The sequence below is a fragment of the Carassius carassius genome, chromosome 12, assembly GCF_963082965.1.
Source record: "Carassius carassius chromosome 12, fCarCar2.1, whole genome shotgun sequence".
NCBI classification, from domain to species: domain Eukaryota; kingdom Metazoa; phylum Chordata; class Actinopteri; order Cypriniformes; family Cyprinidae; genus Carassius; species Carassius carassius.
In genome coordinates this window covers 12162831-12234919 of record NC_081766.1, presented here as the reverse complement: position 1 = coordinate 12234919, position 72089 = coordinate 12162831, and the positions used below count along the sequence as shown (strand labels likewise).

Sequence of the window (72089 nt, the reverse complement as noted above, 5' to 3'; positions counted from 1 at the left end):
GTCATAATGTTTAAATGTCAATTTATATATTATATAAAATACAAATCCAATATAAAAAAAAACATGCATGCATTTAGTAGAGTAAATTGTTGCTATAACTACAGTAATCAATTCAGCATGCTCTATTAAAAATAACATGCTTATGTATATGCACAGTCCATCCAAGCTTGGAATAAACAGATCTGAAGCCAGCTTTAAATCTTTGAGACATTTCACATTGTTGTTTTTATTATTTATTTATTTTAATGAAGAGGAGGAAACAAGCTGGCCAAAGATTCAAGACAGATTTTGCATGAGAGTCAGAGTTTAACTAGTGAAGTCACATTTAGCGACTATATAACAAAAAGTTTAACATGTATGTGTGTGTGTGTGTGTGTGTGTATGGGTGCTTAAACAGAAAACTGAAAAAGCATTAAATTAATATTTTAAATATATTATAATATAATACACATTTATAAATCCTGTTTTTTATTTTAGTTTGTCTGTGTGTGTGTGTGTGTGTGTGTGTGTGTGTGTGTGTGTGTGTGTGTGTGTGTGTGTGTGTGTGTGTGTGTTTGTGTGTTTGTTTTGTACAGGACTTTAGGATGCATCATAAGTGTGCATTATAAATAAACTCAAACAATATTTATAATGTAGCTGCCAAGCTTGGTCTATTAACATTAACATAATAATAATGATAATAATAAAAATAAAAAAAATGGTTGGAAGGAGTTTTTAACAGCCTGCTTCATAACATCTATGTATAATTCAGAGGTAATGAAAGACATTCAAACAGCTTTCAAAATGAACAAAAAGTCTCTCTCCCTCTCTTTCTTTCAGAACCTTTCCGTAATTCCTGTCTGGAGATAATTTCAAATAAGCAGACTTGGGTGAGTTTACCATCATAAGAAAATCCCATGCTTACAAATCAGAGATTCATAGACATGTCAATTTAAAGAGATATCATAATGCAATTGTCTAGGGACAGAGCAACATGTCCTCTTTCATTTTAAGTAATCCAGTGAATTTCACACGCAGTTGCCAATATGGCATGCACCCTCATAATAGTAACCCATAACCCAGTAATAAAGGATCCAGCTAAGGACTACTAGAAAAAACAGCTCTTTGTAAAAACATCCATTTGCATTTAATTGAGACAACCGGCTTCTGGCTTTTAATGTGGCCTCTAATGCAATTAGTTTCTGGCAGTCACAGTGATGCAAAATCGCAACATCTCCACAGACATGAGAGGAGCAGCAGAGGCCGATTGCAATCACGGCCCCATGTCGTGAGCCACCACACAAAACAACAGCCCGATCATTCATGTGGAAAATTAACTCTATTATGTAGCCATTGCACTGACCCTGACAATTTTCTGTATTTCTCATTATGTCAGTGACTTGATATGATACACTCATTCCACAGGATGAGCACCATTTAACAGGGTAAACCCTGTGATGTGTGAATCGTACTTGGCTAAAGATGGTAACAATTTGCTGGAAAGAGGACAAATCTTGTCAACAGAATCTAATGGCTAAAGTGCGCACACAACACAGAAGACCCAGGGTCGTGTAAACAGAAGACACTATGGCTCCATTCAAAGTCTGTTTTCTCAAGAGTATGCGTGAGCCTGGGCAAATTATCCCCGTGAGCGGAGTGTGAAACAAGATACGTGCGATACCACAGCAGTTTGGAACGGCGTGTGTCACCAGTACTTACTGGCAGCCTATTACATTAGCTGCTGGTTTTCTTCCTCACTTTCTCCTGGTCATCTCATCAATGGACCAGCTGGAGGGATTCCTGGCAGAGTGATTTGGAATTATATCACAAAATCACATTGCCAGGGATTTCCAACCAGCTGTGAACTGTTTACTCCATGAAAGTCTCTGTGAGTCACCCCTGCTTACTCTCTGATGGATGAAGCCATCAAATCCGAATCGAATAGAACGGACCAAACCCTTTTTCCCACAATGTCCCGAGGACTGAATAATCTACCCTCAGAATAAACCATAACTGAGGACTGATACGCACTGAAATAGAAAGCTCATAGCTGTAGGTTCCACATATGTTTTGTTTTGCCACTTTTTGTTCATTACATAAACACTGGATCTCATCTTGTGGTTTTGGGGAACTGGGAACATGATACTAAGCTACTGTGCCATACAGACATATGAGGCCCAACGTAATGTGATTATAAAAAGCTGTGGCTTCAACAGCTGAGACCATCTTTGAAATCGGTTCTGGAAATTGTGCCATTCTGCTTTGTTAAATAACTAGATGTGTGCGGAAAAATGTGCTAATAGGTTCGTTAAACAGAGAATGTAGAGTTTACATATATATATGAATTTATCTTAAATAAAAATAAACTGATTCACGAACACATTGAGAATTTTGAATGTCTTAGATTTCTTAGAGTTAACAATTTAACTCTTTAATACACATGAACCTTACTGGACTCTTACAACTTTGATGTAACTCAATGTATTATGTTTTTTCCCCCCGCATTTATATTATATGAATTATAAAAATAAAAAGAGAGAGAGAGAGAGAACATTTTACAGATTTTTCTTTATCTTTAGACACTTTTGAATATGGGTACTTTAAGAAAATTGACACTTTTCACACTCACATTAATCACACCTTTTTTTTTTTTTTACATTTTCTTCACCCCCCCCCCCCCCCCCCAACTTTTCAAATTTCTGTTAATAATAATGTATTCTATAACATGTATTTAAATGACTAATAGAAGAATGCTGTTATTTTGGGTTGTTCTTCCTTTCCCAGAAGATCACAGTGCCATTTTCATAGTCTCACAGATTATATTTTGTGTTTACATTTACATAGATTTATTTAGCAGACATTTTTATCCAAATGTTTAGCATTCTTATGTGGCAAAAACGGTGTTCACTTTTTTAATATTTTTAGAAATGAAAAAAAGATGACTCCTTTGTCTTTTTAATGCTAATTTCATTAGCTTTATATGTGTAATACTTTATTTTGCATATTGGCTTTTAACATCGCATGATTGCAGATCTAGATCTAGGACAAATGTAAAACAAAATTTTATATATATTCTGATTTTTGTTGTCGAATTTGATGATAATTTGGGCAATGTTTTGGAGGACATATGGATTTTATGTCTGAAGATGTTTTGTGAGGTGCAGGACTTAGCTCACTCTGTGAACAGATCTCGCATATCCTATGTTCACAGTGGCTAAGTTCCGCTCCTCTGAGGCCCACACTCAAAATAGGTGAGAACCCAAACATGATGGCTGGCCATGCTATAGCAAACTGGAAAAAGAACACAAACCTGATCCAGAGGAACTACGGGGAATGACGCGCCAGGAAAAGAAGTCACAGTGTAATCCTGAGACCCACCCTCCTGGTCAGACAGGGTGGTCTGGTCAAGCTGGCGTTAAGTCAGAGCACTATTTAACATGCATGGAGCAAAGACAGTGCTGAACTTCCGCCCCCCTTACGTTTCTGTCAGTCAATGTACAATATAAGCTGTAAAAAAAAAAGGAAAAAGTACTGTTTATTTTCTGCCAGAATATTATCCATTGATTTTACGAACATCTCCATTAACCATAAAACAAAATGCAATGAAGTGCATAATTCAATATCTGGGTAAAACACAAGTAAAAATAATCATTATGGAAACATTGAATTCCTTAATTTGAATAAAATTCACTGTGCCCTATTTTAACTGATTTATTTTTTTTACAGTCCATAAACATTATCAAATGCAATTAACAAAACAGAATATTTTTTTAACAGGACGGCTGATACTTTTGAACCCCACTGTCCAATATGTTCTTTTGTGCTTTTATTTTGTGTGTGTGTGTCTGTGTGTTTTAATTGAATGATTTATGAATTTATGAAATGAAAATATTTACCTATTCGTGACTAAACAGCTGCAGATGGGGGGGATATTCAAGATACATTTGACGTTTACATACTGACTATTTTCACGACCAAGCACATACATTTTTTTTAAGTTATTTATTGCACCAATACTTGACTCTAATGCAATACTTTCACTGATTTACATCCTTAATAAATCTGCTATCCAGCTCTGATCGTAATATGGACTTATGATCAATCAGAAGGGAAACATGGAGCTTTGTAGAGAACCTTGAAATTGGCAAAGACCAGGCTGAGGTACAGCACTGGGTTCAACCTCCTGTGCCTACTGAGCTGATAACAGTTGATGTATTTAGCACTGGCTCAGTTCAGCAGGAACCGGAGTTAAGCCCCTTAAGACCAAGAGCGCTCTCGAAGACTCTGCGGCTTACAGAAAATGCAGTCTTCTGTGCAGATCATACTCCACTGAACAATTTTTGTTATCCGGCAAGATCTAAAGACTATGGAGGAAAGCTGCTCCTGTAATTTGAGCTTTAACCAAATAATAGGAGCAGAGGTTTTCCAGATACATTTCCAACTGGATCATCTGTGCCAGGCGAAATGTAATAATTCAGCTAAATGACTCCTGATATGTCAGTCTCACTCTGTTACAAGAACTCGATCATGTTTCACTTCCACGAGGGAATAAGTGTCATGTACTGAAATACAAAAATAAAATAACAGAAATAATAAAATAACCTTTTAAACTGCCGTTTGCTTCCATTTATTTTTTGTATGAATTAATGCAAAAGTGTCAAATAAGAAAATCCCCACACTGTTTCCTTTTAAATGAGCCTTGGCATCGCAGAAAGACTTTATTTCCGAAGTTTCATAACAGATCAATTGATGAGATGTGAAGAGGGATATAGGGTTTACAGAGTACACAGATTCATTGCAGCTGTGGACCCTCCACAGTTACATAATAAGCATTTCAACGGCTCGCGTGTGACGAGATCATCTTCTCTTCAACCTCTCACGCTCGGAAAGGGAGCAGCGACAGATGTCTCTATGTTAGAGAAAGATATATAGTTTGTGAGCTTAAGCCAAACTTTGTGTCAGGAAGAGGTAAAAGGCTGTCACAACTATCCGTAGCTGAACCCTGAAATGTAAATCTATTTGTTGCTTTTTCCCTGCTCTAAGCATCTCACCAGCCTGAAGTCAATTAACCGGTTGTCGAGGGGTTGCGGTAGACTGTGAGCCGTGTTAACGGATGAAATTGGATTCAGATACACAACACTAGTGCAGGATTGAAAGGCAGATCTTTCTGAGGGAAGGAAGAAAGCATGTATTCACACTGCGAAGCTGTACTTGTTATGCCATATTGAGCACACAATTTAATTTAATACAATTTAAAATAACATTTGTACTTAAATATATTTTAAAATGTAACTTATTCCTGTTATGGCAAAGTTGAATGTTCAGCAACCATAAATCCAGTCTTCTGTGATCCTTTAACAATCAATGCTGATCAAGAAATGGTTCTTATTATTATCAAAGTTGAAAGTAATTATCTTGCTTAATATTTTAGTAGATAGTTTTTTTTCAGGATTGTTTCATAAATAGAAAGTAAAAACATGAAAAAAACTTTTGATCAATTGAATGCATCCTCATTGAATAAAAGTTTGGCCCTAGTATTATATATCTAGGGCTTAACATTTGGTCAGTCCATTATCTTTACCAATGTCAAGCACATAAAACATTCCACACAAAATAAAAATTTGTGAAGGACACACTAAAATTTGTTATTTATTAACAACATGTTGACAATGAATCAGAACAACTGGTTCCACTAACAGAACAAGTTCAAGTTCTGAGATTAACAGCTCATTGTAGGATACAATTATCAGTGAATAATAAGCAAATTGGATTTTAAGATAATGTGTTTCTCTAGGTTTTGCTAGTGAATTAAAAACTTCTAATGGATGATACAATTGCAAAGAATGCAGAAATATATATATATATATATATATATATATATATATATATATATATATATATATATATATATATATATATAAAACGAAAATTTATGTAGAAAACATTTATCAAAAAAATTTGGAAAACATCAACATGATTTAGTACCATCTAATGCAGTTTTAAGGAACTAAAAAAATCAAAGAGGACTAAACACCAGTATGGAGGATTAAAAATGATTAACATTATGTCAGCTAAGATAAGTTCCATTTTCTCCATATATCAGATGCTTTGAGAAAGATTACAAGAAAAAAATAAAAATAACATGCCAATCAACTGCTGCTGACTATCAGTATACATTAGGCATATCAAAATGGACAGGGAAAAAAAAGCTGAACAAGGATAGTTTTGTGTAAAATATTTTAAGATTACCAAGAAAAAATTCTGCCGCAGTAGACTTTGCCGCACAAATTTATGAGTGTCTAGAATTTTGTGATCTTTTGAAAGTCATTATGAACGATCCATTAAACTGTGTTTTCATGCTGGGTTTCCTTCAGGTGGTTTTGGTGGTGGGTGATATATGTATTATATTTGGAAAACTCCAGCCCACTCAAACGAAGTCTTCTACTATTTTACAGCACTACACAAAATTACACAGAGAGAAGAACAAGAAGCAAAAAATGCAGGTTGTATTTATGAGAACGGCTTGGAGCTTACCTAACTGAACTATGATTGCTATTAATTAGTTAATTAATTACCTTTTGGATCAGAGCACAATGCCGAGACTCATTTATTTTTCCAATTCAATAAAGAGTGCTCTGCACACAATTAAGTAAGGAAGACTAAAACAAATATATATATATGACTGCCACCCGTAGGTTTCTGATGAGCATTTTTGAAGCCCAAACTGGGTGGAGCTGGCCGTCCATCTTGTCCATCTGTGTCACTGTGCATCACTAGACAAAGAGGCAGGATATGGGTGGAGCTGGTTGCTGAAACCACGCCCACCTACCTAGCTCGCTGGTGGTGACAGCAGTGGCTTAATATAAATTAACCGGATGAGTTACAAACAATCCACTCCCTCACAGTTGTCATGGAGGACAACATTTGCTAAATTAAATGAAACTTAATCTAAAAACAGAGTACCTCAAAAAAGAAAAAAAAACAACAACTTGAAATTTACCTCTCAACACGTAATGGCAAGTACAAAGTAGGCAGTCAAAATAATTTGGTTACATTATTAAAATGATCAACTTGAACTTCTTTTTTGCAAAATTTTCCTCTTTTCCACCCACCAATCGTCCTCACAGTGTTTTTTTTTTTTCATGTTTCAAACTAAACTGTGATAGAACCTCTGTTTCATCTGTCGGTGTGGTTCCCATTTTTTTCCAAAATTTTTTTTTTTTTAAAGTCTGAACAATTGTGGCCTTTCATGATTACAGAAAGGTGCTTAGATGAGATTAAGATGCATTAAATCACTCTATTCAGTCCAGCAGTTAAAGAGAGTTCTTCTCTGTGTACGTCTTTGTCCATGAGCAGCTCTGTCTCAAGCCCCAGTGATTTTCACTGAACTCAGCCTGATGAGTGGGTGGAGGAGACTGAAATGCCATTTCATAAAACAAATGTTTGATTTGACAAAACTCAGAAGGATAACTACCAAACACACAACAAAAGACTCAAGACAGGCCTCATGTTAAGCTTACATCAATGTGCCATTTTGTAAAACAATTGACTTCACATTAAGGTTATACATTACAAGTTAAATAAGCATGATATGAGACAGTTGGTTTTTTAAATTTTTATGGAATTAGGTCTTTCAAATACAGCTTTTAAATTGTATTGACTAATCAGAATAAAGTAGCTGTACTTCACTAATATTTTACACAGATATGAAGATTTTGAAATTATTGAATTACTCTCATCCCTTTTTTTCTGTGGAACAATGAACTTCCATTCTGCTTTTTCTCCATGCAATGAAAGGGAAAGAAAGTCATACAGGTTTGAAATGACATAAGGGTGAGTAAATGATAACAAGACTATTCTTGAAAAACAAATGAACTATTGCTGATTCACTCCCACCCCCGTTTAGTTCCATTATCAACCACATGCTTGACAAATTACTGTACAATCAAATATAGAAAACCTTAACAGTTTTCTTGACAACAGCTATATGCTTTGACATTGAGTTAGACTTCTGAATGAGCATCAGGAATCATAGCCACTGTAATGAAAACCATGCACATCCCAAGCTTAGTGTGTTTGGATCGGCACACAGTGTGTGAGTGTGAGTGTATGTGATGTTATTGTGTGTGAGAGGGAAGGGTAATTATTCAGTATGCACACATTCTGTGGTGAAGGAGGGTGGGACGGCTCGAATGTTGCCTTGTAATCAGGCAGTACGTCTACGTTTTAAGTTACTTAATTGTCATCTCAAAATAGGCAAGCACAGCGGATGGGCAATCACAGAGGTTGAACCTCAAATAACAAGATGCTGTTTCTTTCGAGCATGAAGATGAACCTTTTCCAAGCTCAGAGCATGCCTGTTATTTTGCTCTGATTTATGAAATGTGGCATCATCCAATGAACACAGCAGAAGATACATTTAAAAGAACAGTTTATGCAGTGGGGTCCAAACGTCTGAGATTTAGGAAAATGAACTATGTAAAATGAAGAATTTTTTTCCCCCATTATTTCTAGTTAACTGATCAAAATCCTTTGTACAACAGGTCAGATTTCCTTCCATTAAAGCACAAGATGCTCTTTAGATGGTTCTCAAATCATGCTGGAAAACATGATCATCAGGTTTTACACAATTCAGTTCATGCAGCTCGATTGCTGCTGTCATTAAATGAAAGGGAGCCAAACCAAATACAACATTTATATTAACATTTCAATTCAACTTTCCATTCAAACTGTTATGCTGATAATATAATCTGTACTGAAAAAAAAGCATTAAAAATCAAATCCAGACATTTCTTAACGAAGGAAGGAGGGAGGGCACATATTTATGCACTATAAGCACTGAAATTACTTCAAAGGTGTTTGCGTTGCTGATTATGGAGATCCATCAGTCTGTGTTAGTACTTTTTGCATTGGTTTATTTAGTTTTCATGAGAGTTTGTTCTCGTTTCTTCAATGTTCACATGCAATTCCCACCACTCCTTAACATGTGCCACTGTCCTGATGTAATATGAGCAGCATATGGTTCTGTAACCGCCCACCCCACAAATGGCAAGATTCATGTCGGCAACTGCAATAAAACATATCTCTTACTCATTCACTGATTCCACGATAGTTATGCTACATTGGCATTATTATATCAAGGCCCTCACCCCAGTCTCCAAATGTCTGTTCTATCTTTGGTATCTTCATTGCAGTCACTGCCTCTACTTGCAAATGTTCGAAAAAATGTTCATCTGTTTCTCATCTATGTGAGCAAATGGCTCTTCTGTGGATGCAAGCATGATGTTTTGGAAATGTCTGCAAAGTACATGTTTTTCTTCACTTTCCCATTCGTTTTGACACATAAATGTGCTTCTAGTGAGAGACATTGCACATATGTAGAGCAATTATGAAATGTAAACTGCTATTCAAAGGATTTCTTTCAAACCGAGGATACTTTGTAGAGTTTAATGTATATTTAAAGGAAAATTAACTTCAATACAAGGTCAGCTCAATCAACAGCTTATCATAGCATTGATTACCACCAAAAACTTAAGGCTGCTGTGAGGCAGTTTCTGGAGGATTTAAAAGCAGAAATTAGAAGCTTATATCATTTGCACATAAATGTTTTCTGTTAAAATGTTTCAATTGATACTTTTTGCAGTTGTTTATGGGCTTCTAGTGTCATGGCAACACAATTTTTAAATTGAATATAACTTTACACACAAAAGGTTACTAAGGGATTTTGTTTTTAAACTAAAATCATGCTAGCACACATTGTTTAAATATTCCTTTAAACATTCATTTATTCCTTTTAATTACTTTAGTAATACACATAACATAACATAATATAACATAAAATTAGAAAATAAGTAAGTATAAATACAAAGTATTTTTTTCACATATCAATCAAACTAAACTGCTGAATTGGAAATTCTAAACACATTTCAAAAACAAATCACGCCTTAAGCACATATTCCCAAATGAGCTGTGAGCTCCAGCCGCTGGGAACCACCCTTCTGTCTAGAAGCACGATGATGCAGGATACAGAAGCTATCAGTCAAAAATGTCTGCTACGTAAGAGGTTCATTCTGTGTTGTGGGGGTCAGTACATCTGCAGTCTAATAAACTGTTCTTATGATATTGTAATCCTGTTTTACTATCACATTGGTTTGCAAATGTGCATTTCACATCCCTTACAGAAAGTTGAGGTCAGATTCCTGCACAATTTCATCTTCATCACTTTCAGTAAGATTAATTTTTTTTTTTTTCTGGTACAATAGACAAATGTTAAAATCTGCCAAGTCCCAGATGTATTTTGATTTTACCACAATTGTTAACAATGCTGTAGGAAATATTAAATGTGCTTTTTGATGACAGCTCCCCCAATGTTCAAAACAGCAGGATCAAATTTTCTTAAACTTCAGATGATCTCAGGGATTAAAATGCTTGCAGCTTTTGTGCATAGGCGGAAATACTACATTACTACTTGTTTTGAGCAGGTGGGTGCAGCTTTTTTTGCGATGTTAATTGGGATATATGCTTTGATTTCCCAAAACACACTGAAACATCGGTGTGGAAAAGAAGAGAGGAACAACATATCTGAAGACAGATGGAAAGTGCAAGAAATAAAGGTAACTGAATATATATAATTTTGAAACAAACTTATAATTTAAGGAAATTACTGATTGTCTACATGAAAGGGCAGCATTACTATGGAAGTGAACAGCTAAGCAGAAGGTGTGTTCCAGGACAAGTACAGTCATTTCACTATAATACTTCCATAAATCCATGAGAAAATAACTTGATTTCCTCCTGGCCTGGGATAATATGAAAGGGCAAGGCCAGGTCTTTATCCCATGCCACATAACATTTAACACGAGCAGGCTTGAAATAGTGATCACAGGAATATGGGAAGAATAAATCACTTTGAGTGTTTGCCATGATCTCATCAGGGATGGGTTGTGAATTCACCCTGAATACAGTATGCATATCCAAGCGTACAGATCTTTATTCTTTTGTGTCTGTGTTACAACTGTCTTCCCTCCCAGTCCGGGAATTTTCAGGAAAAGTATACAGCCACAGCAGGAGGTGGTTTACAGGTCTCTTTCCTTTACAGGATAAACTTGGTTCTGTACTGTTTAGCTCAACAGTCCCTCTAGTGGTTTTTCTTTGTAATATGTTTTTAAAAAATGCAATAACTATGAATGGACATGATTATCTATTTATCTGTAAATGAACACCAATCAAAATCTACACAAATATAGGGAAGGAGAGACCTATACTATATGTTTTATTTCATGCATTTTTAATTACATCGACTGTAAGAAAAGCTCATTTTCACATTTTACTGTTATTTATTCTATTACATAAATAGTACATTTTTGTAAAACAAAATACCATATTGTTAAATTTTTTACCTTCAGAAGCTGTTTAATTAAAAATTAAACCTGAATAATATTCCATAGCTGTCTGTTAATTGGTCCTATTTTAACAGATCAAGGCACAAATAGATATTTATTTTCAATACGTACCGTCTATGTCAATACGTATATGAAATTTAGCAAGTAGAACAAAGTAGGTGGAGCAAAATGATACAATAACTCTTTTCCTTTTACTTAAGGAACAACTTTTCTTTCAAATAAAGCCAAGGCCTAACAGAGTCATGATTTCATAATGCCTATATCACAATATGAAAAATTGGGTAGCATAATAGCAGAAAATTCTGCTTGATCATTTGAAACATTTTCTTTTATATATGATTCATGTTTCTCTCGTAAACCCCATTCCTGGCTCAGATCATGTTTGTTCAGGCACTTTGTGTTTGTGTCATACTTCTTTGTGAGGTACAAATTCTTTTTTTTTTTTTTTAACTCTAACAGTCAGAATGCATTTACAAATCTAGTGCTTGTCTTAGCCACAAACAGAGAATAACAATTATATAAAGGCATCCTAAATAAAGAATATCAATGTGAAGTGGAAACACTCACGGTGGCTCTGTGTTCTCATCCATTAACACCTGTCACATGTAAGCAATGAAACAGCAGTGTTTAAATTATTTAACAATAATGAAAAAATTAAATAATGTCTATAAGAATAAATGTTTAACTTTCACTAGCATTTAAAGGTGCGCTCAGTTTTTCCCCCTTTTTTTTAATATGGATTTTTTTCGTTTTTTCGATATCGTTTTGAGTTACCAAAGTCTTTGTAGAAATTCTTCAGAATCTCACGTGACCGTATATTGTTATATACATACATTTTTAAAATTGCCTACTAATAATTGCTTTATGTGTATAACTTTTTAATAAGGAAAAAACAAGTGAGTGCAATTTAAAGCAGCTTGCAGAAGACTACACAAGTTTTGTTTTTATTAAACTACCAAAAAACAACTACAATAAAAACCTTTGAGTACAGGTTATTTAAGCAAAATTTTATTTGTTGACAACACCACAAATAATTTAATTGGTCAATTGTTGCATGACAGCTGGAACTTGACCTAATATAATCCGTCATCGCTTGTTAAATAATGATGATGATGATGATGATGATGATGATGATAACAATAATAATAATTATGAATATTATCAATAATAATTATTATTATTATCATCATCATTATTATTATTTTAAATATATAAAAATATTTAATAACAGTGAATATAGTCTGTATGTTTCGTTTTGTCATCATATTTCATTCATAGCAAAAAATAAGTATTAATTTGTTTGGTAGTATTTTAGTAGCCTTCAATATAATATTTAGTACTTCAATAAAAGTTAAATAGTGGCATTTCAGACATTATCATATATTTGAACCTTTGGTGTACTGTTTTTATTACACATAGCAGCTTCTTAATGTAAACATTAATAATTAATAAAATATGTTGTTATGCATTGTTTATGCTCTGTACCGCAGTGAAACTTCTTCATTATTTTGTATTAATTTTGTATCAGTGACTTTCCTCAGAGACGTTCCTGGATTTTTATTACTTACTTGACATAATTTTCCCTCCATGACACTGGCTTTTAAAGTCTCATTTCCATGAATTTACCAGGCAATTTTTTTTTTTGATTTTTTATTTTTATTTTTTGAAGTAGATTCAGTACGGTACCAGAGAGTGTGACGAAAGACGGATGTAAGATCTTATTTGTGTATTGAAATGCCAATCATGTTTTTACAGTGCCCTGATAGGTTCAAACAAAGCACCACCTTCTTAAATAATCCAATAACTTCCGCTGACGATTTTTGAATGCAGAGCGGTTAATGTTGGTTTACGACTCATAAGGGCAAAGTGGCAGAAACATACTAGTCACAATTTTGAGATTCAGAAACGTTAATAAACAACTGCAATTGATAAACTATAACCGGAGATGGATCCTGCCTTGTCGAAACTTCTTATCGGGCTCGCTGTCAATATAAGTCGTAGTGATGGTAAGATGCTTGTTTGCTAACGTTAGCTGCTAATCTTTTCCATACATGAACTGCATCATCAAATCACTTGATGTAAAAAAAAAAAAAAATGTTCGCAAATTAAACTTTCAGCGTACCAGTATAACACGTACTGATTATTGCTGCCAATGGAAGGTTTCTAAATGTAAAAAATTGCTTCGAATAGAAAAACACTCAAAAAGTATGTTTCTAAATCTAACCTTAAAGATATATAAATAACACAAAATAGTTTCTTCCTGTGATCCCTTGTGTTGTTGGCAAGGATTGTTTTAAAGGGATAATTCACACACACAAAGATAAATTCTGTAATTCCCACTTAATTTCTTAACTCATGTTCTTCCCATGTGACTGTTTCTTCAAAAACAGATATTAGGCTGAATGGCATCTACAATTTACTGTATGGAAAACAGATAAAATAAAAGTAAATAACACTGCCTATTTTGCACCACAAGAAGTCAGTCATTTATTATCTCAAAGTTCCACCAAGATAATGCTGTTTTCTTATGCTACAGGAAGAATACACAGCGCCACTGTGAAAACTGTCAGTGCCTCGAAGTCCACAGTGAATGTGGAATGGGCTGAGAAAGGCATGACTAAAGGAAAAGAGGTTGGTACTTAATTTGTCATAACATAAGACTTTTTCCCCTTTGCTTGAAGCAGTTGTTAGAATGTTGACCACAGGTTTTGCAGGTATGTGCACTTGTACAGCCAAAGCTCTAGGATGTTATACTTAACTAATAAACAAATGTTCCCCTAGGTTGACCTAGATGAACTTAAGCAGCTCAATTCTGACCTGATGCAACACCTCCAACCATGTCGTCAAGGGGAGCGTGAGTCCATACCTGCACCTTTGTCAAAACCGGCAAAAGTGAGTCCTTTATTTATTTTCTAGAAATTCTTATTTGTTCAAAATGCACTTAAGGTTTTTATATTTTATTTTTTATATTTTATTTGAGTATTGACTATCTGCACTGTTGTTTCACAAAGGACTAAAATGGACCAATTTGCACAGACAGTGTTGTCAACATCTGATATGTGCATGTTAGTTGCCATGGTAATGCTGTAGGCGTCAGCACAATGTCTAGACACTTTTTTTTTACAAAAACTGTCAGAAGCTGTCAGTGTGATAAGAGGAAAACCAGTGGTGCTGAAAGCAAAAGTCATTTGAGAAAACAAACCTTACTTAATTCCACACACATTCATGCACTGTGTCTAAAAACACTAACTCATTTGTTCTTTTATACCTACAACACTCCTACAAAAATTATTTGAATGTGATTTCATTGTGCCATACAGAATGTCAGAGCATCAGAGCTTCCATCAAGATCATCAAGAATACCTACTTCAGAACGTAAGTTATATTCTCTGTTGTTCCGAGTCAAAGTTGGTCTCCTGACCTGCACCAGTGTAAACTTATGGTGTGTTTCCCATCTGAAGCTGCTCCTCAGGATTGTTCATCTGATGAGTCAGGTTTGTATGAAGTGCATGCTTTCCTTATGTTCTCCAATCATACTCATTCACGGTTGGATCATAACACTTATCATTAGTAGGGCTGCCCCCAAGAAAAAAAAAGTAAAAATCCATAGAAATTGGGGAGGTCATGCAGCCCGTGATGGACAGATCGTTAATGGCCGATCTTTGTGGTAATACATCGGGCAAGACATCCAAACTATTATTCATTGACCTCAAATATGGCTTATCATCTGAAATATGTAAGTAGTAGCGACTTTATATGGTTGCTCAATCTAATGTTAACCTAGAAGAATGTGCGATATTTAAGTGTCTGTGCAGAGTGTGAAAGCTGAACAGTATAGCACTCGTAGCATGATAGATGGAGGCACCGGTGCGGTCACTTGCTCTTAAAATATTCCATCATTTTGGTCATGCAGATAAGAGTAAAACATCTTTGGAATCTGTAAAGCCTCTACATTTATTTGTGTGTGCTCACAATAACAACAAAACATTGCACTTTTGTAAAATAATGAAAGCAAACCGGATGTGCTTTCTGCCGTCTCGGTCTCTGTGAGCTTGAGCGTGAAACTCTGTGTATACTTCCCTTACAGACATGAAAAATATATCTATAGAGAGTGAAATGTCTACTCTTTCAAATGAAATTATTCAAATCTGAAAAAAAACTAATTTTCTGTGATTTATGTAACCCGAATTCATATAAGACCAAAACATAGAAAACAATAGTTTATAAATAGAATATTCAAATGTTAATGTAGTATAATCTTACCTTTTTTTTTTTTTTTTTTTTTTCTTTTTTTTTTTTTCCTGACACATTCATCATTACTTCTGCTGGTGTGCTGTGGCAAGTTTTATGTGTGTGCTGGTGCTTTTTCAGCTATGTAGGCAATTAAAGTCTCAGATTTAAACGGTTTATTAATAAATGTGGGATTAGTTGACTAATGCTTAAAATGAACGACTACTAGTCGACCAAAAAGAAATCTTTAGTCGAGGGCAGCCCTAATCATTAGACTTAATCAGGGTGTCTCTTCCCACTTCTGTCCACATGATCTTTTCTACAAATGATCTACTTGTAGCAATCAAAAAATTGTCTTAAATTACTGTTTCTGTCAGTCCAGAAAGTTCTCAAATGTTGATCAAAGCACTGTGAATGGTGGTTTCTCACTTTAGGGTTTTATATAGCAATAATTGTTCTTTTCATCAATTTAGAAGTTACTTTCTGTACTGTGTGTGTGCACTTTGTCAGATACTATGGGGTGAGGAGCTCATACTGTTGTTCAATTATTGCTGATTAAAATACAGTCATGACAAACATTTTTGGAGTTTCTGGTGTTGCCTATAGGGTCACCTTTTGATTTAGTGGCAGTGTTGATCATGGAATGCTCTTTATTCTACCCAGGTTTTGAAAAATAATACATTAATAGTAAATCACACTGCATTGCAGAGAGTACACATAACATAATTTCATCCCCTTTCAGCTTCTAGAAGGATGACCACACGTCAGACTTGCTTGTTCCGACACCCTGCCCCTCCACCTGTGGTCTCGGCCACGGCTGCAGAGGAAGTTCTCTCTCAGGATCTTCCCTCACCTACGATCCCTAAACCTTCAGGTCTGTTTTTTCATTAGCATAATATTAAGATGTCCACTGTTCAGCCTCTTTATCTCACTACACATCTTGCAGCTTTACTGGTATCAGGTTGTTTTGCATTTCAGTGAACTGATATTGATTGTTAACCATTTTGAGTTGAATGCACTGTAACAGCCATGCAGCTCACTTGTACAGTCCGCTTCGCTAATCTTGCATATTACATTAAGTTGCTATCTGGATTGGTAGGCTACCAGAGGAGATTTGTTTCAAAGCCAGCTTCTCCTCTGCTACCAACTGCTGAGGCTATTTGTGAAAGTGAGGCTTCCAAATGTGCCCCCATGGCTCCACCAAGTATGTACCGTTTTGCATTTGTCATGCATGCTTTCACATTATTGATAAGGTAGTTAGTAACATCTAGAACACTTGACTAAACTGTTCTATTTGTAATCTTTTAGGCCATCGCATGTCTCAGGTCTCAGAAATGAACAAGGTTGCAAACAAACGGTTGTCAGTAGCCAAAAATCCAGAAGCACAGAAGAGAGGAAAGGTAACTTATTTGATTATTGTTCAGGATACCTTTACACAACAACACTTGTGCTAAAAAATGAATAGTTTTTCCTGTGGGTTTTTAAAACATTTTGCGTACAGACAACAATGTAAACAAGTCACTTTGTAAAGAGAAACTGGCGTGCTTGCACACATATGCATTAAGTACGCACTCACGCATGCCTATTGATTAAACATGTAATCTGCATACGCATGACGTCACCGTTTTCACAACTTCACATTTTTTGTAATAAGATAATGGTATAGTTTTCGAAAGCTTGCATTTTTAAACTTATTTTCAAGCCCCCTAAACATTGTTATAGTGTAAATGAATAGGTAAAACAAGTTTTCAGTTTGTAGTTATAAATGTGGTGTAAACGGCCCCTCAGATATGCATTTATTTTTCCTTTGCATTGTACTTAATTTAACAATTAAATTGTTTTATTTATTATTTCTATGATTTAAATTGTATTACTGTACATATATATATATATATATATATATATATATATATATATATATATATATATATATATATAATATTACATACATACACACATACAGGACTGGTCATATAATTAGAATATCAAAAAGTTTATTTCATTAATTCCATTCAAAAAGTGAAACTACCAGCACCAGCAAGTGACCAGTATAATGTATGTGTGTATAGGTATCAGTGATGCGCGGGTTGATCCAAAATGAGCGGGTGCCTGTGGTCACCCGCGGTTGTCATCCAAAAATATTTTTAATGATATTCGGGTCGCGCTCGGTCGGTTAAACCTTTGTAATTTATATAGTACTATACACGATTACTTTATTGGCTGAATAACTGGCGCGAATAGAGTGACAACCTGTCCCGCTTTACGTTGTACAGCAATTTTACTCTTTGTCCCGCCTCACGCAAATTGAGCATGTGTCCCGCTTTTTCATTCGACCCTGCCTAATGAATACACGGATACGTCCATAGGCGTGCTATTAACTTATGTCCAATAGTTCAGAGGAGAGCAATAAAAGCGTTAGTCTATAGGCTGAGTCGTACGTCAATCAAACTGTTGACGCGCGCGCTGTTCGGTCAGGTTAATGGCCACGAAAAAGAGAAGATGCACTTTTAATAGTGAATGGACCGCAGCATACTCTTGATTAAGACCTGTAGATGGCGAAGCAGAGACAGTTTTTTTTCTGTGGGACATGGAGGAGAATACGACGTGAAGCGACATGGTGCATGTGAGTACCACAGGAATAAAAGCACATCATCATGAAACATGCAAATCAGTGTAATCGTTTTTCAATAACCAAATGACCCACAGGCTGACAAAGTTTGGGCATCAGAAGTGACGAGCATTTATCATGCCGTACATGACTGCGGTAACAAGTTAGCCCCAGTCATTTTTCCTGATTCTGAAATAGCGAAGAAAATGCTGTAGAAACTTTGGGTGATATTTTGGGTCAGGTAGTGTCTTAATCTTTTAGTCGGTGGGTTTAAAAAGAAATATAGGCGATATATTACAGAAAGCTTGAAATGTCTACTTTTAAACGAAAATATTAAAACCAAAATAAACGGCTACTCTCTGATTATGTAATCCATATGAAATGTGCATTTCTCTCTGGCGTTCATGTCGAGTCCGCATTGTCAACTTCTTCAAATCTTAGCAGCGACACAGAAAACACCAGTTTATTACTAAACAATTTAATGTCTCCTTGCTAATTTAGACACATGCGTAATCATTACTCTAACCGGTTCTTTCTGGCAAGCCTTATGTGTGCGGTCACGCTTATTATCCTTTATTTAAGTAATTATATTAATATAAAGGGGGGACGCATTTACTACTTTTAAAAAATGCGGGTCAGGTAAAATATTTTATTCAAATTTTTTTGCGGTCCGAGTCGCGGGTGGGTTAGTTGAAAACATCGGTCGGGTGCGGGTTGTTTATACACTGACCCGCGCATCACTGATAGGTATATGTGTATATTACACACTAAGAGTCAAAAGTTTGGGATCAGAATTATTTTTAATGTTTTGTACAGGAGTTTCTTATGCTCATCAAGGTTGCATTTATTTTATTGCATTTATTTAGTAAGTTTATTATTTTTTACAAGTTTTATTCAGCAAGGATGTGTTATCGTTAAGAAGTGATAGCAAAGATTTATATTGTTAGAAAATAATTTTGAATAAATGCTGTTCTTTTTAACTTTATTCATCAAAGAAGGCTGAAAAAAAGGATTGCAGTTTCCAAAACAATATTTGGCAGCACAACTGTTGCCAACATTGATAATTCCAATAATAAATCAGCATATTAAAAAGATTTCTTAAGGATCATGTGGCACTTTAGACTGGAGTAATCAAATAAATTTTTATTTTAAAGAATATTAAAATAGTAACCATTATTTTATATTGTAATTACATATTTTGCAAGATAAACCCAAAATAAATGCAGCCTTGATGAGCATTAGAGACTTCTTTAAAAAAAACATTACGTGTCTTAATGATCCAAACTTTTGACTGATATTTTTTTTTTTTTTTTTTTTTTTTACATTTTTGGTCACAGTTAATCTTGAAGAGGAAATTTGCAAAGATTTATTTATTTTCTCCATCCAATTCTTGTTATATTTGTTCCTAGTTTGGAGATAAAAGTCGACCTAATAAGCAGTTTTACCAGATGATTGAGGAATACAGAGAGACCCTGGAGAGAGTACCCATGTCCTTTTCTGATCCTGTAAGTTAATGAGTATACTATTACTATTCTAATTTATTAATTTCATATTTTAACACAGTGTTTCTCTTAGGTCAAGCCTCACCGAATATGTGTCTGTGTTCGCAAACGTCCGCTGAATAAAAAAGGTAGGTTGCTGATATGACCTCTCTTAATGAATTGTTTATTTTCTGTTGTTGAGTTTTTCCTTTTATTTCTCCTTTATTTGTGTTTAGAGTTGGCAAAGAAAGAGATTGACGTGGTCACGATCCCTGGGAATGGAGCCCTGCTGTTGCATGAGCCCAAACAGAAAGTGGATCTGACCAAGTACCTAGAGAATCAGACTTTCCATTTTGATTACTCGTTTGATGAAGATGCCACTAATGACTTGGTTTACAGGTAGCTGCATATTTGAGTTTCCATGCATGTATATGAAGTGTCATTCATTCAAAGATTAGTTCACTCTAATCTGTCATTTCTAACCAAAACTGAAACAACAATTTGTAATTTGCATGGAATAGAGCAGCCATTACCAGTAAATAATGACAGATTTTACATGTTTGGATTATCTTTTTCTAAATAATAAAATATAATTTTAAAGGCATGCCAGTTTATTCACTATTAATGTTTAATTCAGAAAATATTCAAATGGTTATGAATTTAACTTTTAGGTTCAGTGCTAAACCTTTGGTTAAGACCATTTTTGAAGGTGGTATGGCGACGTGCTTCGCATATGGCCAAACAGGCAGTGGAAAGACCCATGTAAGCCGTTTTGTTTGTGCTTCCAAAATAAAATTCCAAAACATTTTTCCATGTTGTTCATCTGAGGCATTATTTACAGACTATGGGTGGAGACTTTTCTGGAAAGAGCCAAAACAGCTCTAAAGGGATTTACGCCCTGGCAGGTGATTGAAACTGTCAAATGTACTTTACATACTGGCCTGTTACTTTTATCCATGTTCATTCATGTATTAATCTCTCTGCATACGTCACAGCACAGGATGTATTTACCCTCTTAAGGCAAAAGCGATATGCTGATATGGACCTTTGCCCATATGTCACCTTTTTTGAGATCTACAATGGCAAGGTTTGCGCACATTGTATGTTTCCGAAATAATTTGGGAATTCTGTGATGGCATGTCAAATGGATTCATGAATTTGCATGAAGTGTTAATAATTCTTAAATTTCCAAATCTTTACTTTGGTATTAGTATGTATAATATACTGTGGTTTTTGATTATGGTTGCAAGCATAAAGTACTTGTTCAGGCATGATGGGGAACTCTGTGTGCTGCAGGTGTTTGATTTACTGAATAAGAAAGCAAAGCTGCGTGTTTTGGAGGATGAGAAGCAGCAGGTCAATGTTGTTGGCCTGCAGGAAGTGCCTGTGTCATCTGTTGATGACGTCATCAAGATGATTGAGAGGGGAAGTGCATGCAGGTAAATATTAGGTCTGTTATTTTAGAATTATTTAGATGCTTTTATAGTATTTTTAATTTTTTTAATATTTGATTAATTTTAGGTTTAGTAATCCTATGTGCTTTCAATTTTATTAGACCTTTGGTTCATTTTAGTCTTGTTCCATTAGTTTATAAGGCAACATTTCTTCTAATTTCGAAGTTATTCCATCTAATTTTTATACTTATTTTACTTGAGCCTTATTTCATTTACCAAAAAAGTTTTAACAATTGCAACTGTATCTCGCCATTATAACAGAACGTCTGGCCAAACGTTTGCCAATGCCAGCTCATCACGTTCACATGCAGTTTTGCAAGTAATTCTAAGGCGGCGGAATATCCTCCATGGGAAGTTCTCTCTGGTGGACCTTGCTGGGAATGAGCGTGGCACTGATATCAGCAATAACGATCGGCACACCATCGTGGAGACTGCCGAGATCAACCGCAGCCTGCTGGCTTTGAAGGTGCTTTGTCTAGTGGCTTCTGCACCAAATAGGTCATCTCTACATCATTGTTTATCCTAAATACACATTTTTCCCCCGTTTTTAATAAATTAAATTTAAATGCATCTTAATTACTGTTTTAACTATCTGAGGTGGTGTTTATACAGCTGATAGTTATAGCTTTTGTTTGCTGCTCCGTTATACTGCAAGAAACCTATATGTGCCCAATTTTTTATTATTAGTATTTCTTTTTTTTTATCCTGCTTACAAACACACAAGTAAATGGTGGTTTTAGTGCAGTTAAGTTGTTAATGTCTTCCCTGCTGCCTTAGGAATGTATCCGGTCTCTGGGACAGAACAGCGAGCACATCCCGTTCAGGATGAGCAAACTCACCCAGGTGCTTCGGGACTCCTTCATTGGAGAAAACTCCAGGACCTGTATGGTAAGAGTTTGCTAGAGTGATTATTAAGTTTTGTGTATATGTTTCAATTACGCTTTTTTTTTTTTCAGGACTTGCTTTTGATACTTGTTTGTAACATATTTATCTCTTTGTGTGTTTTGTTTGTTTCAGATCGCAATGATCTCGCCGGGTATGAGCTCTTGTGAATACACAATGAATACACTACGTTATGCGAACAGGTGCCTTTTATCTTCCTTGATTTAAACTAATGTTGCTCTGATTGGCCTAGAAGGCCCTCTGGTGGTGCGGTTTAGGCATCACAATCATTTGTGGGTGTTTGTGACAGGGTAAAAGAACTGAATGGTGTGTCTAAGGGAGCTTCAGTGGAGAATGGTACAAAACTAGAGCTTTCTGAGGAAGGAAACTCCTCGGAGGAAGTGAGTGAAGTGGCAGGACTTTCATCTACAACTCTAAATACATTTTGTGTATTTGTTTTGTTTATAATTGGTTAAATGGAGATTTTATTTGAATGGCAATTAAACTTGTGTGTACATTTGTATTTCTTTACAGAAATGTGATACAAAAATTGATACAAAACCTCTAAAATGTACTTCTTTTCAGGAGTCTGTTCTCCCAGCGTTTGAGGCTATATCCCAAGTGTCTGAGATGGAGGAGAGGTTTTATGAAGAACTGAAGGTTTGTAGCTGTTTGTGTAAACACACCTGCTCTGAGTGGGCAGCTTTGTTTTAAACCTCACAATCACTCAAAAAGTTACAGAACTCCCCATAGCAATCAAGTTACAAAACGAAGTTTGCTATTTGTTTACCCCTGAATGCATTTCTTCAGACATGTTTTTTTTTTTTTTTTAATGCTCAAGGACCTTGGTTGAGTCATAGGATAAGTGGGTTTTGTGTTTATCTGTGTTTCTCATTCCTTTTCCAGGGGTGCAGCGAGGTTGCCAGGTCTATGGAATATCCCTCATTTGATATCATACCAAATTTACCAGAGATTGATGCATTTATGAGGAAACTGCAAGGTATTTCTTTATAATCCAAACAGACACAAACATTACCATTCAAAAGTTTGGGGTCAGGTTTTTGTTTTTGAAAGATGTTTCTCATGCACACACAGTAATATTGTGTAATAATATTACAATTCAAAATAGCTGCTTTCTATTTTTATACATTTTATAATGTCATTAATTCCTGTGTTATAGCTCGACTTTTAGCAACCATTACTCCCTCCAGTCTGCAGTGTTACATCTACTTTCAGAAATCATTCTAATATGTTAATTTGGTGTCCAAGAAATATTTCTTATCAGTATTGAAAAGTTATGCTGCTTAATATTAGTAAACTGTGATACTTTGTTTTCAAAGGAGCAGACTTTTTATGAAATAGAAGTATTTTGTAACATTATAAATGTATTTTCTGTCACTTATGATCAATTGCTCATGCAGCCTTGCTGAATAAAAGTATTAATTTCCTTAAAAAAAAAAAACTTTTGAACGGTAATGTTCATTTTATTTAGGGGAAATTAACACACACATTTACCTACTCTCCCCATACACCTCTCAGTTTATGTAAGACTTTGTTTGGGTTTCGATACACGTTGAAGTGACACATATTGCGTGGTTTGAGAAGGTGTTGATTAAAAACCCCTTCCATTTCCTGCTGAACATTGTAATAGTTTTTTTTTTCTTGTTTTAGAGTCTTACCAGGCTTTGAGATCAGCTATTGAAGCAGAACAGCGGGTCAGGATGTCACCAAACTAATCGAAGATGAGATTCATCTGTGTACAACTGCAGATTTCCATTTGTTCTTTTAATAATCTTATCTGCTGTCTGGTTAGAAGATATATTAAGTTTTTGTTATTTTTGTTTTAAACGTTTTTGTGTACTGAATAAAGGTTCCCTCATCTTTGGATCTTTTGTAAATCGTCAGCTGTTTGTGCTTCATTTACTTGCATATGGATTCTTAGTCCTGTCACGTGTCTGCCTTGAAACTTCTTTTTTTCTTATCCTGATGACGCCAAAATGAGAGGTGGTTTGACCACCACTTCATACCAACCACCCACCCTTCCCATCACCCCCAGCCTTGACCTCCAAACTGCCACTATATACAAGCCACAACCAGTGTATACACTTGGCCTGCAAGCACAAGCTGACACATGACAAATCAAAGGCCTAATAAACAGCTCGCACTGAACAGTTTACCTCAATGGATGAAAATAAACAAAATCGGCCTATGAGTGGGTGGCCCCACATCTCCGTGTGAGGCCTAAAATCTCAACTGCTTCCTCTGAGCTCTTTGGGTGGCATTTCCCACCCCCTCCCCCCACCCCACTCTGTAAATACATATATTGCACTACAATGGGTAATATGTATCTTGTTCTAGCCCTACATTTGATGTACACATACTACTGTATACATGTTGCAAAACTTTGTTTAATGCTTAAGTCTCATTCATGAAATCTAATTTTCAGTTTATAGCTGCTGTCCAGCCTTTCTTTGGTTGCGTTCATGTAGCGTTAAATATCTTTCAATGTAAAATAATTGTTTGGAATATGTATACATATCAGTCATGTCGTGGAGAACTAATTAACATATTCTAATAAATGTTTTGTTCAAATCTTTTTAGTGTGATTTAATATTCTCCTCTCTTGCATGATTAGGGACTTGGAGGTTCACTTCAGACCAACCTTAACTTCCTGAGAGCTGGTTCTAATTGAACTCTTCAGTGGTTTAAAGAAACTGAAACCATTTTGATTCGGTGTTGCATTGTGGTTTTGTAATCGTCTTGGGATGTTACTAGTCAGCTTTGCTTCTGAAACAACACTACAAAATAGCTAAAAAGGACCTCAGGCTTGTTACAGACACGCTTTCTTGAATTCAGTTATTCAATATGAATTTTAAAGAAGACGAGAGTGCTGAAGAAGCTTTGGATTTTCGATTTGGAAATGTTTCATGCGAGCTGAGTCTTGTATCTGTTGGCCCTGAGTCTGTTTGACTCTGCTTTCTTGATTCCAGCTGTCCACATGAATATTTTCTCAGTGTGGAGAAAATTGGCAGTGGCTAATGCTCAGTTCTCATCACCTCCACAGACTAAATAAACACAAACCACCCAGCAAGCCTATCGGAGGAGCATGCAGAACAACCTCTGTTTTTCTTTTCCTTCTGACCCTTTTCTTTCTTCTGTCATTCTGTGGCTCTGGATTGTCTGTGAATGGATCTGGATGGGGAAAGTGTCCATCAACACCAGGCTTGTGGCAGGCCTGACTAAAAGTGTTATGGTATTTGGAGAAGAGCCTTTTTATAAACATGCCACAATATTAAGCCAATATTTATTTATTTTTGCATACCCTGTCTATAATGTGATTTACTGTGTATATCAGTCTCTCTGAAAATAATTTGAACTTGTATGAAAAAAAAAAAAAGTTTGTTTGTGAAAGAACAGTAGACTACAAAGTTGTTTTTCACTCTCTCCAGTTACTCCTTAATGCTGTAAATAACAAAACATTACAACCATATACATTTTAATGCTTTGGGAACCAAGGAAAAAAGAAGGAAAGGAAAGGAAAAGAAAACAAACACATAGAAAATACATGTATTGACATGACCTTTGAACTATTCAGAGTTTTTAAATATGGTGCATTTAAGTCAACCGTTTTAAAGCTTTTCTATTAGGACTAGTTTGAATGGCATATTACATAAATACAGCATTTTAAATTTCTTCAAAGACTACTGATAAAAATGTTCTTTTTAGTTAGCTTATTATTCGAAAACCTGAATGCGACCTTGAGTCAGTTGAGTTCTGATTCGTGAGTTGTTCAGCACATTTTAAAGGTCAATCAATAGGTAAATTACAAAGAACCGGTTCAAAAAATGATTCATTCACAAATCTAGATGATCCGATCGCAGTAGTTCTTCAGCTACCAACTACTTGAAATAATCAGTGAATAATGACTTAATTTTCAGTCGGATCTTCATACAAAACTATCATTTAGAATATAGTGCACGAGTATAGACTACTTTAATGTTTTTTCCAGCCTATGCCACGTGGCCACCATAAATTGTATAGAAAATACATGCATGATGGTTCTTCAGGAATAATGATTTAATATAGAATAGGAAAATTAAGAGCAGACTACATGGATTTGTAACGACACGAGGGTAAGTCATTTCATCAAAACAAACGTCTTCATCTTGAACATGCTTATTTTTCATTGACCCACAATTAAACTGGAGAACTTGTGCTTAAAGACTGTATTTTAAGTCAGCTTCAAAAGTTGGCAAATTATGAAGACAGACGTTATAAGATGATGCCATTATAGTTATTAACTTGGATTTAGTTCTTTTCATGGATGTCACAAGGGTGCAGTGTTTCAATGCTGAATTTGTTGTCATGCACATGACATGTTGTTACCAATAGAGGGCAGTCAAACTATGCACACAGAGCTCACACATGAACGTTGCATTAGAAATACATTTTCCTGCTGTTGTAATAATGTTGAGGTGATCATTTGCATTTGTATTTATTTGCTTTTGCATGTTTACTCATTCCAAAATCAATGTAACACACTAGGAAATTCCCAGCATCTTATTTGGCCCTGAAGCATCAGAATAGTTTCAGAGTCAGCCAAATTGGAGCTTTGCTTATTTTTCATGCAGTCTGGCATCGACTGGCATGCTCACTGGCACCAGAACTTAATGCATTCACAGAGGCGTTTTAATATTTGATTTTGTTCATGAATGCTTCACTCTTTTCTAGGAATTGTTGAATATTCCAAATGCGAATTTGGAATGTTTCCTTTAGAAGTCTTTTGAGATCCTTTTGCTATTCTTTTCCAGGTGGAATGATCAAATGCAAGCGTGTCTGTGTGAAAAGATACAGGCACTGGCGACAGGCCTGTCTGCATGGCTGTGGTGAGTCTGGGTTTCCCCAGCTGGATGTGCTTGTTTATGCTTCCATTTCAAGGCGGCTAGAGGACAGCGTGCCTGTCAACACAGGTGTGTAAACCACAGAGCCTAACAAAAACTAACTCATGCAGACGTTCATCTTTTAGTTCTTTATATACGCTCTGTGCATGTTATTAGATTTCGCTTTTGAAAAGTGAAAACAAATCAAATCGCATATAAAGGGGGTTTCTATAATCTTTTAAGTGCATCATTGAATGTGACATCTACTTTAGTGTTCATGCATTCCAGCTCAGTTTTGTAGTTCTGTGGCCGATTTGTATTATTATACAGAAATAACAGAAAAACGAACTGGTTCTCTGTGGATCATCCCAGAGGCCAAAAGGTCCGCTCAGGACCAGTCAACACATACATGCTTACACTCTCTCATTTAAACATCCAGAGAAAGAGGGACACGCCTGTCTCCGCTGCAGTGATGGATTTAGGCGATGAGGGGCATTTCGTTTGGAATATTGGACCTCCTTGTGCCTTGGCCCTGCCCTTTGGGCCGAACATGCCAGATTGAATACATAGCTCTAAATGAGGGTTAGAACTCCCTTGTAGTCTTATGAAAACGCCATTTAAAGTGTCTTACTGTGTTAGTTTACAAGTGTCCACATTTACAAGTACTTTAGAGTGTGTTTATCCAATTGAATGTCTGTAATTAAAGTTTAGAACACAAATTTCACTTCAAATTATATGAAAGCTTAATCTGACTGTTGTGGGTTGCTGTTTTTCATATTTCAGTCTTTATTATAGTCCGATCAGCGCCTCCCAGTGATTAAACACCTTCATAACTTGAGATACAAAACCTCTACTTCTACTAACTTCTTGTATTTTTGCACTAGAACACAAACTGTTTTAAACTCTCATAAACATTACACTTCAAATCTTTCTGAGCAAAGAGGTGTAATACGTCTGCAAATTCTACATTGCAATTACAGAGAGTGGATTAATACTAACACACATTTTGTGTACTAAAAAATTATATTTGTGAATAATCACACAAAATTTCATGACCTTGAGTCAAGCTGTAAGCATCTACAAATAGTCTTCTTTACCAAAACCTTTCATTTGCTTTCAAAGTTTTAGCCGGCAATGTTGCAAGCATGACACAAACTCAAATTTAAAAGAAATTTTTCAAAACTCAAACTACCCACAAGTCCACTTCCATGTCAGTACTGTGAAAGCATTTCAAAAAAGTGCTACAACTACCATATATGGACAGATGTTTAAACCCAGAGCACCCAAGGACACATATGGTGTGGCTTTCAGTGCTACACAACATGTTGTGCTGGCCACATAAAATGGCTCTGCCAGTCTCCTCACTACATTCATTACGTTTTATAACCTCTCACATGTGTTTAATTATAATCTGATGGTCTTTTACTCTGAGTGCCATACCATCCACAACCGCTTTATGATTATTCCCTCTCCTATTTCGAACATAGACAGCTCTGCCCTACGAATTGCAGTACAATTTGTAGAGAGCAGCCTAAAAAGATTTAGCCTTTGAATGACACAATGCAACTCAAACATGGCTGGCATACAGATTGTTATTGCTTTAACCAAACAAACCACTTCTAAATGCTGGATTTGCATTACAAGTTCATATTTAGGCCCCTCTGTAAACATTGCTGGGCAGAGTGAATCAATTAAAAGAGCATTACGTTAGTTCCTGTTTATTTAAAAAATGTTTAGACTGCAGGGGCCGCCTTGAAAATTCATATTGTTCCTGTGTTGGAATAGGACATAGAAAATTGCAAACACATTTGTTAGTTTGAAGCAATTTCTGTAAATATTGATCTGTGCTCTGTATAATGAGGTCAGTGAAATGATGATGATGGTTAACAACCATAAACGAGACCTATAGATGGACACGGGCTGAGAAACGTCAGATCACCTCCACTTCCTGTGCTATATCAGCTGATCTAAACGTCCGTTTTAGTATATGAAGGGCTTTGGTTTAGGTTCTTTAATACCCATAAAATATCTAAACCTTTTAGGATGATCATAAGGAAAGTGCGACTCTGAATGTGGTAAATATGCAATCATTTAAAAAAAATATATGTTTGACTGTGTTAATGTATGTAAAACATTTGGGACCTGTAAGAACAAAGAGGCTTTATTTATTTGATCAAAAATAGAGTAAAAACAATAATATTGTGATTTTTATTTTTAATTAATATATTTTAAAATGTAATTTATTACTGTGATGGCAAAGCAATGAGCAGTCATTAATAATATACTGATTTGATCCTCAAGAAACATTTGTTATTATTATCAGTGTTGAAAAGTGTGCTTCTTAATATTTTTTGTGGAAATAGTTTGGTATTTTTGGGATTCCTTGATGAACACAAAGTTCAAAAGAACAGCATTTATTTGAAATATAAATATTTTGGATCATGTAAAAGCCTTTACTATCACTTTTGATCAATTTATTCACATGCTGTATATAATCAGTTGTTTTTGTCCCATATCTATTTTATGAAATTTTCATCACCACCTCCCTACCATACAAAAACAAAAAAACAGTGAATAGAATTGTAATCTTTTTACCCATTTTCAGTCATGCTGAGAGCGAGAGAGACCCGTGCCAGTCACCATAAATGTAAAACACACACACTTTTAACTAATCAGCCCTATTGAATTCAACCGACAATGGCCGTTCATCCTCTGGCCACCCAAGCAGCACAGCAGATCATGTGTTCCTTCTTTTGTTCTCACCCAATTTTTTTCCTCCCCCTTTTTACTTGCCCCATACAGACAATGCTTTGCTCCGATTGCTGCCATCCAGACGCAACTATCTGTTGTTAAAGGTGTCATCTCACCCCGTATATTACAAACTATTTCAAAGATTCTTTCAATTTGTGCCAACTGCTGCCTTCCATTTCTGGAGCATGGTTCTCTCTAAACTGCTCCAACAGGCAGAGCTCTAAATCTTTAAATCTTAGTCTTCTCTGATAAAGTTTTTAGAGTGGAATGGGAGGGAGAGAGTCAGACCCCCCATTTGAATTACACAGTCCCAGTGCCGTTTGGCTCCTGCAGCTCATGATAACGCTGCCAAAGCCAGACATGAATGAGAGACAGCCCTATCGCTCCTGCGATCAGCTCTTTTCTCTCTAGTTTCCTCAGTCAATGCATGTTCAGCACGTCACAGAGCTCCTCAGGAAGATGTAGTTAAACTACGTCAGCTCTCCTAATCTCAGTGCTTCCCAGCGGAAGCTGTTGAAAGTTCCAGACCTCCAGTGAAGATATTTGGTGCGTTTTCAGGAGTTTATATATATATATATATATGATTTTTTTATGGTCACAATTTGCTCCGAGTCTTGTCATGTACATTAAGGATTTTCCTGCTTTGCTTGGGTCGTTATAACCGGTTAAGTGCTGGAAAATGCAGTTTAAAGTCAAGCTGCCTAAACTTATCATTCATGATGTAAGAAAACATAATTCTCTAGGATTTTTACATTAGAATGATCATTTGAATGATAATCGATCGTGTCTTTAAACTTTGATTTGCTTGTTGGCCCCTAAACTTCTATTGTAAAGGCATTTCTCAATAGGTACGTTTACATGCACTCATTTTCGTCAAGCTAAATTAATCCAATCCGATTTCAGGGAACCCATTTTAGCCAGGATGACATCTAAAAGAATAGCTGAAAAAAATATGTCAGACACTAAAAGGTTAGAAATAAGTAATGCATGTGAACATCAATGATTTTATTATAAAAGAGCACTGGTAAACTGCACTGCACATGAGCGCAAGGTATTTTTAAATCTAAATAAGATTCTTTCTTATTGATTGGATTATTTCAGGTCTACACCCCCTTTTTCAATCCATTTCATCCCAATTTAATTCCGATAAAGCTCAGTCAGATCGATGAAGGTGTTTACATGAAGCCTTTTTAATGTGATTGAGCAATCAATCCGATCACTAACAGATCATTTGAGTGCATGTAAAAAGCTAATGTAAATATATCGCATGGTATTGTAGTTTAACATCAGCAATTTTGACAAAGCAGCAACTTTCAGCACATTCTTTTTGAGAAACTGAACCTCTAACTTGTAGAACAAGATCGTGCCTCATGGCCTAAATCGCTGCTCTCTGACTCCACAAGGAAAAACCCTTGACCCGCTCCCTTTATTTCCTGATACTAAGGGGCCTCGACAGTAAACTTCAAAAGCCAATGGTGTATCAGATTCAGACAGGCCCGAGGTAGCTGACAGATGAGCCCGTGTTGTGGGAAGCCGAGGAATTTACAGCACACGCCTTTCATCTCTATTGGTGGGCTTATTGTACTGAGGACACTAGCCTGGGGAGTCACAACAATAAAACAGGAAGTGTAGAGCTGATGCATAAATAAACTGCCTTCCCTCCCCTCACCTAATCGCCTCTCACATCTTTTTAGCATTTAATCACCCAAAATAGTGTGGGTTTTTTGAGTGACAAAATTGGACATTTGGTATAATGTTAACAAACAACATCAAAATATGATAACGTTTCAAATAACAAGTAGGCATACAAGAAAAACAATAAGAGTCATTTTTTTTTCTTTTATTTTGTTAGTTTAATTCCTATAAAGGGCGAAGGAAATGATGGTCACAAAGGGTTTTTCTTTTCTTTTTTTCCTCAAAGTTTTCTGAAATCAGTGTTTTAGACAACAACAAAAACAGAAACGCTTCAAATCTTTACATGAAGAAGGAAAGGCAAAGATTTCTAAACAAGGTGGACAATCCTAGCCACCCCTTTCCTTCATTATTTCCAACAGCAATATGAAGATTTCAAAGCCCACTCCACCCAACACCCCCCCAACCTCACCCCAAAACAAACAAACAAAAATCTCAGAAACAAATAGATATAATTATATATTTATATTTATAATATATTTACTCTTTAAAAATATAACTTCAGTCTAATGACTAACATCTGTACAAACTACAAAAATAAAAATCTTATATAAATAATTTATATGGCATGACATACATTTGAAACAAAACCCCTATGCAGGACCCCCATTCCCCATCCCCTACCCTTGTCTCATGTCTGCCCAAGCCACTTCTGTCCTTAAGCTGTACATGTGCTTTAAATTGCTTATTTCATGTTAAATTGCTTATTTCATGTTGCTTATAACATGCTTAGTTCATGTTTTCCAGATACAGTAGCTACTTGGTTTGTTTCTGTTAAAATGCATTTTGTTAAATAAAGAGAGAGAAAGAGAAGGAGAGTGAGAGAAGCTGCCACTTACATTAACACTTTTTCCCTGCATTTAATCTGGCAGTGACATGACCAATACTGAATGAGTGAGCTTTTATCTGAAATTAGACCTAAGAAAGAGAACTGAATTGCAGACAGAATACTAGGAAGACTAGCACCAGCGCTGTTTATCTGTCCCTACACTGGCCTTGTAGGAGAAGCCCAGGGGGCAACTACCAGGTAAACAATTGCGTAGGGCTTTTGCTACTTGCAAAGCAGCTAACAAGATGACATAATAATAATAATAATAATAATAATAATAAATAAATAATAAAAAAATGAACTGAAAACAAACAAGCAAACAAAAATATCCCTTTGCACTCATGCAAAATTCCCTTTGTGAATGATAATTGATATTTGGGTAAACAACATGTTTGCCTCATGTCTCCCAAACTTTATCTGGGGCATACACAAACCGAAGCTTACTCATGTATGGCTAAAATAACCATAGAGGAAAGGGGGAAACGTGTCATTTAACCACCATTTCAAGTATATAAATGTAGACTACAAATGCGTATATAATGGATCAATGGAACAGGAAACACTAGACCCATATTTCTGCTATTCACTGAAAAATTGCAAACAGACCATTTCAGACCAAGTCATAAAACAGATGATAACATTACACTAATAGTCCATATCAGTGACAATGTATTACTGAACAGTTTAACAAATTAATTTTGTATGATTAAAAGTTAAGAAGGCACAATGGTTGTCAGTATAAAGTAAAATAAATAAAGGGGGGGGGGGATTAGGACATTTTATCTATATAGGTCTTGGTTTTGTACAGTGCAATCAAAGATAAGTCAACATCTTTGAACAATACAGATAAGCTTCCTATTGGCTGAAGTTTAACAACTTGTTAATATAAAGTTAAATCTTGGTTTATGTTGGGGAAAGGGGTACTGCATATTTTCAAGACACATAATCTTAAATTTGAAGTGTAGCAGCAAAAAAAAAAGGAACACTGACCTTGCTTTTCAATAACCTAATATCATTTCACTTATTTTTACATATAGCATATTTTATAATCTATACCATGGAGGTAATAAGGCCTCCAAATCCTCTTATACATCTTACGTTTACACAAGAGAATAGACATGTAATTTTTTAGTGTTTATGTATATATATACATGCATGTATATATATATATACACACACACATATACAGTACATAACTATATATATATATATATATATATATATATATATATATATATATATATAGTTATACATTTCTAAGAAGACCTTTTTAATAATTTAAAGATAAATTCTCTTGTCTGTGTGAGGTCTATGTACAGTTCAAAGAGATAAAAGACACCGGGCTAGGGCTGGGAACTTCCCTAAAGAGCCATAGATTCCAGAAAAAGGGATGTAGGGGTTGGGAGCAGTCTAGCAATCTTTGGCTGCTTGGATCCATGCACCACCTGTAACACATGCAAAAGATAGAACATCGTTATGACCAGTACGGACAGCTGTCTGCTTTTTCATAATACAAACTTAAATGAAATACATAAATGTCTAGTATTGGGATTTGAAATGTGAAACCTATGAGAAGATCAGAGTCTTTACCTAGTGCCTGGTCAGCTTGATGCTGGTTTTTCTCTGTGGATTCTAGATCTTGAAGTTCCAAAGAGTACCTCTTATAATGTGTAGATTTCCCATACGTTTGAGAAATCCTCTTAGAGTTGTCAAAAGAGTCTGACTCATTATCCTCAAACTCTTCATGCATGTAACCCTGGTATGACCCTGGCAAACTGGGGTGCACTGCCACTGTCACAGAGGCTGTTGCTGTAACCATGGTGATTGCATTGTTAGGATGCTGCAATGCCCCAGGGCTGTGGGCTGGGGCTGTAGTCCTGTTTTGTTGCTGCCCTCTCCCTGGTTGTGGCCCTAGGCCACACTGAGTAGTCCTTCGAGGACAGTGGGTCCTGTCGCTTGGTAAATGTTGTCGCCTCTGCCCTTGGTACTCGTGTTTGTTGTCCCACCGTGTGATCTGTGAACTGACCGAGTTGACAGCATTCTCCTTGGACTCGCTGTTCTGTCCTTTAGAGTTGTTTTCATTAAAAGGTTTTACCACCTTGGAGGCAAGAACAAGCACAGACACATTATAAAAGTGATCAAGAGGTACATCACAAGCAGTTCTTATTTTTTTCTGTCAGGTCGACTTACTGTGAGCTTAGGGAAGCTGGGGTTCTTGCTGGCTTCAAGCAGTATATGAGAGGTTGGAGGTTGAGCTGGAGACGTGATGTATGCGCTCTTGTCACAGTACTTGTACTCCTCCTCGCCGATGCCAGAGGTGGTTGTAGTTTCAGAATAGTATTCGGAATCAGAATTCTCAGAGAATGCCTGACGTGGTCCCTTGGGGATATGCCCAGCGTAATACCCATGGTGGTTCATAGGAGGAGGCATGGGCTCAGGAGAGGGACTTTGCAAATGACTGGCATTGTTAGCGGGTATGACCTCAGCCGGGGGGCCCATGAGCGAAAGCAGTACCGGAAGTAGCACCAAACCATTCAGGATCCCCAACAATGTCAGTATGGCCAACACTGCAAAGAAGTATCTGTCGACAAAAAACAAGTGAAAAGAATATTAAAGTTAAAGGAGCCACCAAACATCCACAGCATGTTGAACTGCAGTCCTGCAGAGTTCAGCTCTAACCCTATTAAAATCTCACCTGCCTGTAGCTTCCTATTAACCCTTCAGGCCTTGATTAGCTTGTTTGAGTGTGTTAGATAAGGGTTGAAGCAAAATTCTGCAGAGCTGTGACTCTCCAGGACTGACCTTCACCACCCCTGATCTTGGAGATGAGTTCCTGTATGATGTTGCTTCCCCTCTTATCCATGATTTCTTTCCCTATATTAACTCTCCCTGATTCCTCTCTCCTGTTGACATAACAAAGCTGGAGACCTCATCTATCACCACTGCCCTGCCACTTCCTGAGGAGATGTGTTTACATTAGTGAACAGATTCTATGCATCAGAAACACTCACCCCTCTCCATTGCTTTTCTCCCTCTGCTCCCTCTGTCCTAAAAGCTGCCACTGCTGTTAATGTAAGTTTCTCCTCAGAAACTTAATACCCCCTCTTATTGAAATCTTATTTCACCCTGGCCAGGGCACATTACCTTTATGTTTATGCTTAGCATGCCAGGCCAGAACTTTGCTTTCTACCTTTTTCTTCCTCCTACTATCTCTCCCTCTACCTGGCCCTCAACAGACATACTGGATCAAGAGCTAATCACAGAACACTAATGTTGAGATCTAATGAAAGGTATTTGAATCACGTGGAATAAACTCTTATTTGCTAAAAATCTGTAAAACTGACCCTAGAATCCATCAACAACATTTTTTACTGTCAACAAGTATTCTGTGTGCAAAATAAATTTGTTCCATCAGATATTTCACTTATTAATCTCTCTGAAACCTTTCTGATTAAGACTAGCTATTTTCTCAGTGGGGGTGACTGAAGCAGGAACCTCAATCCAGTGCTGAAGACTAGCAGGAAACAACACCCTCCACCTCCAGAGCCAAGAACATGGAGGACTGGTTGGCACTGGCGCTAGCGAGTCTGGTGGTGCAGTGAAGTGGTGCAGAGTTGCTTAAGGTTTGGAAGCAGTGCCGAAAACATATGTTTGAATGAAGGGGCCAAGGGAAAGGGTTGTAAATGAGGTTTCCCAGGCTTTATTTAGCTCATGGGTGAGTGCTAGCAGTAAAGGCTAGAGATATAAGGCTGAGAAGAGCTATAGTAATTTCGCTCTGTATACTGGCTTGCGTGTTAACATGTAGTGCTCACTAATAGGCTGCAGGGCTGTGAGGGTGCCTGCGCCTTTGTGCTTCAGCTCAGAGCTCTGAGGGAGGGCTCTGATTCACCACAAGAAAGACAGTGCATGAGAAAATTAGAGAGCACTCCAGTTAAATGGTTACACTAAAAAGAGACAATTCAGCTGTGGTTCAGACTTCTTGAGTTAAGAAAAAGAGGAACAGAATCTGTATATATAAAATAAAAGTTTGGAATGTTCTTTAAACCTCCCACCCTCTGACCATTTTTGCTTCTGTCACATTTACAAAAACCTTGAGTTTAAGAAAGAAAGAAAAAGGGGAAAAAGTTTATCTTTGGCATATCTGCTTGGAGTATTCCAGACATACAGTGGAAACTGCTGTCCATTGACCTGTCTCCTCCAATGAGGCCATGTGTTTACTTTGGCTCTCTGAGAACCGTCAAACAAATGAATCAAAAAACCCTGTTAAAAATATTACAGGTCTGACGGTCATCGCACCACTGAACCTCCAATTTGGATCTATTTTGGTTTTGTCTCTATCGCAGCTCCCTGAGGAACCAAGACCTGTACTGTATCACAGAACCTCTGGTTTTAAAGACTATAATTATATATTTTCAGTCATTATGCATTGTCAGAGAGAGGTAATATTTAAATTGACCTCTAAAACCCAAATTTCCAAGGTGGCCTGTCGGGGTCTGTGCATAAAACTCTGGTCAGGAGACTCTGGTCAAAATTATATGCCACATTTAGACCAGGGACTGAGCTATGCTATGTGTTTCTCAGATGGAGAGAAGCAAGCCTGCATTCATTTCCTCGACTTCTGCCTCCAACTTTTCTCATGTCTGTTTCATTAACATAGATGTTTCAGAAAGCTTAAGTGTGAACCATTTTCTTTCTCAGTAATTTCTTTCCACAGCGATGGATAAAAACAGTTAGAAGAATCACTTTGATAGGAGTTCAAGAAAGGCAAAATCATCCATTCAACACAGTATGTAATGTCCAGTAAAAACATGAAGGCTGTTTAACAATGGGGGAAAAAATCTGACAAAGAAGCCAGCCATCTCTGGCTGCGCTTACGTCCACTTTTTGTTAGTTAAAAGTGCTCATTCTGTCTGACAGTCCTGTATACATGAAAAGATTGGAAAAAGGGTGCATGTTTATTTTACTAAGTCAACATTCCGAAAGTGGAGCGTGATTTATTTAAGGAGTAAAAAATTAAAAAAGAAAAGAAAAAAAGACTAAACCATCCATGGGCCCCGCCTGGGTTAGACCTCCAGAGTAGACCTAGTGTTAGGAATTCTGTTGTTTATATAAACTGTAATCTTTTCCATTCCAAGTCAGGGGTTGGAAAGGGTGGCTCGTTCTTAGAGGGGCCGCTGAGCTTGTTCTCCTGTTTATTCAGTGTCCCACAGCCAAGAGATGTTTACAGCAATGTATTTATGCTACTCCCCACCTAGAGGCCCAGACCTCTCTCTCTCTCTTTTTCTATCCGCATCTAAACAGGACCTCCCACCATGAATGCCCCAGTGCTGGCACACTGCTTGTACCAATTGGTTTGCTCCAATCCCCAACCCCCAATCTTTCCTCCAGCTTTACCACTGTCCTTAAGCAATCTGCAATAACTACCCCCTGCAGTTTCCTGGAGACCCAAACCACACTGCTCTTCCCCGTTTCCAAATTATTCTTTGGTGCAATAAGTGAGTGCTTGAAAAATTATCAAGAGGCATATTTGTAATTTTTAACATGCAGCTATGTTTTACTGGATCCTCTAACTAAGCCATTTTTATGTCATGGGTCTGTTTGAGGCGGATCTCAAGGTTGTGGTTTGCTTTCAGCAGAGCCTAGATCCAGATTTGAAAAAAGAAAATGCTTTTTGGCATTTTTGTTTTCTGTGAACCAGGCATTAAACCAAGCAGAAAAGCTACCATAATGCGGTGGCTAGAGGGAGTTCACAACCAAATGACTGGACAGTTGACATCCCCACAGTAAGGATGGGAGAAACTTTGAGCAAGTGTGTGCATGTTGAGTCACAGCACAGTGGGTTGTATATTTACATGTTTACAAGCAGCTGCTGCACACCCTTGTTGTTGCCTCCATTTGTTGTGCATTTAAGCAGCTCAAGGATGTTTGTAAGAGTGCTGTGGTGGTCTAGGGGGAGTTAACATCCAGACTGACAACACCAGGTGATAGGGAGGCAAAAGTTACTACCTGTGCCACATGGACAACTGTCTTTCTGCCTAAGGCCCACCACCATTTTGAAAGCCAACATATGGGCCGACCTCAGAGACCCACTTAGAGAACTGTCAATCACTCACCTCATGATAAAGTCAAACTCAGACCCGGCAAGCATGAGCACTCCCAACAAAGTAGAGATGGCACCGTCAATCACAGGAGCGAACATATGCTCCATAGCCACGGCTGAACGAGTGTTCCTGTCCCCAATGGCAGTCAGGAAACCCTACAATGTGGAAAATAGAGAGAATGAAACTGGTCTACTCCATTTTATTAGCAGGAAAACAAATACTGATAAATTACTGTGCAAGATGTTCTTACCAGTGCGATGTGCACAGTAAACTCCACCCCAATACCAACGGAGGCTATAAGGATGACAACAGGAATGGCACTCAGTTTGATACCAATTAGGCCCATGATGCCGAAAAGTTCCACTGTCATCATGGCCAAAATAAAAACCTGTTACATAGAAGAAAAGATTAGCATGTTAGTGGTTACATCACAATAAATTATGTACATGGAAATAGCACTACATGAATTACAATGCAAAAATGAGCCTCACTGGACCAATATCCTCTACATTTCACTGTTGTCTGCTCTGAGTATCAGATTACATAATGGCTATTTCCTGGCCCCTCTCCGTGTCTTCTCTTTTTCAGGGCTAGGGAAATGAGTGACACAATATGATAAAAGAGCATAAGGACCATTCTACTCTCTCTTTCCTGGTGCAGTGTAGTCCTCAGTGCTTTCCTACTCAGGAGAAACTGTTTTTCTATAAATTAAATAGGGCACTTAGTTAAGTCTTTGCCTGAAAGCCTTTGATGTTGGCAGGGGTTCCAAATTGGTCATGCTTAAATTGGAGATGGTAAACCCCATTTTACTGTGGCCACATATAGGCTGTGACAGTTTTCAGTTAAAAAAAAAAAAAAACCCAAGTGCACTAAACTGTTTACATTATCATTTAAATGAATGGCATAGGCATTTACACATAAATGAGTCTGAAATATTACAGCTAAACCATGAATACATGTCAACCAAGGCCAATGGTCACTTTTAGTTTCCTTGCTTCTTCATGTTGAGCTGAGGACCACACCAGCATTTGTAAAACGCCTCCTAGCCCCTGAACTAACTCACCCATCCACTACCCGCAATACACCCAGTCCCTGATGGATGGGTTTAACAGGCCAAGGTCGTGAATGGGCAGATCCATCCTGTCCCCAAATTTCTGGACAAAGGCAGTTGGATGTAAAAGCCTTCAGGAGAGCTTTGCATTTCTTGCTGCACCCATTTGAATGACAAAAGTTATGAGGGTAGAGTACTTATGTGTGTGACTGTGTGTGTATATGTGCATATGCAAACAGCACCCTCTAGACAATACGCCAAGGCCCTCCGCAGAAAACTGCCCTGGTGGCAAAGTTATTGAGCTATGTTGAGGGGATCGGGGGAACAAGAGAAATAAGAGAACAGGGGAAGAGGCTAGAAAAAAGGGAGTTAGAAATGGATTAGGGTGAGAGGAAGGCAGACTTACAATGACGCCTGCAGTCCAGGGGTTAAGCAGGAGGATGGCGCACACCAGGAAGGTGCAGGCAAGCACTAAGCTGATGGACAGCAAGAACCAGTGGCGCAGACCAATGTACTGTTCCCAAAACAAAAAGGGGTAGCCGTTGGGATAGTTCTGGATTCCCTGACGCATAAATTCCTCGCAGATTGTGCGCACACTCTCAATAGCTTCAATGAAGTCTGAGGCTTGTCTGAGGCCGTTTAGGTAGAAAGGAAACTGAGCGAACTCTAGAGGCTCTGCTGCAGGGACTGAAAAAGAGAAGTAATGCTCTTAGCCATGAACACACTTTTGAAACATGCATCCATAAATATATGCTAATGTCATTTTCTTTGGTTTACTTACTGCGAAGGTTCTCCCCAGTGGTGTCGTACTTATCATGGATCCACTCCCGAGGATGGGGGTAAAAGTTGGCTTGGGAGGCAGCATAGCCTAGCGGATCATTACTGACCCATACTGTCAGGTAGATGTAAAAAACCTCTGGTGGAATCAGACCATCCTCATCCACCAGGCGACGAGATGTGAGCTTTAAAAGAAACAAAATGTGTAAATGTAAGCTTTGGGATTAACACAAAGTTTTGGAGGAGTATTTAAAAAGAATGGTCCAATAGTTGACCACACACCTGGCTGTAGTTGAAAGGGTCTTTTTTAGAGCCAGTTTGTATGAGAAGCTTGTATGCCAGTGCTCCATCCTCTGTGCCATTGCGATAGCTGTCATAGGTGATTCTGCCAGCTTCCCAGTCAGCATCAAATGTAGCCTGCAGACCTACATGGAGTATGAATGTGTACAATTAGACCTACTGTGAAAAAGCTGTTCAAACCTTCCTACTTTTCTTTACTCAATTCAGTAAGCTATCACAGAGGATTTTTAAGATCGCTCCCCCCTTAGAGAAGCCAAAAACTTGGGTCAGATTTAATGCCAAGCCACACACACACAAACAGGCGTATAAACCAAAAGCCCACCCCCCTGCTGGGTCCTCCATCTTTCTGCCTGGTGCTGAATAAATGTGTGTGGGCTGAATAAACTAACCAGAAAAAGCCTTCGTGCTCTCCAAATAACAAAGTCTGGCAACAGCTGAAAAACAGTTTCCACAACCATTCTGTAATTACAGAGATCTCCTCACAAGAAAAGGAAATAGCATAAGGGAGAAATAGAGAGTCTTTTAACCACCTCCAGTTTCCACAGCCTTTCAAAATAAATAGCTTCTTTTTATTTTGCTGGGTTTGAGTTATTGTGGATTCACCTCACAGTAAAGCTCTCAATACAAACCAATGTGAGCAGAGAGGTCACAAACCATCTGAGATAACCCCTGACCCTCCCGTAATCCTCTCTATGCCCAGAAGGGTGGAACACAAATGCAGATGACAGAAGTGAACTTTCACTGACCTCTATCTCTCACCTTTAGAGATAAGAGCTTTTCCCACACAATGAATGAACACAGCTGAAAATGCTAGTTTATGTGGCATTTTTCACCATAGCTATGTTTCATATTTACAAATATTTTGTAGATATTTATATATCTTTATCTATAAATAACACAATGGTGCAAGACAAGTTATGGGCTGAATTTCAGACTTAGGGTTAGGCTTTGAAAAAAAATTGTCGTAGTAGTAAAAGCTGTAGCCTCAGCAATTACCGCTAATGAAAATGAACTTATTGTGAACTTACCTTTGAGCCAATCCTGGAAGTAGTGTAGCCACATTCTGGGAAGCTTGTGATTGCTGTCCTTAACTACATATTTTACAGAGTTGAAGGCATTGTGAAGCTGTAGAAGCTGTCTTTGAGAACGGGCATAGTCAAAGCCATCCATGGTAACCAGGTACATGTTATAGAAGGAAAAGTATTTAAACTGGGCAGTGATAAAGTCATACTCCTTTGTGTCTCTGGGGACAATATCAGTCAAGTAGAGTCCATCATGAACCATTGTGGTACCATAGAGGCTGAGGCTCAGAAGAGCCACGAAAACGACGACCACCACAGTCTTAGTTTCGGGCTTCAGCAACAGAGGGGCATATTTTTCCCGTGCAAAGCTTGACAGATTCCAGCGAAAGAAGGGCAGAGGCACACACTCACGGCCCTCTTTGGGCTCCTCCACCTGGGCTAGAAGGTCTCGGGTGGAGCTGGAGGTGGAGAACAGCTGGGAACTATAAGGGTCAGTGGTGGGAGTGGGTGTGGATAGGACCATGGATGGAGGACTGGTGGATATCTGGGAAGTGGGTGGCAGAATGGTTACAATATGCTGACCGGCTGCATCACACTGGGTGAATGCCTGCACAGTGGTGGTGATGTGGGTGCTGGTGGTTATAGTGGAGCCAGTATAGGTGGGGGTGGCAGGAGCATGCTGGTGGTTGTCGTTAGCATCTGAGAACTCCTGAGGCTGGATCTGGATCACACGAGACGAACAGGGACTGGAAGAAAAGAAACATATAAATCCACACGTTAAGTACCAAAGGCTTTGGCATAATAAAAGTGCTAATATTAAGTAAGGACAGGGCATCTTAGTTACCTGTAGAAACAGCACAGGATGTCCAGTCTTTTGTCCTCACGCCTGTGCAGGTCCAAGCTCAGAATGGCAGGGAAGATCAGCAGAACCATGGCAAAGTTAAAGACCACCACAATCGCCGCCTGAAATAAAGAGTAAGAGAGATTTCAGGATAAATGCCAAGTCTTTTCGTTCATGGGTTTTACGCTGCCACCCAACTCTACAGTTGCTGTCTGAACTTGAGAAAAAAAACACTCTGCATTCAAGATCCCTCGCTGTTTTAGTGCCTCGGATAGAATCCCAGAAAGTAAAATATGCACCCTAAATCAACTACAACCCCCTCCACCATCACTCCACAAATAGTCAACAATCTAAGAAAGGGGACTCCGAAGGTCACAGCGAGTCTAAGCAGAACCCCCACCCCCCACCACCTCCACCAGCCTCAGACAGACATTATATTCTGTATCATTACAGTGCAGACCCCCCAGGGTTAGCCTGGGGGGATCAGAGAAGCACAGTCTGATGGGCTGGGTGATATACTGATATATTCACTCATCTCATTACCTCTCTCTCTCTTGGTATCCCCTCTCCACCTGAAAACCAGGCTGTGACTTTAGTTGAATGAGGTGGTTTGACCATAAAATAAAGAGAGAGAGAGAGAGAATGCAAGAAAAAAAACAAAGGCCATCCTCACTTTGAATGAACTTTGACTGCTCGTTTTTTAAAGCCACCTTTCACTGCCCTTTTCAGATAGTCAAAGCTCCTACCAGTCTTCCTGAATGGGCATCACAGGGCGCAATAGTTTATGACATGTACTCACACACAAAATACACACTCATACCTGAAGTGAGAAGGCCCGGAGAGCAGGAATAGGCACAAGGGCAGCCATGAAAAAAGCAATCATGTTATTGATGGAGGTGAGAGCCACACTGGTGCCGGTTCTTCTTAGGCAGTCACCTGTCCTCTCCTATGGAGAGATATGGCAAAGAATGATCTTTGATCTTCAGAAACAACAACAGAAAGCCTAAGCTAATTCCCTAGAAGTCAGGATACAAAGCATGTTCATGAGATACGTGCCTTGAACGGGATGTTGGATCTGGTCTCAGTGAAGGAATGAGCCAGCAAAAACATGTCATCAACTCCAATGCCCAAGGCCAGGAATGGCAGCACCTGTGAAGGAACGCACATCTCTGAGTTACAGCCATGCCCTAACGTTGAGTGTGAATTTAAGACATTTAGGTGTGTACTACTTACCTGCGTGGTGGCAGCATTAAAGGACAGCCCCAGCAGTGAGCACAGTCCAAGTCCTGCAGCCACTGATAGAGCAACTAGAAGCACTCCTGCCAGCCCTACAGCACCCTGAGACTTAGCACAGTCCCATCGCAGCATGGTCACGCATGCGTATGCCAGCTGTGCATAGAGAGACACATGTAAGGGAATAGCTCCACACATATGGAGACACGCTCATCATATATCCATTAGCCTTAACTCGAGTTGCCACATCAATGGATTTCTTACCATGAGCAGATAACCACCTGCCACCCTGATTACACTAACATCAGAGAAAGACTTCATGATGTCATTAAGAGTGGTGGTAGAGAAGGCGTAAACATTGGAGGAAGAGTTCTGAGTAATGCTCCCATGGACAGCCTAGAAGCAACACAGTTTTAAACATTAATCCAGAGAATCCAACCACATGATTTTTAGTATTTGGATTGGAAAGAGCATATATGCATGGGTCAAATCAAAGATGCTTGTGACTGGCTGCAATTTAATAAATTTAGTCATTAGCAAAGTTGCTTAACCTAGCATTGTGTGTTTTGAATGCACTCGGAACTGAGCAAATCGTGAATTACTTTTCTGACAAGCCACACAAACATTCATTCTTCTGTGGGCCATACCCTCATCCACCTCGTATTTGATCCTAATAACACACAAACAAGATAGTACGAGTCCATATGAAGCTTGACAAGCAAGAAATAATGAGCACAGATGCCAGAGGGCAGAGGTCAGATGGATCAGATGAGATCACATGGTCTCTCAGGCTACTCAATCAGCACTATGAGTGTCCAACAACCTTCAGGGGAAAGGAATGCCTCATCAATTTGTTTTTACAGTGCCCTATCCCCCTACCACCCCTGACTCCAGTTCCCTTGCTCTTGCTCTCTTTTCTGAGTAGACATTACCGGAGTCTTTTCTCTCTCTGTAAATATACTTGAATCAAAATAGAAAAAACTGCTGCGATGTCATTTTGACCAAAATCAGGCCAAAACTAGGTTCATTTTGGGAATTCGAAATGGCTTGCCAGAGGGAAATCTCCGCACAAGTTTGCTCCGGCTGCAAAACACCTTCATACTACCACTGTTCCGTGGCAATTACATAATAGGTAGGTGTGTGCTGAGACTCTGCCTTCCTTTACATGGAACACTTCTCTGGCTCATTTCATCTGTTAAGCCCGTCGTTGTAAGATCTCCACAGGAGAAAAGCGTAGAAGCACATATTTACATATTCATCTAAAAGTTGCACTTTTCAGTGTGGGCGTCATCGGAATGTTAGATAATAGTATACCACTGATCATATATTTCAAACTTAGTTTTCCCCTTAAAAGAAGGAATGAAAAAGAACTTTGCTGTAAGCATATTGGGGCCTTAATTCTCTAAATCTCTCTCTCTCTCTTTCAGTAAACATGCTGGGTGTCAATTATCACAAAAACAGCTTGTTCATATAACTGGGAGTCTGTCAGTGGCCTCCTAGGAGGACTCCGTTTACTAGGCAGCTGAGGATTGATGGAATTCAGGCAGACGTTGCCATCCTCTGGTCTAAGGAAAACAACCCTCTTGCACCACTTGTGACCTCCTGCGCTCTTTTTACCTTTCCACCATAGCTGGGCACCCTCCACAGTCACTTAAACCATTCAGACCTCACAAAGGGATGTGTGGGTGTATTATGAAACAGGAAATTACCTCAACGAACTTCCTCTGCCAGGACTCCAGGATGGCAGTTGCCTTGTCCTCATTCCAGTTGATGTCATGGATCTCATAGTCATCTTTAAAGTGCTCATAGAGCTGTTTGGGACTCATGAGGAGAAACATGGTCTGAAGGGCCTCCGCACTATACGGGAAAATACAGAGGGCTGAGTGAGATCTGAATGTACAGACATGCGTGTACAGATACCATTGTGTTGTAAAGTGATAAGGAGACGTTATAAGGGAGACATTATAATAAAGGCTGGAATGATGCGTGTCGTCCATCTCAGGCTTTATAAATCACTCTAACACTTCCACTGAGATTAGAACAATGCTCAAAAACTGGGCAAAAGGCCAATATACTGCTCTTTGCTGAAACTTTAATTAATTGCAGATTAAATTTCTGCATTATAAATACACACATAAGCGCTTAAATTACAGGTGTCAGATACATTTGTTCACCCACAATTTGTTTACTTTGTATCATATGTTCTTTTTTTCTGTTCAATTTCAATGTGTTTTCATTTGTCTCCACTCTGCATTTCAGAGCCACCCGTAGGTTATGTGGCTGTCCATCATGTTTAATTGGTCTTTCCTATACTGGGGTCAGAGGTGGAAACTGATCCCTCTTCATGTAAGGAATTCCTTGGATGTGTGAGGTTATTAGGAGTCAGAAAGATTCCTCCCTCTCTCCATCTCTGTCTCTTTCTGGATTTCTCTCTTACTTTCTTTCTTGTCAGGGCCTCCTATGAGAGGCCCACCCACATACCCCCTCCTCTTACCTATCCTTCTTTCTTCCCCCTCTTTCTCACCTCTGCAAGGCATTCTGGGAGTCCTTTACTCTTTCACCCAGGATCAACTCTTCCTGCCAGTGCATGAACTTCTTGGAGAAACCATGGCAACCACCCTGAAGTTCAGCAGCAATGTCAGGCACCTAAATAATACATAGACCATACATTCAATGCAAACGTGTAAATTCTATTCATAATTACACAATATAACGTGTAACTCATATTGTTAAAACATTGTCATTTGCATTACAACACTGTTCCTCACCTGCCGTGGGTCCTTATTAGGGGCACTGTGAGGGCAATCTGTGTCGTTGGGATCCAAGCATGACCGGTTCATATAGGCATGGCCCACCTGAGCCTTATCTAGCATCTCTCGGAAGCTCTCTAGAGATGTAAACTGGCTCAACTCCTCCATTAGCTTGAGGGGGTCCAGATTCATCCACTGAATGTCTGGCATGCCCCTGCGACAAGAAACACAATAAACAACAAAACTCAGACATTTTAAATTAAGTTAGCAGACTAAATGTGTCGATTCTATGACCTTTTCAAAAGATAGCATGCTTTTTCCAAGCAAACCATTTTCCCCTTCCCTGTAGCCCAGCAGCTTCTCTGAGCCTGCAGGGACCAGTACCTCCCTGGTGGTGGTGGCGGACTACAGATGCCGCATAAAGTAGCGTTTATTATCCTGTTACACGGAGGGGCATAATGTGCCGGCGGTCTACAGGCTGCTGTCTCTTAACTTTGTGCATCGAGTTATAACGATTACCTCTGCCTCTAAAACATCTTGATAAGGATGAAGGCGGGCAGTGGGAATGCTGAAAAGGACTGTGCCGTCTTGAATGCTGCTTTGAGCCTAGTGTTCTCAAGCCCTTAGACTGCAGGTTTTAATCTATCGTCTCTAACTCTGTGGGTATTGAGAGAGTGGACTGTTTTTTATTGATGTGCCAAAGACTAATTCTCTAGGTGTAGTGGAGTTACAGTTGGACTCTTTTTAAAGTTCTAATTTACAAGAGAAGACTACAACAGGGTGATTCTGAGAAACACTGATAACCTGAAAATTGCTAACTTTTGACATTATTTAATTATCATTATCAAAACCTTCCCAACCAACAAATATGTAGCTAAAACATCCCAAGTTAAAATGCCATAGAACCCAGAGTGAGAGAGGGACGTTTCACTGTGATGAGTATTTGTGGGTAAAGAAGAATAAAAGTTAATAGTGTCCTAACTCCAGGCCCAAACTCACTCTAATAACTCATGAAGAGCAGCTTCAAATAAAGCTGGTTCTCTCCTATTCCCACATACCAAGCGCCTTTGCTCCTGCTTGCAAAGAGTCTCCTTTATCTCCTATTTTTTGCTTGAGTGAACCGGTCTGGGCTCTTTTGTTTTTCCATAGATTGCTGCTCTTTGTTCCCTGAAGTTTTTTTCTCCCTCACACACTCTCTTCCTCCCTTTCTCTCTCTGTCTCTCTCTCGCTCTTTTCCCTTTAGATGAAAAAAAAACAGCTGAACTGAAGCGGAAGCCTGAGAGGACATTAGCCTCAGTGGCTAAAGTAGGCCCACTTCACACATAGCCAAACAGTGAAAACATGACTATATGAAACAATTTTTAAAGGCCACTCATGCTTCTTGGAAAACCCTGGTATTTATGAACTTGGGCTGATGAAAGTGGAAAAAGTCTCTGAGACTTTTCACCAACAAAATATAAAAAGATGTTTTGGGTGGTAGTGTAAACTACCTTGTCTAACGTCCACAGTTAATTTCACCCACTTTTTCCTCCCTCTTTCTCTTTTTGGGCCCATGACTTGAATAATGCCCATTTTATTTGTTGGACAACTTACAGCTCCAAGCCTGGGCGATTACCATGAGAATGCACAGTGTTACCCAGTGCTGACAAAGCCGGGCCTCCTCCAGGGCCCCCTCACTGATGGACACTCACTCGTAAACTGAAAGAATGCTTACCATTGTCTGACCCAAAGGCTCCCCTGCCCCCCACCCTTCCCTCCTTCCCACCCAGTAGCAGTCATCTCTCTCCCTCCCTCGCTCTCACTGTTCCCTTTCCGTAAGGGTTTCTTTAGGCTAGGGGATTGGGTGGTGGGACAAGGGTGCAGGATTAGAAATATGTCCTGTAAAGCCCCCTCAACACACTGTTGACAGCTCAAGCCACACTGACGACAGAACCAGGCTTCAGCTTATCAACAGACTAAATAGAGCTTTTGCTAGGGGCTTGATGTCAGAGACTGTCGCAGCCAGTGCCATTTTGGTTGAAGGTAAAGCCCAATTGTTATAGGAGCGTGTGTTAAATCAAGGAGGGTGGTCAAAATGTACAGTTACAGTTCAGGCACAGTCCCTTGTTTAATGGTTAATTCAGGTCTCTTGAGTTTAGATATGTTTATAATAGTCCAGTGAAGCTATCTATACATGACTTAATTTGAGATATGTGGTTATATGTTCATTAAGAATAAGCAGAATGCTTACGGTAAATAGGCAGAGCCTCCCTGCAGCTTGGAGCCTTCCCAAAAGCAGTCCAAAGGAGTCACGATCATACAGGGGAAAAGCTTGTCAATCATCTGCAAAGAAATTGAGTATAATCTTCAGTAAGGCAGATTTCAAGGCACAGAACAAAAAATAGCAAGTTAAGTTGAATAAACACTAAAAAAGCTGTCTAAAGAACTAAGCAAACAGTAAGTTATTATGAATCAGCCCAAAAAATTGCATAATAAAAACATGCTTACCCTCTCAATCATGACATTTTCTATAATTGGGACTCCGGATTTGAAGCAAATTTTATTAAGATCCCAAGATCTGTGGGTAGAAATTGTACAACCTCACATTAAAAGTCTGGCCCTCATGTTTATAAGTGTTTGAAATTCCATGTAATCCTGCTGGGGGTTGTACTCACTTTCCATAAAGAGATACTTGAACTTTGCTGGCTGACAGAGCAGCTTCCAGGTGAAGCAGCAAAGCCTCCAGTGTAAGAATATTGGTTCCTTCCTGTTTGGGTATCTGTATGAGCATTTGTGAGGTGAACACTGACTCCTCTCCCTGCTTCTCTTTTGTGTAACGTAGCTCCTTGCTCACCCGACTGCCAGCTGAGAAAGAGAGACAACGCAGCTTGTTATTTTCTAACATTTAGAAAGGAGACACCTTTATGGTCATGATGTTTTAATTCCTTTTGACTATGGATAAAAACAAGTCAGAGGAACAATATTGTTTTATGTTTACTGTCACACTGCAACAATAATTAACAACAACATGATCCCCAGTGAGAGGTTAATGTCATAATTAAACCCAAATTTAAACACTCTACAGTTCTCATTTCCCATGTGAATATTCCAACTAACTCCAAAAACAGATTTGTGGATCACATTTGTGTCTTTACCATACTTAAGATTGAAAATGCTCCTTATGACATGGCCCACACTTACACAAGGCTAACAAACAGGCTTCTGCACAAAATCCTCCAGAAATTCTGAAATGTGGCTGTCTAAAAACTGATGGATAAACATTGAAAAACTCTTTCCCAGCCTTACTACACACTGCTTATCACAGACTGCGTTCCTGATAGGAAGTTTACTCAAAACGTCGTGTCTTGATCTACAGGTCACCATCCCTGATGTGAGCATTAAATGGAAGGAGGGAGCAAGGTAGAAGAGCAGAGACAGAAATGTCGTTCATGTGGTATGTTGAGTCGGGATGAAAAGCATCAAAGAGTGCATAGGAAACTCCATAGTCCAGCCCCCTAATTAACAGAGGCGGTGGTGAAAAGAGAATGCGCGGTATCTGCGGCCATGCCAAATGCAGATGAAATGCACCGGCCCAGATCAGAGCCTGCCCGTCTGCCCCTCCATGTCCCAATACATGACGACAAGCCTGCAGTCGCTGGCTGGGCCCATCGAGCCACTTTTTCTCCCCAGCACATCTCGCTGCCTGCCTCAATTAATTGAGAGAGAGAGAGTGGGACAGAAAGAGACGTAGAGAAACAGAAAAATAAAGAGAGAGGGGTACTGTTCATGCCAAGGGTGGCCCAGATCTTTGTAAGTGGCTTACAGATCTTTTAAGAACAGTCCTTTAACACACATGAAAGGTTTTGTTTAATGAAAGAGAAAGCTGAACAGATTGCACCGCAAATATAAATGGCATGTGATTTGGCCTGAAGCTTACTATTTGATGCATGCAAACATTCAACCTCCTAGTTCCATTCATGTCAGCCATCTGACATGCAGGTTACGTAAACACATTGCTCCAAAAAATGTGGCAGGCTAAATCTGAAGACCGTTTCCATCTCCAAAATGCAAACACGTATGCGTGTCGATCTATAGACAGCATGTTCATATTTAATGCATTCAGGCATCTGCAGGAATGGAGCTCCAATCCTTGGGCCTGTAATCACAGGGACTCCTGAAGTAAATTATAACTATTTGTGTCTGGTTCCTCCCATCTGGACCACCCAGCTAGAGGCCCGAGTGGGCCCCGCCGCTCAGCCACCGCTCTACTCAGCCACCTTCCAGATGGGAGCTTTGCTATGTTCTCTCGGCTCGCTGCTGCCGTACACTTAAAGAGACAGGCATGCAAATACTTTCACAGCCAGAAACACAACATAGAATTGGGGAAAAGAGACTGTGATGCACAAGAGTAATCTAGGATGTACGTTGAGATTTGAACAGCTGGAACTGTCAAACACAGATGCCTAGGGGGATTTACAAAGCACTAATCTTTTCCTTGAGTTCTTGGTACTGGAACAGTGTAGAGATGTTTGTGATTTTGAAAGCTTTTGTTTAAAAAAAAAAAAACAACCTCAACAGACACCAAAATGAGGGCAGCCATTGATATCAGTGATATCAATCCAGCAATACTGCCATACAGAGCTTACTCTCTTCCAAGCAGAGACTCTTCTTCCTTTGTTGCCCATCACGGGCCAATTATGCACGAGGAGGGTCCGACCAGTGTTCCCCAACATAGCCAGAAAAAAACCCAGCCTCAAGTGTTTCAGAGATTAGATAGCTTTGTGACTGTAAATACTCTCTAGCACATAAATTGATAAAAACTGAAGCTAATCTAAAGTCTGCCCTCACTAGCTGGAACACAAAAGTAGCAAGCTTCAGCAAGCTTGTCTCAAGGTCCCACCCAGGAGCAGACCAGCAAAATGAGCTGGTGTGAGGGGGTTCCCTCCCAGTGGGCAGTATGGAAAGTGACATGTAATTAACTATGAAGAAGCCCCCTGCTCCCCAGTGTCACCCCGCCAGTGGACCCTGTCAGCTCCAATCTCACTCATGTCCACCCTGGCTCTGCCTATCCAGTGTTCCGCAACATATCACCCACAACTGCATGCTAACACTGACCAGAAATAAAGTTTTGTTTACGATATTGATACATAAAAGGAGCAATAAAATGTGATTTGAATTAAAAATTACATAATAAAGATTAAATATACTAAGAACTAATTACAATAAGTGTCATGCTAAATTAATCTAATTTAAAGATTACAGAAAAAGGTGCCTTTGATTTCTACGATTTGAAGATTTGCATGTGGTGCAGTAGCTATGAGCAGCGAGTTCTGAAACCTAGTGCTTTCTCCATTAGGACAGGCCACCTTCAAAGTGTTGTGGGCCAGATTAGAGGGATTAAGAGGCTTCTGAAAGGACTCATGCTGTTCTGGAGGAAGTCCCACAAGGAAGAGTGCTGAAAGAGACATTTTTACCTGTTTTCACCACCCAAGTAAACCCGAGAGCACAGATACACTGCCGGGTGCCAGTGCGTGCCCACACACACACACTCTCCCAAACACGCTTTCACTCTCTTTTTCTGTTTCCCTTTTTCTCCCAAACACATTAGTAAATGAAACCATTAAGAACAAGCTGGTCCAGCTCTTTTTCCTTGGGTCCGTCAAGTCCAAGTTCTTTGTTTGATTTTTTTCTTCCTCTTCTTTCCAGACACATAATGTAGACAAGGATAGATTTGGCTCAAGTGCAAATTTTTTTTTAAACATTTCAGCTTCACTGCAACTCTCAATCACAAGGAGTCTCAATGGCTTGACCATGACTGAGAGAACCACCCCATCTCACCCGAATACAGTGGCAGATAGAGACTGCTCCACCTCTGCCTCTATGAGCGCTAACTCAAGGCCACCAGGAGACTAAATGCTGGTCTTTGTCACCCTCATTTTCAGTCACTTTCAGTTGTTTCCCAACAAACTGAAAAAAAAGAGAAACTCACTACAAAAGCAACTGGACCTGGATTTCTTGCAGCGGATAAAACAATTTGAGAGGGTGGAAGGGCTGGCATCATAGCTTGTCTGTGTTTTGAAATGCATATGCACACATGAATGCCCTCCTGTACATCTTTCTGAGGTAACTTTCAGCCTTGATGATAAAACTAAACACACATCATACACTGTAACTCAGCAGATGGCAGGTATTTATATATCAAATCAAGATGGCTAAAACTAGCACCTATTCAGACCTGATACTTCTGTCAGCATTGACATAAATTTCCACTGGTTCTGGCATTTAGGTCCTGGACATTTCCATATGTATAGCCTTCCCTGTACTAATTATGCTAATCAGCCCTAGTGTTGGCTGCTGTGAAAAATACCCACATTAGGCACTCCACTGGCTGCTAATGCAGCTTAATGTGTGGTTGAAACATACATTCATCCCATGGTGAAAGGCAAAATTTTTCCACGTTGCTGGTTTCATTCAAACTGGAAATGAATTTATTGAGCCCAGAAACCATTTCTTTTCCACCACGTACTAAGAAAATGTTTTTTACTCTAACCGAAAGGACAAAAAGTGACCAGTTTCTGTTTTTTTTTTTTTGGATCAAATTGTCTTGAAATCTTTTGGACCCTCATTGGACTGAATGTAAGAAATACTGTCAGAATCGGGCAGCAAGAGGGGCAGCTTCTTGGGGGTCTGGGCTCCTACTGCCTCCGCTGGTGTTGTTCTAGTAACATTAGCTTAAGAATATAAACATATAGGTGTACCCTAGCACATCTGCCATGGAGTTAGACCACATTTTGCCTCTGATCATGCCACCAACGTCAATGGGATGCCTTTACACCCTAAATATGAAACATGTTTTGTTGCTGCACTGACAACCTCTGCAACTGCATCATGCTCTTAACCACCCAATGCATCATGCGTGCAACCAACAACAAGTGCAAAGGTAAACAAACTGATTAGGTTAAGAGAATGAAAACCCTGGCAGAGTTAGTGAAGCCTTAATTGGCAACGCTCTGATTTGGGGGAGAAAGTTGTTAACTTTGAGAAGGGATGCATTCAGTTCATATAGCTGTTCTTGAGTAATGGGGGCTGGAAGGCTGGCCTGTGTGGGGTGGGGGGTGGAAAAGGGGGGGTTGAAGTAAACATTTTCAACTGACCCAGGTTGACTCTGGCCTTGTTTGTACTATCTACTGGTGAGGTCTAAATCTCAGCAGTTAGAGTTTATTTATGTAGCTGGGGTACTGTGGCTTGCCATTCACCTCCAATAATGCTTCATAGAGCTTTCTTTCTCTCAAATCCGGCACCAGGACTGGAAGACTGTGTATTTTTTAATGAATTATTGCATTTACCTTGCATTTCTTATTTGTTTAGATAACTGTTCCTAAAACTGAAAGGACCACGTGTCTGTGTAAATCCTGGGCTCTTTGCTGGTTCCCTCAGTCTACATGCATGTGGACAAGGTCATCCATGCAATGTGTATATGTTCTTTATTCCTCTCTTCTGCTGCCTTGTGGCTTCATACAACTCAAGTACTCCTGCTACCCAGATATCCCTGCACACATTTGAGTTATGTTTGTACAGCTTGTCTGTGTGTACACATCTGTCAAGCACACCAAAATCGTGTCAAAACGGATGAGAAAAATTAAGTTACGACTGTATATGACTACATAAACATGTCCATCTGTTTGAAAAAGTTTGCCCATGTTTAGCCCGGCACACATTTTTGCAATGACCGTTAAATGCCAACAATCCTTTTGGGAGGCCAGTATTACTCAAGCATATAATCACATATCAAAGTCTGCTCTTTGGCCCCACACCGACAGGCAACTTGTCACTGACAAATCTTTCCTCGTGCTTCACTCTAAAAAAGCTCAATCAAATATTAAAATCCACACAATTAAAACAAGATGTGGTACTGCTCGGTTTGGTGTCAAAAACCATATGAAATAACTTGAGCTTCTTTGAAAACAACTTTCTCAATCTTTTCTCCTCCTCTCTTAATTCTCCAAACAAATTCCCCTCTGCAATCCAACACTGCACATAAAGAAGCAAACATGAAATCCAGAATAAATTATTTATGCTGATAATTTCATGATTTATTACTTTTTTGTGAGATGTTTTGATATTATTATTATTATTTATATTATATATTATTTATAATGATAGTTTCACACTTTATGACTTTTGTGTAAGAGATGCAATTTGAATTTCCTTCCTTTTTTTGTTTTTTTACCTCTCTCTTTGAGTTGCTTTACACAGAGTGACCAGGTGTTTCTAATTTGATTAATTAGCTGTTGTTAAATGAACTGAGACATTGTTTGTAATACACACCCTGATGAAGGCATGTAGCCGCAACGCGTAGGTGTACCTCTCACCATTTTTTAAAAAAGCAAGCCAAGAATGTAATAAAGGCTTTTTAATTTTTTCACTGAGATATTCGAGTGCCTTGGAGTTCTTGTCTTCATGAAATCCAGAATAATTTAAGGGTGTAGATACTAGAATGTTTCTCCGCTCACCAACCCCCTAACCATCAGACTACATTTCATTTTATCGCCTTTTTCTCCTGCCTCACAATGCAAGATAAAAATCACACTTTCCCAAGAATTAACCCATGACTTAAAGGGATAGATAAGCCAAATTTTGCCATCATTTATTTACCCTTGTGTTGTTTTAAAGCTGTATAACTTACATTTATAAGAACACTAAACTGTGTCTATGCTATGAAATTTAGTCACTGACTTTCATTGTATAGACAAAACAACAACAAAACGTTCTTCAAAAAATAGAATAAGGATGTTTGGAATGACTCAAGGGTGAATAAATGGCAATGTAATTATTTTGGGGTGAACAAACACTTAAGCCTTAACTAAGACTAAAGACAACTATAATTTGAACAGCAAATCTTCACTCTAGAATTTCAAACAATAAACCATATCTTGGTCACAGAGAGAAAATTAATTATATTAAACCATACATAAATTCACTAGCATACAACTTTCATAGTTGGATATAAACATAGTAAACAGATTGGATAAATATCTCTACATTCTGATTTCTTTAATGGCTCCTACTGTTTATAAAAGTTTTTTTTTGGCACAACACCCAAAATACAAAGTATAACTAACAGGGTGCCTGAACCGGATTAATAAATTGTTGGTTTGTTTTTACAAGGCATTTAAACACGAGGTTGCTACTATTCACACATTCGATGGAAGGCAGAGGTAATTACGGGTGGCCCGGGTGGTCTCTGAGGATATGGACACTTGGTGGCCTGGGTGACATTTGGGTAGGGGCTAGAGCAAGGAGGGACAGTTGAAGTCACCACCTCGGGGGTAACTAGGAAGCATATGCTCCAAAATGCACAGCTGGACAAGTGTGAGATCCACAGGCCCTGACTGTTTTGCTATTCTTTATAGCTCCCCCACACACAACAGATTTGAATTTTTGTGACAAATGGTTTGACACATTTAAAATGTAACAGGTATATCTAATTTTTGAAATGGAGCAATGCGTATGCCACATTAATTTTGTTATAAAATGTATTTGCTTGCCAAGTCATTGGAAAGCCCTCTTGATATATGCAACTATTTAGTAATCGCTAACAGCACCAGGGACCTTCTTAAATTCAATTCCCCATCACAAGACCCATTATAAAACTCTTTTGTTTGTCTCTGTGACTTTTTATGTGTATGTGTGCAGAAGTGAATGTGTGTGCCTGTGTGTGAGAACTAACCTCTCCTTGTTACCATACCACTTATTCCCCATTCAGCCCAGAGCAGCTTTGTCAATGGGCTATTGGGGGAAACAAGGCAGGCAGAAACTTTAGAAACACAGGCACTGCCTCTTAAAGGCACAGCGTTCCTTTTCAGTACTTTGGCATTTCAGTCCAGGAGCCCCATGCTTTATGCCTGCTTTACATTAAAACACAAATTTCACTGACAACTCCCTTTGCTTAACTCCAGCTAACGTTCCCACCAGAGACCATTTGTTCATATATCACCTCCTTTACAGATCTGAAGATTTCATAATTATAAATTATCAAGTCAGAAAACATATCTTTGATAACGATATTGTCAAAAAGCATTCATGTATAAAAGGTCCCACAATTTTTCTGAATCAAACCAATGCTAAGCTACCATGAACAACATTTCGTTTTATTTTCAAGTCAAACCCCCCCAAAAAAAGTGTAAAATAATGACATTTGATGTGCTTGTGCATGAGTGTGTGCACGAGTGTGAAACAGGTGGGTAAACTTCAGCTGTATTCACTTTTTTTTTTTTTGGCAAAGGGGGAGCCTTTATTGTTGAATGGAATCCAAGAATAGTGAAGGACCACACAGCGAGCACGAGGGGGAGGGTCAGCACCTCAAAGATGGCTAACGATTCACACACAGCCCATCTGTGCTGGGGATCAGCAGTGTGGCGAAAGCCTAGGGGGCTTAGAAGGAATTTCGCAGTGTGAAAACCAAATAAAGCTCCCTGAAAATGCACAGATAAGTGAGGTGCACGGAAAGGACGTCAAACGGAAAATGGAGAAAAATAAAAATATCACACATAGCACCCAAACAATATATGCTGATGGGGAGAGAACAAGAAAAGGCTTGCATGCGCTAGGAAAAAGAATGCTACGTGTGCATGACAGGAGATATGGAATTCCAGATCCCACGGTCTACATCCGCTCAAAGATCCTGAGACTTCATATCAGAAGCCCACACAAAGTCTGGGTCTGTATCGCCCAACAACTGCACCACAATCACATTTTGAATCAGTTAAGTTAGCTAAGCTTAGTTAAGTCAGCTTGTTTGGGAGAGAGTTCTAAAATTGAGAGGTCTATTCTGACCCTATGTAAAGTGATGTCACAGCATGCAGTTCACAAATAACTTGTTCCTTCAGAGCTCCTCACCAATCAGCCCCAGAAATAAAACCACTCAGCACAGAAGCAAAACATGAAAGCTCGGACTTACCTTCCACCCATAGGTTCTCAATGTCCGTTTCAATGGCAGCGACCCGCAAACCAACAGACAGGGCTCCGAACACAAGAAGTCCAATGAAAAGGACTTTTCCACAGTGTCGCTGGATGTGACAGCCCAGAGAAAAGAGAAAAGCCTGGAACGTCGTCCGAATCCACAGTGGCGCTTTCTGTCCCACAGCTTTCCCCTGAGACACAAGAGAGGAACGCTTATTCACATGTACAGTGATGCTATTTCAGATCAGTTGTAACACACGGTGCCCTGCCAGGATAGTGAACTGTCCTGACAACACATGAATCAATATTTACCAGTCAGATTATTTACATTTTTTAAGACTTTTCTAAATGAGACACTAAATGAGTAAAGAATGTTAAAGATATTTGACAACAAAAATTCCGCAAAATAATGTTAATTATTTTAAGGTTCAGTTCAAATACCGGAGCCAAATTCAGAATTCAGTTTGCTTATTAATCCAACATAACCTATGATAAACACTAAAATCCAACCGGTTTCAGTTTATGGTAACTTGGCATGAGATGGACAACTTCAAAGGTCTGTTAAAATGTTTTATATATATATATTGTACCTAATCTGAAATTTTCTGTCATAATTCAATTTAAAGGTCTAAAAAGTTCAAAGAATTCAGTTTGCTTATTAATCCAACATAACCTATGATAAACACTAAAATCCAACCGGTTTCAGTTTATGGTAACTTGGCATGAGATGGACAACTTCAAAGGTCTGTTAAAATGTTTTATATATATATATTGTACCTAATCTGAAATTTTCTGTCATAATTCAATTTAAAGGTCTAAAAAGTTCAAAGAATTTGTTTTCAATTTAAGTGGGTTTAAACTCTTAGAGTATTAAAGGACTTTCTCCAAACATCTCACAGGCATGAGTTTTCTCATCTGGTCTGGATTTGCTGCTCATCTCTTATTAAAGAAAATGGTTTATTCAAATTATGAGTGTTAACAATCTATTGTACAACATTACATAAAAGCTCATTAAAAGCTTTAGCGTTAACATGTAGAATGTTAAAACACATTGGATCATGTAACCTAAACTAAAAGCTGTCAAACATGCCTTGCAATAAACTATAACAGTTTCAAGATACTTGGTTCTTGTTATCACACAGCAGCATGTTACACGGAAAGTGAATTTGTAAGCATTTCTGGCTGGCTGTAACAGAAAAGCAAACACGTTTATAAGCAATTTGATCAAAAATGTAGATTCGTGTATTGAGGCTTTGCAACTACCTCAAAAGTTTCCTTTAACTGTCAGTCCTAGCTGCAGTATAACTGGACATGTTTTGGTTTCACTCATGGGAGTTTTGACATAGCCAAGCGTTCATGCGCTTCACTGATGCTTTGTCAGATCAAACTTAATCAGTGAATTCCTCAGCAGGACGCGCGCATTGTCAAACAAACACGCTATATTGTATCTAGACCAACCAGATTAAACACTGAGTCGGCATTAGGGACTAATTAAATGCGGAAAAGCTTGAAAACGCGCGGACAGAAGAGCTAAATGAATGAAGACTCGGCTTTCATTCATAGAAATCCCTGTCCGCACTCATATTTAGCGTCGTTTACTCTCCTCCTGAACCGATTTCATATGCATATTTAGCCTGTTGATCAGTTCCTTCTCACTAGCTTAAAAAAAAAAAAGAGTAAATTCCATGCAACACTTCTAAAAATAGATTAGAAAGTCCTTAAAAGTTCCCTGAAATATAAATATATTGCACCACGGACACGAAGAACAACAAAGTTGTTTGTGTGTATTCCAGCGGAAAAGCGTTTATCACCTTGGAAATCTGTTTTAACGCAAAGGCGGCATAGCAGTAACTGGGTCTCCGCCGGAGATCAGAGTTCACAGGCGGCGAAGAGCGATTGTAACTTGGGGGTAAACCTCCTAAAACACCACCAGCCGGTCCCGGGTCTCTGGGATCCGAGTCCATAGTCCAACCGGGAGGAAGAAGAAGCGCTGAAGAAAGTTAAATGCAAACGCGGCGCGTTAAGCAAAAGCGATAAAATTAATAATAATCCAAGATTCGCGACACGCGCGTCCACCGGGTTCAACTTTAAGAGATATTCTCTAGTCTTTCCTTGAGCCAAAGTCTGACAACTCCATCCCAACATTATGTGCTCGAGTCCGTATAGATCCTTCAGTCTTCATTCGTCCAGCTATAGCGCGTAACTCGTTTTAAAGCAGAAGAAAGTGGCGAGCGGATTCCGCTGGCTAGTCTACCTCTGATCCTGTTGCAGTAACATTTGAAGTAGCGCCTTTGCAAACCCTGAAAAGGGTGGCTTGATGGAAAAGTGCTCTGGTTCTCATTGGCCGAGGAAGAGGCAAATTACTTTGCAAACATCTCCTATTATTAGCTGCTAAGCAACAGCTCACCAAAGTAGAGAGAGAGGGAGACCACCCAGACAGGCAGCCCCTCACACCAGCGCCGGGAGGGGGAAGTGCGAGAGGAGCTGTTTCACTGCACTGCTGCTCCGCTCTGCACATTCCCAATAGCCTCAGCTCGTATTTTAACACGCTATCACACTTTTCTTTTATGCTGACAGTCGGATGCAGAGGGAGACTTTACAAATTAATCTGCTCTTTAATAAATCCAATAAAATAATATTTAATTACAAAAGTAAAAGTAATTGTGAATAAAATATAAAATACAACAACACTATACAATAATAAAGATGAACAAAATGAACTGATTTCATGGTTTTGAAAACAACAAACTTGCTAGAATAAAAAAAAAGAATATATGTCCTTTGCTGAGCTTGTCAAACAAAGCAATCAATGTCAAATGAAATTCCAAAATTTGCATTTCTTGTGTGCTATAAGATACACTCGGGACTTTACGCAATAATATCTATTTTTACTATATTTTAAGAGTTTCTAATTAAATTCAAAATGGTTAAATAAATCGTAAACAAACAAAAACAAACCAAACCACAAGTACAACAAGCAATGCACATTGTGACTCAGGCACCACTTTAAACACAACAATTTAAGACGACAATTACATTTGTCATTCTTTGATAGATCTGCCTGCAGTGGATGACCCCAGGTTTAGGATAATGGTTTTAGATATTGCATAATGGCAGGGTCAAGTCCATTTCAAGGCTACTTCTAGTGATATACTTAATCACTAGATTGGTCCATTTATAAATGTGTCATATGACACATAAGATGCACAGATTTTGTGAACCAAAGCATACTGATGCAATTAATCTCTTTAGGAAAAAAAACCTTTACAAACATATACATTATATACAGAGAATTCAAACACATTATAGAGGTTTGTGTGAAGGTACAGTACAATAGAGTTCAAAGGCCTTTTACAAACTATAATTACCATATAACAATGGCCAACCTATTCCACCTGTCATTTGATGATTATTGACTTTAATATGATTACAGTCAACATATTACTTCAAATACAGTTTTTTTACTATAAATAACTGGGGAAGCACAATGGCATGCATGCATGTACACTATAGCAGCACTGAGCACATTTCTCCAAATTGTTTAATTTGATGAGGGTAAGGGCAGCTGGGAATGAGAGCTAATGTGGAATCTGAGGAATTGCTCCATGAGGTAGGGGGCCCCTTTAAGCCTAACAAACTGAGGGAGGTCCGAGCCGAGGTCTACAGGCCTTGGATAAATAAACTAGGGAGATGACCATGGGCTGTCCAGAAATCTGCCATCACACAGACCCTGAACATAAACGGCCACAGCCCAGGTGTGTTTACCACTGTAAAGGTGAGCTCCAAAAGAATGAAGCACGGCTATCAAACGACAGCTGAGAGGCTCGGGCCAAGAGGTGTTTATTTTCCCCAAAAGCTTCAGGGCTAAATTTATATATCTTATGAAGGCATCGGCACCATGAACGAATTGCTTTGAAACCACCAGCCAAGTAGGTTTTGATGGTATCTGACACCTGTGAGCATTAGCACGCTTGGTTTTTATTACATCTGATACCATCCCTGTTCCACACCATCACATAACATTATATATATATATATATATATATATATATATATATATATACAAACCAGATAAATACTGTTCTTCTGAACTTTCTATTAATCAAAGAAAGGATCATGTGACACTGAAGACTCCAAAATACAGCAAAAGCAGTAATATTGTGAAATATTTTGACTATTTAAAATAACTGCTTTCTATTTGATTATATTTAAAAATTTAATGTCCAGTGATGTCAAAGTCATTCTTATTGTATGTTATGTATTATTTATATATATATATGGACAAATATATATATATATATATATATATATATATATATATATATATATATATATATATATATATATATATATATATATATATGTCAAGGCGAGACTGGGACTCAAAAAGGTCAGTTTATTAGATGGGCTTTAATTTCAAAGGACAGGAAAAAATAAAAATAAACAAACAAAAACTTTCCAGGAACAGGGCAGTCTGGAGCCTCCTGGACGAATTCCACTTGGAAATCCACTGATGCAATGCCCAGATAGACTAACACACGGAGGCGGGGAACTGGTGGCGCGCTGTGGCGCGGCGAAGAAGAGAAGGGACGCGATCGGTGATCGTGAGCACGGAAGGCTGAAGAGTAGCGCTTCCTGAAAGCAGGAGGAAGAGGGAAAAACTAAACTAAAGGATGAAAAAAAAACGGGCACGATCTCTGTGCAGGCTAAACGAGAGATGTGGACAAAGTTGAGACATAAACGAGAACAACACGACGATCTGACAACAGACAGCACACTTGAGGAGACTAAATAGAGAAGGAGTGATTAACATGACGCAGAGCAGGTGATGGTGACCATTAACAAGATAATAATGAAACAAGAGGGCGGAGACGGGCACCACGGTGACACGGAAGCACATGGTAAGTGTAAACAACCACACACACTATAGGGAAAAACAGAAAGATCAGCCCCCTGGCGCTCCAGGGAAGGAACCACCACGCTGCCGGTTGAAGTCCTCGATCAGCGACCGATCCAGAATATCCCAAGCCAGGACCCAACTCCTCTCATCCGGACCATATCCCTGCCAGTCCACCAGATTCTGAAAACCCCGACCTCGACGTCTGACATCCAGCAACCTCCTGACAGTGAAGGCTGGGGAACCATCCACTAGACGGGGAGGGGGAGGGTTAGTAGCAGATGAGTTAAGGCGAGAATGAAACACAGGCTTGACCCGAGAAACATGAAAGACTGGGTGTACCCAACCAAGTATGGGAGGTAACTTGAGCTTTACCGCCACTGGATTCAATACCTTGGTGATCTGATATGGCCCCACGAACCTGGGGGCTAACTTGCGAGAAGCCACCTGGAGAGGAAGGTCCTTGGTTGACAGCCATACTCTCTGACCACACACGTAGCGGGGAGCAGGAATACGGTGACGGTCAGCCGCTGCTTTGGTTCGTCTGGAAACCCGAGCCAAGGTTTCCTCAGCCCTCCTCCAGGTGCGGCGACACCAGCGGACGAAGGCTAAGGCAGATGGAACAGCAGCATCGGGCTCCTTTGAGGGGAACATAGAAGGTTGAAAACCAATGGAGCACTGGAATGGAGACATACCTGTGGCCGCCACTGGCAAGGAGTTATGGGCATATTCAATCCAGGATAATTGTTGGCTCCAAGAACTCGGATTATGGGACGTCAGGCAGCGGAGAGCTTGTTCCAGAACCTGGTTTGCCCGCTCAGACTGCCCATTGGTCTGAGGGTGAAAACCTGACGACAGACTCGTAGAGGCCCCGATCTGTCGACAGAACTACTTCCAGAACCGGGAGACAAACTGTGGTCCCCTATCAGAAACCAAATCCACCGGAAGGCCATGAATCCGGAAGATGTGGTCAACCACCACTTGAGCTGTCTCCTTAGCTGAAGGCAGTTTGGGAAGGGGGATGAAATGGGCTGCCTTAAAGAAACGGTCAACTACCGTCAATACTACGGTGTTACCCCTCGATGGCGGAAGACCAGTGACAAAGTCAAGGGCTATGTGTGACCAGTGGCGGGAGGGGATGGGTAAGGGGTGTAGCAGACCAACAGGAGGCTGATTAGAACTCAAATTGAGCAAATTGGGCAGGCAAACACAAACTGCCTGACATCCTGGGCCATGGATGGCCACCAAAATCGCTGGCGGATGGCAGCCAGAGATCTCCGAACCCCAGGATGACAGACTAACTTGGATGAATGCCCCCACTGGAGGACTATAGGGCGCAGCACAGCTGGCACGAAAAGTCTACCCTCTGGGCACCCCCTTGGCACCTCTCTCTCTCGTATGGCTTCCAGCACTCTCCTCTCCATATCCCAGGAGAGGGACCCCACCACAATTTCTCTAGGGATAATGGTTTCAGTTGATGCACTGGTTCTCTTAGTATCCCTGTAAAGACGGGAGAAGGCATCCGGTTTTACATTTTTGGAGCCTAGGTGATACCAGAGAGAGAAGTTGAACTGGCCAAAGAAGAGTGCCCATCGGGCCTGGCGTGAACTCACCCTCTTGGCTGAATGGACGTATTCCAAATTCTTATGGTCCGTCCAAACCAAGAAGGGCTGCGCTGACCCCTCCAACCAGTGACGCCACTCACCCAAGGTCAGTCTGACCGCCAACAGCTCCCGGTTCCCTACGTCATAATTCCGTTCTGCTGGGCTCAGGCAGTGAGAGTAGTAGGCACAGGGATGTACCTTCCCAACTCTGGGGGACCTCTGAGAAAAGAACGCACCTACTCCAATCTCAGAAGCATCCACCTTCACAATAAACTGACGTTCAGGGTCTGGAAACGAAAGAACAGGAGCAGAAATGAATCGGGACTTTAGGTCATTAAAGGCATCCTGAGCCTTCAAATTCCACCTAAACGGTACCTTAGTGGAGGTAAGAGCTGTCAAGGGTAAAACAACCTGACTAAAGTTTCTGATGAAGCGCCTGTAGAAGTTGGCAAATCCCAGACACTGCTGCAGTGCCTTGCATGAGTCTGGAGGTGGCCACTCGGCTACGGCCCTTACCTTCGCGGGAACTGCTTTGATTCCCTCCGACTTGGAGTGGAAAACGCATTTCTCCGCTTTAACATATAGCTGGTTCTCCAGCAGCCGTTGTAGCACCTGGCGCACGAGTTGGGTGTGTACCTGAAGTGAAGGAGGAAAACTAAGAATGTCATCAAGGTACACAAAGACGAACTTGTTAACGATGTCTCGCAACACGTCATTAACCAGGGCCTGGAAGACAGCTGGGGCATTTGTCAGGCCAAAGGGTAGCACCCGGTACTCATAGTGTCCCAAAGGAGTGATGAATGCTGTCTTCCACTCATCCCCCTCTCGAATCCGAACCAGGTGATAAGCATTACGGAGGTCCAACTTACTGAAGACCCTGGTTCCCTGCAAAAGTTCAAAGGCAGATGAAATTAAGGGCAGGGGGTACCTATTCTTAATGGTAATGTCATTCAAACCTCTGTAATCAATACAAGGGCGCAAGGAGCCATCCTTCTTAACAAAGAAAAATCCTATGCCAGCAGGAGACGAGGAGGGACGGATGGGACCATCATCAAGGGACTCACAAATATATTTGTCCATAGCCTCTCTTTCTGGACCAGAGATGGAATATAACTGACCCCATGGGCGGAGAAGTGCCTGGGAGGTGGTTGATGGCACAATCATAAGGCCGGTGAGGAGGGAGGTACACTGCCTGGGACTTGCTGAAGACCTGCCGCAGATGGCAGTACTCCTCCGGCACCCTGGACAGATCAGCATCATCCACCTGCACAACAGGAAACACAGCACCAGGAAAAGAGGCAGAACCCAAACAAGACTCAAGAAAAGACTGCTTCCAAGACAAAACTGAGTTTCTGGCCCAATCCACATGAGGGCCATGCTGCACCAACCACAGGTGTCCCAGAACCACGGGGGCACTCGGGGAGTCAAGAAGGTACAGCTCGGTTATCTCATGGTGATTGCCCGAAACAATAAGACTTACAGGAGGGGTGAGGTGAGTGATGGTGGTGATAGGGGAATCATCAAGAGACCGAACAGAGATAGGAGTAGAGAGGGGAATGGCAGGAATTCCCCACTGCTTGGCCAGTACCATGTCCATGAAACTACCACCAGCCCCAGAATCCACCAGGGCCGAACAGGAGTGACTGGAACCTCCAAACTGGACACCCACGGGAAGAAGTGTGCGGGAAGAGTGGGGGAAATTAAGAGGAGTTGTGCCCACCAGAATCCCCCTGGCTACTGATGGGCCCTGTCTTTTAGCAAGCATTTTCCGACGAAGTGTCCGGCCCTCCCACAGTAGAAACATAAGCCCCGGGTGAGTCTCACTTGCTTCAGCTGAGGAGTGAGACGCAGACGTCCCACCTGCATAGGTTCAGGGTCAGCAGGAGATGCCAGAGGGAGGACCGGGGTGGAGTCGCTTCAATTTCAATTTTATTTCTATAGCGCATTTACAACAGCCTCCCGGCTGACCAAAGTGCTTTACAGAAGAGCAAGAATATTACACATACATGAAAAATAGACCAGACAAAAATTTAAAACCACCCATTTACAAAATTTAGCGTATCACAGTAGTCAATACACTAAGGAAAATAAAAAAGTTTTTAGCAAGGACTTAAAAATAGACAAGGAAGGGGCCAGTCTGATCTCTAAAGGCAGGGTATTCCAGAGTCGTGGCCCAGCCACCGCAAATGCACGCTCCCCTCTACGCTTTAGCCTAACGCGAGGGACCACCAACAGAGCCTGGTCACAGGATCGTAGGCTTCTAGATGGAGTATAGGGATGAAGAAGTTCAGATAAATAGACAGGAGTTATGTTATGAAGGGATTTATAAATGAAGAGTAGAATTTTAAAATCTATTCTCTGAGAAATCGGCAACCAGTGAAGGGATCTAAGAATTGGAGTGATGTGTTCATGTTTACGACAGTTTAAAAGGAGTCACTTGTCATTTCTCCCACCCTCCAAGAAGTGCGAGCAGTCAACTGTTGGTGACGAAGGCGAAGGCGGCTCTCTACACGGAGGGCCAAGTTGACCAGATCATCAAAACTTCGTGGAAGCTCCTGGTTGGCGATCTTGACTTGGCTCTCCTCATCTAGTCCAGCACGGAACACAGCTCTGCAAGACCCCTCATTCCAGTCACAGGCCGCTGCTAAGGTCTTGAATTCAATGGCAAACTCAGTCACTGAACGGCCTCCTTGCCATAGCCGTGCCAGCTGGGCTGCTGCCTCATCTCCCCGAGCAGAACGATCGAATAACTTGACCATCTCCCGTCGAAAGTCCTCAAAAGAAGCACAAAAGGGAGCCCGGGCCTCCCACACTGAAATTCCCCAGTCACGGGCCCTGCCTGTGAGGAGGGTTAAGACAAAAGCCACCCTAGTCTCTTCTTGGGCATACCGGCGGGGCTGGAGGGCAAAGACTAGGGAGCACTGAGACAGGAAGGCTCTGCAGGAGTTAGGGTTCCCATCATAGGGAGGTGGGTTGTTGGCATGAGGCTCAGAGTCATGACGGGTAGAGGAAAGGCTAGTGGGCTCCTCCGATCTGGCAGATGTCTGTATTCGAAGTTCCTGGAGCTGGGCAGTTGGCTCCGACAACTGGGCATTAAGGAACTCAACCTCCCGGGACGTGGATGTTAGCTGAGAGGCATGCTGGCCCAAGAGAATGCCCTGCTGGGTGACTGCTGATCTGAAGGGATCTGCACCTGCTGAGTCCATGGTGGTCAGATCGTTCTGTCAAGGCGAGACTGGGACTCAGTTGCAGGTGCTCAAAAAGGTCAGTTTATTAGATGGGCTTTAATTTCAAAGGACAGAAAAATAAATAAATAAATAAACAAACAAAAACTATCCAGGAACAGGGCAGTCTGGAGCAGATCCAAAAGAGCCTCCTGGACGAATTCCACTTGGAAATCCACTGATGCAATGCCCAGATAAACTGACAGGGAGGCGGGGGTGCTGTTGAGGCAGGGAACTGGTGGCGTGCTGCGGCACGGCGAAGAAGAGGAGTGACAGCGATAGGTGATCGTGAGCACGGAAGGCTGAAGAGTAGCGCTGCCTGAAAGCAGGAGGAAGAGGGAAAAAATTTAACTAAAGGATGAAAAATAAAATGGGCACAATCTCTGTGCAGGCTAAACGAGAAGCACATGGTAAGTGTAAACAACCACACACACTATAGGGAAAAACAGACAGATCAGCCCTGGACGTGACAATATACACAATATACACACACATTTCACATATTGAAATTGGCAGTAGCTGACTGTTTTGATGTGAATAAGGGCATGGGGAAACACTAACATCCAGCTAACATTCAGGAGTTGTTTGGCAAATGTTTACAAAGCTTAAAATATTCTTAGCCCCCAAAGTGCTTTGTGACACACTGATGTGTACATGTTGGCATTGTAAGGGTCCGTCAGTCTCAAAAGGGAAAGACCTGCCACCCACAGCCACAGATAAGATTAAGTATGATAATGTATTTCTTTGCCCTTTGTCATCGTAATGAATAGCTCGCTTAAAAAAACTTTGTCAGCCTTCTTTGTTTGTGGCCCTTTAACAGGGGTATTGTTAGGACAAAACTAGCAGGTGGCAAGATGAAATCAGGCCCTTTTGTTTTCTTACTTATCTCTCTCTACTTATTTACTGCATGTTGGGGTGTATGTATGTATATATATGTATATATATATTTGAAATAATCAATCAAGCCTGATCTAAAAATACAAGTTTGACAGCAGAATTCAAAGAAGAAATGCACATTTAAACCAAAAAGTTAGGCACAGGTGCATGAAACAATGCTGCAAATGTAGAAATATTATTGATTCAACAAGTGCAAAGTTTCAGACATTTTTGGGTGGTTACAACTCATCCATCTTCTTAGAGTGCTTTACATCTTAGAGAATTTGATAAGTACTTTGATTAGTCCTTGGATTTATTTCTTACAGAAAGAACAGAGCCACCAGTCAAAGGGCTGTAACTTTGCTGGGGTCGTGCGAGATAAACAAGCTCGGACATTATTTAGCAAGCGTCCTGGGGAGTGTAGTAAAGCAGCCAGTATGTTCATTTGAAAGAGCACACAGTCCCTCACATGTCTTAGAGGTTATTGGCCTTTACAGGCCACACAGCTTCCATACTGTCTTTGTTCAGCAGTAAGAAAGTACTAATTGTTAAGTGTGTGCACTGAAGGTGGGCGTGAGGGTTTGTAGGAGACTTGTGGGGGATGCGGCATCTTAAAAGAAGGTGAAAAAGAGAGGAAATTTTGTTTGTGCCTCATGAACACAGAAGACAAATTGAGGAAGTGTTCTGTTAATGTGTAGGGGTCAGCAGAAAACATGCAGGCTTTCTGCCACTTGGGTGGCCAGCGAGGCTCTCACCACCCTCCACCATGCTTAGGACTTCAGCCTAGCATCTCCCCATCGACTACACACACACCACCCACCCTCAACCCCCCACCCCCACCCCCCCACCACACACATTCATACAGTCCCTCAGAGCAAAGGCAGCGACCGTGTTTGTCATTTGTTTGGTCAATCAGATCACTGGCTCTCATGGGCTGGAGACACCAGCTCTACACTATCCCAGTTGAAGACTGGAGGATGTAACAAATTGCATATTTATATACAGGTCACTGTGATTTCTGATGACTCACAAGTACTTACTGTAACTACCACTTACACCCATTCACTCACAGAACTGTTCACATTCATTTACAGTGCAGTTTGCATCTAAATTACTCAAACAGAAACTTCCATGACAAACTTGAATCCTGAAAAAGCACAATACCCATATTTACCCATATATCTATCTATCTATCTATCTATCTATCTATCTATCTATCTATCTATCTATCTATCTATCTATCTATCTATCTATCTATCTATCTATCTTAACATTTTTAAAAAAATGCGTTGAAGTGTAATATGTGCAATTTTTCGATAACACCATGGTGCTCTCTAAGGCTGCATTTATATGCTCAAAAAAAGATTATATATATATATTCTTCCCATTCATATTCACAATTTTGAGTACTCCAGGGTGATTATGAACATGAAATGATCCAACCATTGCTTCCTGTTTCACAGAAATATAAATAGACGAGAAAACAAAGCCCAAATGCCCTTAATCATCCATCACAATGAGAAAAACCAAAGGATATATTTCTGATGTGCAGCAAAAAATAATTGAGCTTCACAAATTAGAGAAGTGGCTATAAGAAAAGAGCTAGAGCAGTGAAAATTCCCATTTCCACCACCAGGGCAATAATTAAGAATTTCCAATAAACAAAAAATGTAACGTAACTGCCTGGAAGAGGACGTGTGTCTATATCATCCTAATGCATGGTGAGGAGGTCAGTTTGAGTGGCTAAAGACTCTCTGGAGAATTGCAGAAAATAGTTGAGTCTCGGGGTCAGAAAACTTTGTCAAACAAATTGTCAAACAGATAAAAAGTAACCCATGTGTACAATGAAATATACTGCTGTATTTTTGATGTTGTGGGCCTATATTTCTGCTGGAGGTCCTGGACATCTTGTTTAGATACATGGCATCTTTGATTCTATCAAATACCAATAGATAAAAAATCAAAATGTGACAGACTCTGTTAGAAATCTTATAATGGACCATGTTTGGATCATCCAACCGTACAATAATCCAAACACAAACCTCAAAAACAACACAAAAATGGGTCACTGGGCACAAAACCAAGCTTCTGCTATGACCATTCCAGTCCTTTGACCTGAACCCTATAGAAAATGAGTGTGGTGAACTGAAGAGGAGAAGCACCAACATGGAGCGGGGAATCTAAAGGGTCTGAAGTGATTCTGGATGAAGGAATGGTCTCTGATCCATTGTCAGGTGTTCTCTAACCTCATCAAGCATTATAGGAGAACATTTAGAGCTGTTAAACTGGCAAATGGAGGTTTAAAAAAGAATTCAATAAAAGGGTGTCCTTAATTGTGGCCAATGTGTATTAGAGAAGAGTATTAGAAAATGTATTTTATATTTATTTTTTGAGTAGAAACTAAAAAAAAAAGAACTAGTTATTGATTTCTTTTAAAATAAACAAATGGGTGTGTATGTATATGTATATATATATATATAGCACTGGAATCATATATTAGAATACCTGTTTAATCTTCATTGTGTTTGATTCAGTTTGGCACATCTTGAACCTCATCTTGCTTATGAGCAGGCATAGAAAACCGGGCTGGAAGCTACCCAGAGCCAGCGAGGTGGGCCTGATATATGATCTGCTAGTTGACATCTGATCCCAGGGCCAGGAAAACACAAGCATCTGTCACATTTGGCCCAAAGGGTGGGGAATGACACTGAACACAGCTCCAAACCAACACAGCCATGGGGACTCCAGCTCTGGGAGGCTTTGTCTAAATATACAAACCTTTGAAAAACAACTGCTGCCACATCTCCTGAGCCAGGTCTGGTGGTCTGAGCGCGGGCACTGCAGCGAGAGGGGGCAAAGGCCACGACATCTGATTAGTTATCACACTGACAAAATGGATGACACATGTTTCGTATTAGTATATGACAGGCATTCAGAAAGGACCTGGGACATTTGGGGATTTTTATTATTTCATTTCTACTTAACATGTGTAATGCATCATAGCACCAAACAATTCAATAAACATTATGTGTCTCCAGGGAGCAATTTATTATATATAAAAAAATATTAAGCCATGTGGGGGAAACTACCACGGATCCCATGAGCTTAATCTGCCAAAAGTCTTGAATCATAATAAAGTGAAAAGGGAGGCTGAAATGAACAGTGACAATCTCATAAATGCACACATTATTTTATGGATTCAAAGACAGCAAGGTGAAACACCAAAGAGATGTCACTATGAAATATTTAATTACGCCCCAAAACAAAGCTTTGAAGACACTGAACGCGCAATTATTCCACCACTGACACTAAATGACTCGGATTGGCCCTAAAAACAATACGTTGGAATAGTTATAAATCACACAAAGCATCTTCCTCAGGCTCTGAATCCATCGTCACCAGGAAACCAGGGACCTGTAATTTAAGAGACACACAAGTGCTGGAATGCTATAAATCGTTGACGGCAAAGAGGAAAATCTTTAGGAAGTACTCCTTTTAAGCATTTTGTGAAAGCCTGCAAGTATGTGAGAAAAAGAGACTGTTAGTAGTCGCTGTCTAACTGGGTGGTCCGTTTCTTTCAGTCTTTTTGTGTACAAATAAACTTATCCCCATTGTGGTTATCTGTTCCTTTCAGCACCAGAGCATGCAGTCCCAGTCACGGTGGTCACGCAGATGGGTGATGGGATATCCACTGGACAAATAACCACGACCAAACTGCAAACTACAAAGACACCCACCAAGATCAACACCTACAACCAAACACAATTTATGAACCTTAACCTAGTTTCAATACATCTAACACTTTATACCCATTTATGTTACATGATAGTGCACAATGCAATACCAAGAGGAAGTGATGTGGAGTCAGATGTTTCTTTGATATATTTACACTGCGTGTTTGTGTATTTCATATATATATATATATATATATATATATATATATACATATATATATATATACACATATATATATACATATATATACATATATATACATATACATATATATACATATATATATATATACATATATATATATATACATATATATATATATACATATATATATATACATATATATATATATATATATATATATATATATATATAATATCTGACCATTTGAAATGGAAAGGAAAAACACTACGCAAGTTATTTACTTGTATATCACTTTTTAAAATTTTTATATTTTCATAATACTAAATTAAGTTAAAGGTGTAATTATTCACATTAATATTTACATTAGCATTAATAATAATAATTATTGTAAAGTTTAATTACATT

The 72089-nt window shown here is 39.3% G+C and overlaps 2 protein-coding genes and 1 long non-coding RNA gene across 5 annotated transcripts; 2 read left to right on the top strand and 1 right to left on the bottom strand.

Moving 5' to 3' along the window:
* The first annotated feature begins 13192 nt into the window (after positions 1-13192).
* Positions 13193-23807, top strand: LOC132154806 (kinesin-like protein KIF2C). 2 transcript variants are annotated; one of them, XM_059563476.1, is made up of 22 exons: positions 13193-13387; positions 13918-14012; positions 14163-14273; positions 14702-14756; positions 14843-14875; positions 16354-16485; positions 16711-16815; positions 16920-17011; positions 19629-19724; positions 19795-19849; positions 19937-20099; positions 20372-20462; positions 20542-20605; positions 20696-20787; positions 20997-21139; positions 21416-21620; positions 21932-22042; positions 22172-22239; positions 22347-22437; positions 22622-22696; positions 22943-23036; positions 23708-23807. In XM_059563476.1, the coding sequence occupies exons 1-22, from the start codon at positions 13327-13329 to the stop codon at positions 23770-23772; spliced, it is 2097 nt and encodes a 698-aa protein (XP_059419459.1). In that variant the 5' UTR covers positions 13193-13326; the 3' UTR covers positions 23773-23807. The 2 variants fall into 2 exon arrangements, with proteins under 2 accessions (XP_059419459.1, XP_059419460.1); XM_059563477.1 differs by lacking the exon at positions 14843-14875.
* Positions 23808-25913: 2106 nt separating this feature from the next.
* Positions 25914-27594, top strand: LOC132154189 (uncharacterized). Its single transcript, XR_009437102.1, has 3 exons — positions 25914-26169; positions 26848-27006; positions 27356-27594. It is a non-coding gene; the product is annotated as an uncharacterized LOC132154189 (long non-coding RNA).
* A 5786-nt stretch (positions 27595-33380) lies between these two features.
* On the bottom strand, positions 33381-70450 carry LOC132154805 (protein patched homolog 1-like). Of its 2 annotated transcripts, none has more exons than XM_059563475.1 (22): positions 70311-70450; positions 57203-57395; positions 48918-49107; positions 48751-48820; positions 48494-48585; positions 46282-46477; positions 46038-46159; positions 45223-45370; positions 43778-43909; positions 43514-43669; positions 43337-43429; positions 43101-43226; positions 42284-42402; positions 41446-42185; positions 40400-40542; positions 40122-40302; positions 39747-40027; positions 38540-38677; positions 38302-38444; positions 34379-34769; positions 33779-34286; positions 33381-33633 (listed from the first exon to the last, which is right to left on the bottom strand). In XM_059563475.1, the coding sequence occupies exons 1-22, from the start codon at positions 70446-70448 to the stop codon at positions 33599-33601; spliced, it is 4335 nt and encodes a 1444-aa protein (XP_059419458.1). In that variant the 5' UTR covers positions 70449-70450; the 3' UTR covers positions 33381-33598. The 2 variants fall into 2 exon arrangements, with proteins under 2 accessions (XP_059419458.1, XP_059419457.1); XM_059563474.1 differs by lacking the exon at positions 70311-70450 and adding an exon at positions 59016-59539.
* Positions 70451-72089: the final 1639 nt, after the last annotated feature.

Bases quoted from the DNA above. Each gene is read 5' to 3' on its own strand.
- LOC132154806 (XM_059563476.1), top strand. From the start codon at position 13,327: ATGGATCCTGCCTTGTCGAAACTTCTTATCGGGCTCGCTGTCAATATA. The intron at 14,013-14,162 runs GTTGGTACTTAA...ATGTTCCCCTAG, and splicing joins GCATGACTAAAGGAAAAGAG to GTTGACCTAGATGAACTTAA. The intron at 21,621-21,931 runs GTGCTTTGTCTA...CTGCTGCCTTAG, and splicing joins GCAGCCTGCTGGCTTTGAAG to GAATGTATCCGGTCTCTGGG.
- LOC132154805 (XM_059563474.1), bottom strand. From the start codon at position 59,168: ATGGACTCGGATCCCAGAGACCCGGGACCGGCTGGTGGTGTTTTAGGA. The intron at 48,586-48,750 runs GTAAGCATGTTT...ATTTCTTTGCAG, and splicing joins AAAATGTCATGATTGAGAGG to ATGATTGACAAGCTTTTCCC. The intron at 34,287-34,378 runs GTAAGTCGACCT...CTTGCCTCCAAG, and splicing joins CCAGCTTCCCTAAGCTCACA to GTGGTAAAACCTTTTAATGA.